At 49.3% G+C, this 69,902-nt stretch overlaps 3 protein-coding genes and 1 pseudogene across 4 annotated transcripts; all 4 read left to right on the top strand.

Moving 5' to 3' along the window:
- The first annotated feature begins 3,485 nt into the window (after window positions 1-3,485).
- Window positions 3,486-39,904, top strand: LOC146752742 (zinc finger CCCH domain-containing protein 11A-like; annotated as a pseudogene).
- LOC146752743 (zinc finger CCCH domain-containing protein 11A-like) lies at window positions 34,118-36,047 on the top strand. The gene is made up of 4 exons (XM_085531481.1): window positions 34,118-34,460; window positions 34,674-34,793; window positions 35,232-35,355; window positions 35,757-36,047. Exons 1-4 carry the CDS (start codon window positions 34,191-34,193, stop codon window positions 36,035-36,037), a joined length of 795 nt encoding a protein of 264 aa, XP_085387607.1. The 5' UTR covers window positions 34,118-34,190; the 3' UTR covers window positions 36,038-36,047.
- A 14,903-nt stretch (window positions 39,905-54,807) lies between the features above and the next one.
- Window positions 54,808-56,738, top strand: LOC146752744 (uncharacterized). Of its 2 annotated transcripts, none has more exons than XR_014940421.1 (2): window positions 54,808-55,363; window positions 56,645-56,738. XR_014940421.1 is itself a non-coding variant. In XM_085531361.1 (2 exons), the coding sequence occupies exon 1, from the start codon at window positions 55,838-55,840 to the stop codon at window positions 56,192-56,194; it is 357 nt and encodes a 118-aa protein (XP_085387487.1). In that variant the 5' UTR covers window positions 54,810-55,837; the 3' UTR covers window positions 56,195-56,532; window positions 56,645-56,738. The 2 variants fall into 2 exon arrangements, 1 of the variants encoding a protein (XP_085387487.1); XM_085531361.1 differs by having other exon boundaries at window positions 54,810-56,532.
- Window positions 56,739-57,871: 1,133 nt separating this feature from the next.
- Window positions 57,872-58,973, top strand: LOC146752745 (protein MANBAL-like). Its single transcript, XM_085531482.1, has 2 exons — window positions 57,872-58,177; window positions 58,616-58,973. The coding sequence occupies exons 1-2, from the start codon at window positions 57,959-57,961 to the stop codon at window positions 58,721-58,723; spliced, it is 327 nt and encodes a 108-aa protein (XP_085387608.1). The 5' UTR covers window positions 57,872-57,958; the 3' UTR covers window positions 58,724-58,973.
- Window positions 58,974-69,902: the final 10,929 nt, after the last annotated feature.

Genomic DNA, 69,902 nt, shown 5'->3' on the forward strand with positions numbered 1-69,902 from the left:
GAGGGTGTCATACTTGGACTGGAGAGTATTGTACCCGGACCGGAGAGCGTTGTGCTCAGTCTGGAGAGTATTGTGCTCGGTCCGGAGGGCATTGTGCTCAGTCTGAAGAGCGTTATGCTCGGACCGGAGGGCGTTATGCGCAGACTGAAGAGTGTTGTGCTCGGACTGGAGGGTGTCACAGTTGGATTGGAAGGCATCGTGCTTGGCCTGGAGGGTGCCGCACTCAGACTGGAGGGCGTCATACTTGGACTGGAGAGTATTGTGCTCAGTCTGGAGGGCATTGTGCTTGGTCCGGAGGGCATCGCGCTCAGTCTGGAGAGTGTTGTACTCGGACCAGAGGGCGCCGTGCTCGGACTGGAGAGTGTCGTGCTCGGACCGGAGGGTGCTGTGCTCGGACTGGAGAGTGTCGTGCTCGGACCGGAGGGCATCACGCTCAGTCTGGAGAGTGTCATGCTCGGACCGGAGGGCGCCGTGCTCGGACTGGAGAGTGTCGTGCTCGGACCGGAGGGCACTGTGCTCGGACTGGAGAGTGTTGAGTTGGGATTGCAGGGAGCTTTTCTCATCCCAAAGTTTTTCTGCGTCAGCTCTAAGATTCGCTTTCTCGTACCAGATTGAGTCTCGTTGGTACAGGAGATCTTTTCTCTCAGCTTCAAAAGCTTTTTCTCTCTCTACCTTCTCATCCCAAAGTTTTTCTGCGTCAGCTCTAAGACTTTCCTTCTCGTACCAGATTGAGTCTCGTTGGTACAGGAGATCTTTTCTCTCAGCTTCAAAAGCTTTTTCTCTCTCTACCTTCTCAGTCCAAAGTTTTTCTGCCTCAGCTCTAAGACTCTCCTTCTCGGCCCTGAGACTCTCTCTCTCAGCTTCAAAAACTTCCCTCTCAGGAATGGTATTGAATAAGGCCCGATAAGCATTAGCTAGGCCCAAAATCATTTGTGCCTCCCGAGATCTGCCTGAGCCACAACATTCCTGCCTCAAATATGCAATCAAACTCTCAGGATTCTTCAAGTGTTCAGGAGTGAAACTCCATAACACTGAAGATGTCTGTCCTTTGAGAATCTCTTCAAAGCCTCTCCACACTCCCTGCCACTCAGTATTCTCTGGTTCTAGGGAAGACTTCCTCCGGATGTTATAAATCCAGATACTGAGTGAGATTATTACAATAATCAACAATAAGATCAGGGAGATTAAGAGTGTGACCCACTGATCATTCAAAAACTGCATAAAGGATTCATAGAAAGAAAGAGGAGCACGCTTAAAAATCACCATTTCTGTATAATTAGTTGCATTAGTTGCTCCCTCTGGAGCTGTATGCAGATACGAAGTGAGCATTGCTAACCATGCTGTCAATCCATTATACAATTGTATAGCTCCATAAGAAAAAGTGGCTAGCTTAAACATGGCCCAATATGTTCGGAGCGTCTCAAAAAACGAACCAATGGCACACAGTCCCTGGTAAAACAAATTTAGTAGAGAAAACATTTTTTTTTCCTCCAATAGAGAGAAAAAAAGTAAAAGAAAACAAAGCTCAGCAGTGTTTATAAAATATACCGGAGTATTGGCAGTCCGCCTGGACTTTCAAGGTCAAGCTCGCAGGTGCAGAACCGCAAACACGAGATAGCTCCTTAACAGGGAAAAAAACCTCGTAGCTCTGTTAAAAGCTAAAAGAGCAACAGAAGAAAACACAGAAAAACAGCAACTCAATTTGCCCGCATTCTCCACCAAAATCTGTCACGGTTTGAACTAAAAATCCACCTGCGCCCGTGACAGGGGCCGTGGGCCCCGGAGGGGCCCTAGGCCGAAAGGAAAAAAATTAATTAGGAAAAGAAAACAGCGGCAACGATCTAAGGAGGCACACTTATTTACTAAATACTATATCGAAATACAGGATAACACAATATAATACAATATAATTGAAAATTGAGCTAACGAATCAAGCAAAATAGGAGAGAGAATGAGTCCCGTAACCGAGAGGCCTACTGTAAATCTAGGCGAAGGGCTGAAGGCTCCCACACACTCCCCTGAACGCCAGAACTCGAAAGACGTCAGTCTGTTCTGCGACAGAGTTAATATAGAGTCCAGGTCCCGTGACCTATCGTGTTGTTCCCTGGGAGATGTAGTCTTCTTCTGTAAGTTGCAGATTCAGTAAAATTATTCATGCTTTATATGATGTTATGATGTGGAATACTGATAGCAAAAAATACAAAATTATTAAACCATGACAGGGAGGTCACGGGTATCTGATAGGGGCGGTCACCTGTACCTCTATATAGGGTTTGTGGCATGGCATTAAACTGGTACTTTCAGCGTTACACACTGTGTGTTCTGGTTAGCATTTGGGCTGCTGTGCTAACAGATGTGTCTGGGGTTATCTTGTTTTAAAATGGAAGGGCTCGTAAGGAGCAGAGGGATGTGAGGTATTTCTAGTCCGCTTCATGCTCCCGATTCCAGAACCCTTCCAATTGTGAGGAGAACAGAAGTGCTGAGCTGTGTGCGTGTTCCACGGTGCAGAGTCCAGTGACAGTTGGTGCCCGGTGTCTGTGCTGAGCAGCATTGAGGTCTTTAGGAACGTAGGAATCTGCCAATCTGTTGTGAAGGTACTAAAGGTAAAAAGGCAGCATTTCTATCAGTATTGGAGGAGGGAAGGAAACTTTGTCCTTAACTGCTGTTTTTGTTCCCTTTCTCATGCAGTCAATCCAGCAACTAACTTGAGAACCCGACTTCTCCTCTCTTTAGTTTAGATTTGGGGAAATTCCCTGCCACCCAAAAAATATTTCCTGGAAAATTCACTAGTGTTTGTATGAGTAAAAGGTTCCAACCTTTCCTTATTGACTGTCAGAAATGCTTAGCACAGAAATGTGCAGCACTTTAACGAAAGAGTTCCAAATCACTTGAATTTGATCTTCTGTCTGTCCTGGTTGTAGGTTTTACTGCATTTGATACCTTAAAAAAAAAAAAAAAACAACAAAACAAACATAAAATACCAAAATATTTGATTTTTCCATCAGAAAAGAAAAAAAAAACCAACCCAAACCCTTGTTGTGGCTGAGCAGAACGTGCTGCAGCTCCATGCAGTGCTGAGTTACAGTATTCAGGCACATGTGTGTGGATTTGTGTATTGATACGCCCTGGCATGCTTTTGCTGTACAGGTAACAAAGACAGGGGAAGGTTTCAGTGTTTTCTTCATAGGTGAAGAAACCTTGAAGACCAGAAATTCCAACTTACAGAATTTGACATAGGCAAAGTGAGGAGGAAAATTCTTCCTACCCCGTTATTCTTAATTGACGGATTCAGTGTTGGTTCGGCCTACAGGAGAAGTGAACTGCAAGGCTTGGAAGATCGCTGTCTTTGCTGAGGTTGTCCAGGTGGGTGAGCTTGAAGACCTGCAGCAGTCAGACAAATGTGTTGGGGTTACTCACTGCTGTCACTCGTGGTGTTGAAGGAGGGGCTCCATTGGAGGGCTTGCAGCCGTGCAGCCCAGGGACTCCGTGCTGAGTCAGGGTGATGTTACTAGAGTTTGACCAGTGTTGAGGAGGGCAATGTTTTGAAACAACTGCTCCAGAAAGACTGATTGAATGAACAGAAGAAAGCTGGGAAGATGGGTGGTCATTCCTCATTCTTTTCTGCTTGTCGGTGTTTTGCTTAGGGTTCCTTTTCAAAAGAAGATTTCACTGATCAAGACAGTAGAAGACTTTCAGTCCAAGGAAGCACGAGCCAGCTCTTTGAGAGAGCACAGGAAGAGCTGCACAGAGATCCCCGAGACCAGAACTGCTTCTGTGCACTCGTCGAGCATGTTGAAGAAAGGAGACGATTGCTATTTCTACTTTTATTCCACTTGTAAAAAGGTCTGCTTGGGTTTTTTCCTTCATTTCTCCTTCTTTCAGTTCTGAAGTCAAGAGGACAAGGTGGAATACTTAGAAGTATTACTGATCTTCAGCAAACTTCATAACTAATTGCATTGTACAATAGAGCAACTCGCTAAAAATGAGCTCAAAGCATGGCCTGTTCTCAGGCTGTACTATTTCATTTTCCTCTCTTGGTTTCCATTGGGTTACAGGGAGACAACTGTCCCTTCAGGCACTGTGAAGCTGCTTTGGGCAATGAAACCACCTGCAGGCTGTGGAAGGAGGGCCGCTGCTTCAGGAATGACTGCAGGTTCAGGCACATGGAGATCACTGTGAGTGTTGGCTCCTCAGAGTTTATCACCAAACCCACTTCTCATTTCTTTAGGTGGGCTGATGTGCTTTTGCAGATTAGGTTCATTTGCTTTGAAATGATGATGGTTCCTATTGTTAAGAGGGGGCTGGGAGGAAGCAGAGGGAAGAGAGCTCAATGGCAATGGTATATCATAGCAGAATATTCTTCTAGTAGATACCAACAGTGTTCTCTCAACAGTTGCTAAAGAACCACATCATTCAGACAAGCATTCTGCAAGGTGTGTTAGTTTAACCCCTCCTAAACTGGTGTCCTCACCCACAGAATGCTAGGAAAGCTCAGTGAGCCTGGTGCTCCCAGCCTGCGCACGCTTCAGAGTGGTGTTTGAGTGCTGCTTTGTGGCAGTCTGCTCACTGGCACCATCTGGAGCTCAGTCTCCCTTTGCAGATCTTATGTCCACATTACCATCAGCTTTTCTTCCTTTCCGTCTGCAGAAATTTCGCAGCATGATTTCCTGCTACTGGGAGAACCAGCCAGGAGGCTGCCAGAAATCCAACTGTGCCTTCCATCACACCAAGGGACGTTATCTCAATGGGGTTTTCTTTCCACCAAGCCAAAGTGAGTTTGTCTTTTTTAGGAATGAAAGATTAACTCTATTACTCACAGGTGGGTATAGTGTCATAAAGAATGCCAGATAACGTTCACTTGTGAGCTGATAGATAGGTGCACAGCTGAACTTTGTGCGCTTCTGATATTCAGTTTTTTCTTGCATGCTCAGCTTCTCTCTGCTCCTGTGGCCTTTGCCTTGTTGGTTGTGTTCCTGCAATTAAGCTTTTTCTGGGTGTCAGGGAGATGAATGTTGTGTAGGGGGGGATTTCTTTGTTCACAGAGAAGCCATTTGGATGGGCAAGTGGAGACTCAGCATTTATCTGTGTGGGTTTTCATCCTTGCCTGCCATCTTTGTGCAGTGGTTGTAAGGTTAGGATCAAAGTTTTAAATTGATCCTTTTCTTCCTGTAGCTACGCTGCCAAGTCCACCAGAGTCTGCAGGTGACGATCCGAATGCAGCTCAGATAACAGTGCAGCAGAGCAAGCTTTCCGTGCAGTCCGATCCCTCTCCACAGTTGATGGAAGTGATGCAAATGGAAAACAAAGAGAGTGTCCCAAGCTCTACACATCCTCCCGTTTTAATCAAAGCTGCAGATGATGACAAAGGTGATGATGGTGAGTGTGGTTGCTTTTCCCGGTTCTTTACTAGTTACTCTATTCACTTAGGCTGCTTCTATGGGTTTACCAGGTAAGTATAGCTGTTAAAATAAGGAACCTGTCTGTAATCACTTCCATTTGTACTTAAGAATATTAACTGTGGGCTGCCAATTAACTCCAAAGCAATTTGTTGTAAAAACACAACAGAACATAGGGTTGCTGAATAGACTCAGCTATTTCCATGATCTTGTTCCTACCTCGTATCTTCATGTGCCTTTCAGATTAGGAAGGTAAACTCCTTTGTTTACTTCATTAGAGCAAGATGAGGCCACAGCATGGAGTTTAAGTGCCTGTATGTGCATCTTTTCAACCACTGGTTAAAGCCACATTGTTGATAGAGGAATCATGTGGATGGGTTAAAGTAAGGGATAAAGCCTACTTTTAATATCCAGAAGGATGAAAGGAGGGTATCAGACAGACATCAGGTCCATGGTGCTCTTAGCTGTGGGGAGAGCTGACAGGGTTTGTTCTGCATGCTTCTGAGCAGGAGGCAGTTTGCAGAGCTGTGGTCCTCAGCGTGTGCCTCTGTCCTTCAGTCTCATTCACTGCTCTGTGTTCCCAGATGACAGTCTGAATGCTGGAATAAAAGCACTTGAAGAAATCAAACTGAAGAAACAAAAGGATAAAACCAAACAACAAAGTGGTGAGTTCATATGCCCTACTTTGTTATCCTTCTGATAATACTCAGATAGCTGGCACTGTGTTGGGGAATAGAGCCGTTCACAGAAGTGAACCTTTATCTTGCACTGCTGGTTTTGGAGTAGCAGTTGCTGGTGGCTGGGTGCTCCATGAGAGATAGACTTTTTTGTGGTTAACTGTTCTAAAATCTTTCTCCAAAGGAATTATCTTAGGAATGTTGTTGTTTTCTCTCTGTAGCTGTTGTCAGTGGCCTTCCGCTGAAACGCAGCCTGGCAGAAAGGCTGGAGAAGAAGATCAAGATTGACAGAGCACCAAGGAGAGGTAAATGGTTGTCTGTGTTTGCTGCACAGATTCTCTAGGCTTTCTGCTTATTCTTTCCTGGGTGCGTTGTTGTTGGGCACACGCATATTCTGTAATATTATGTCAAATCTGAAAACCTAAGCTCTCGCTGGACTCTCTTTTAATCATTATGCTTCTCCTTTCTTGATGATGGCAGAGAAGGGTGCCAAGCCAGCAGCGGAGATCCATGTCAAAACTCTGGAAGAGATCCGTCTTGAGAGAGCGAATCAGCGAGGAGAAACCCCAGCTGCCCCCCAGGCAGAAGGGTGCTGTAAGGTGGAGGATCCCAGCTCCGGGGTGAGGCCTTCTCCTGCAGTTCGCATCAAAACCTCGGAAGCCCTGGCTGAAAGGAAACACAAACAACTGGGGGAAGAGAAGCAAAAAGTAGAAGAGCTTCTTACTGAGAAGAGAGCTAAGGGTAAATGCAAGAAGAAGAGAATTTTCCCTCCACCTAAGCCTGATAAAGTGAAACTGGAAGAGCCACCGCGTAAAATCAAGCCATTGGAAGAAGTGCATATTAAAACCTTGGAAGAAATCAAGCAGGAGAAAGCCCTGCGGATGCAGCAGATCGCAAAGCCAGCAGGTAAGGAGGTGCTTCACTGTCTGCTCTGCTGAAGTGCTTCCCCTGTCAAGCAAATGGAGTTTGCTTAGAATTGCCTGGGCTGTTTCTTACAACATGCAAAGGCAGGAAGTGCCAGGATGTCCATCCATGTGTTTTTCCATCGAATCCATGGTGTCTGCCTGCTTCATTCTGGAAAATTAATTTGCTGTGAGGTTTTGTAGTTCAGTTTCTCCTGTACTTTCTTTCTGCCATGTTTTTGGTGTGGCATGTTCTGTGTGTTGATGCCAAGGTTGCCTTCATCTTTGGCTTGTATTGCTTAGTTTGATATGTAAATGTATTTGAAAAGCATGGATTGATTCCTCAGCATGGGGGCCAACCTCTGTCAGAAAGGTCAGGGGGGTGAGTTATTCATTGGGGAGGTGAGAGAGGCTTTGTGAAGAGACAGCATGTGAAGGAGGGAAGAGCTTGGATACTGTATGGACTGCGTGATGCCGCCTCTGTCTGTGCTTTGTTATTGAATGCGAGGAAATAAGCACATGGAGGAAACAGTGGCACTCAGGTTTCTTTCTATGCTTGCTGTTGACCAAGTGATTTTCTTTTTCTTTGTTTCAAAGCACCTGGAAGAGAAGAGGAAAAGACTGTGGAATGGAACAGGGCTGCTCCCAAAGCTGTCTCTGCACCCGCAGAGGTGAGTCCCTTCTGAAGATGGACACATTGACACAATTTCTTCACATGTTCTCATGTCTCACTGCTCACCATGTGCCACCATCATGAGTGCATTACTACCTTCCTGCCTTTGGTGAAGAGCTGCAGCCACGTTTCACAATCCTGGTACTTTCAATGGCTTTCCCAGACAGCTTTGCACTCCTCAAACTCAGAATTGATCTGATTATATCTGGCAGAGAGGCAGTAACCCGTTTTTGAAACATCTCTAATCTGATTTCCTTCATATGCTCCCCCTGGTGTTTATTCTTATTTTGCACTTACTTTATTTCTTTTTAGCCCTCGGATCAGAGTACACCAAATTCTAGAGCTCAAGCAAAGAGCCTTGAGGGGACAATAAAGGAGAAGCTACAGCTGAGACAACCGGAGAAGCTGAAGAAGGAAGTGGCTGCTGTGCCAGCTGCTGCTGAAGAAACAGTCAAAGGTAAAAGTGCAGAGCTTAGCAGTCCTGAATCCACCCTTCGTGGTCAGCTTATCAGCTTGCAAAGGCCTAAGTGAAATCTCAGCACGGTGGGCAACAGCACTGCCAGGGAAACCATCAGCCCAACCTCAGGAGCAGAGAACTATGAATGAGTGTTGAGTGTGAGGTGGTCCTCGGAAGTAAAGGGACCTGAGTGCTCATGGTGGGTGCATGCCTTTGCTTAGTGCTAGAAAGGGAAATGCTTATTTTCTTAGTTCACTTGTGTTCCTTCCAGCCAGACTTCAGCTTGAGTACGAGGGACAGACAGTGGCACTGGGCTGCAGACTTACCTGTGTGATAAACCCCTGGATGTATTTTGTGGGTCTGTTGTGGCTTGCACAGCGTCTGGTTGCACACTCTTGTCTGTAGCTCCTGCTTTTTCCTTTCTCTAGAGGGACCATGTATTGTTTTCTCCTGCTGTATGGCTGTTTCCCTTGTCTGGGTTATAATATGGTGTAGCTGTGCAGTTTCTTTGTTCCTTTGGTGGGACTGTTGGTATGCAGCACTCACTGTGGAAGATACTGCTGAGATTTGTGGAAAGAGCAATGTAATTTTGCTGGCCAGATGTATTTAACTGTGGAGAAGAGCTGTGGGAATGACAGGACAACCTGGACTCATCTCAAGGCACAACTGTACCAGCTCTCTCTTCTTCCTGTAGCCAAAAGCAAGGTGTGTGTGAAGCCCTCGGATGGGAAAGCCAGCATCCCCACGAAGCGAGCAAGGAAGCGGATAACTGCTGAGATCTCTCCTTCTGCTGTGGCAGCTGTGAATCCTCGGAGAAGCACTGAAGAAGAGGAGCCTCAAGATAAAAAGGCTAAAATAGCAGCTTTGGTAAGGAGGGGAGGAAGCGTCAGTGCTGTCCTGGTCAGGCTTACTGTTAATGTCCTTCAGGAGCCCCTTGGCCCCCATGTTGGGTTAAGGCTCAGCAGTGCTTAAGGAGAAGCGCTGTAGAGGAAGGATCTCCTGTGCAATCATTGACTTTGTCTTCCTTCTTTCCAGACTGCTGCTCCAGCCCTGCCGGAGGTCAGCCTGCTCACCAAGGCTGTAGAAGATGACACTGAAAAGTTCATCTCAGAACTCTTAGAGGAAATGGAAGGAGAAATTGACTTGGAGCTGGAGAAGGATGTGGATGAACTCCATCGTGAACTTTCTGAGATGATTGACAGTATATCTGAGTAGTCTTGTAGCATATATATATATAAATAAATATTTTAAAAGGCTTCACAATGAGTCTTAAAGCACAGCTGAACTGGTAAAAGATTGGCAGACTGCATTCCATTGTCCTGAGTTTTCCTGCTGGTCAGAGTTGAGGTGCTGTGCATCCATTCCCTGCTCCTGGTTGGCTCCTTTCAGCAGCAAGAGGACAAAGCAGTTCTGTGACAGCCCGGAAGGACGTCCATCTGTGTGCTGCAGTGCCTGGCAATTGATCTCCTGATCCAGTGACGCTCTGAAGGCTTCAACCTCAAGCTCCTTCCTTCCTCCTCCCTTGGCCATGCTCAGCATTGGGTGCAGCTGGAAGCTTCTTCAGTGCTCCCATTTCTTGGGTAGCCCCTATGTCTAGCTTGGAGTTCTGCCAGCTCTTGAGTTTTGTTGGTGTATGCTTTTGTTTTTGACTTGAATCCTTTAAGGCAACTTAATGACGATGTTGGGGTGGGAGGGAGCAGAATTATTCTGGTGTTTTGGACCAAATGTGCCACCAATGATGGGGGGTGCTCCCTGCCTTCCAGTTATCAGCAGTGATGCAGCAGCAGTGTGAGAAGCGGGAGCTGCATGCCACTGCTGCGTTATTCCCTCCTTTCCCTTTTTCTGGACTTCCAGTGCTGTTTGCTGGCAGAGCGCGATGCTGGGCTGATGATTTCTGGAAGCCAACACGTGTGCGCTTCACTTGTCTCAGTTCAGTGTGCAGCCATCCCAGCCCTGCTGTGGGCACAGTGCAGCCCTGGCCCTGCTGGAGGACGCCGTGGTGACTCTGTGCTTCAGCAGGGTATTGAGTGGTTTTCTGTTGCCTCTGGGTGGAACTGTGCCCATGTCGTGTCTGCCATTGTTACTGTAAATATTTTATCCTTTCCTTTTGTATTTGCCTTCTATTTAAGATATTGTATGAACATAGTCAGGCTCCTCTGTTTGTGCCGGCGGCTCTCAGCTGTGTTTTTAAATAAACCTGGCACAGGACAGCAGTGCTGTACGTCTGCCTGCAGCTCTTGGAGGGAGCAGGAGGGGAGCCAGGAGTGCTGCTCCAACAACATCCTGGTGCTGCTGCCACCAGGGTTACTGCTGTGCTGCTGTTATGAGCTCCATGGAAGAGATGAGCTCCAGCACGGCCTCCTCTCACTTATTTGGTTCTGAAGCCTTCAGTTGCTATTGGCCGTGGCACATTCCATGCAGTGTGAATCTCTCTAACAGACATAACTGTATCAGTGGAATTGTGGGGGCTGGGAGGGAGGACACAGTGCTGCTGAGAGCAGGGCCAGGCAGCCCAGCATGCTCAGCAACACAGCCAGGTGAGGCTGGCAGTTCAGTTACAGTCTTTGCACTCCCTGTGCTATCTGCACCGCTTTGGCATGAAGACGTGACTGGAAAGTTCATCCAGTATTGGGCTGAGCTGTGCTTCCCCCCCATAACCCACAGTGCTGCCACAGCCACATTCTGAGGGCAGACACCCAGCTTCCATAACCAACCATGCACTGAGGCTGAGCTGCCCACACCCCACATCCCAACCTGCTCCTCTACAAAACATCTCCACTTTATTCCATACAAATCCCAGAGCATCCCATTCTTCCCATCTTGCAGCGGGGAGCGGAGACAGCCACAGCTCCCCATGTCCCATCGCATCCCACTCCAGCTGCCCTGTGGTCCTCAGTGCTGCAGCAGCCGGCTGTAGGATCCACCGCGGGTCCTCAGTTCGGTGGGTGTCCCCATCTCAGCCATCGTGTCATGCTCCAGCACCACAACATGGTCTGCCTTCTCCAGCATCTGGGGTTGATGGCTGATGAGCAGCATTGACTGGTCCCCCCTGTTGGGCATTGGGTAGGTTTGTGGCGTGGCATTAAGCTGGTACATTCGGTGTTACACACTGTGTGTGAGTCCTGTCTGTTCCTGTGTGCGGAAGCACGGTACTTTCACACAGCAGCCTTGATTTGTCGCCGGATCGGGAGGCGACAGCCTTCATGTCAGAAATGTGGACAAATGCTTCTGTTGTCTGAACCGTCTCTTGGCCCTCAGCACAATGATGCGCTGCCTTTCCAACCCTTCACAGCACTGCTAGGTGCCAAGTGCTGTGCTTTAAGTCTGTTGTACGATGAGTGGCAGCAGAGACTTTCCAAGTGAAATGCTTCATGCTGTAGATAAACAACATCAACAAATACAGATGGGTTAATGTGGTCGTCTTCCTGTGGCATATTAGTTGAAGCAAAAAAGAAAATCCCCATCTCTTCTTGCTGGTGCTCTTGGCCACACCCAGGATGGGCTGAAAAGCTCTTCCAGGTCCTTTCCTTTGAGCCTTTGCTGCAGAGGGTCCCCACAGATTCCATTCCAAGATCTCCCTAAGCCTCCCTGTTTCCTACAGCTGTAGGCACTGATCCTAAAACAGCTGGGCTCTGTTTCCAGCCTGTGGGACCCCAGAAGTTTTGCACACCATCCTCTGCAAAGCCAGAGCTGCCCACAGTCCCCCATAGCCACTCTTCCCACTACATACATCAGGGTGTGGATGCAGCGCACTTAGTCCTGGATGTCCCACACTTTGATGTACGATGTGGACACGGTGAACACCAACCCCGTGTGGCTGCAGTACTTGATGGAAATGACATTATTTGGGTGACCCTTGAGGGAAAGGCACAGCACTGTAAGGTCCTACAGGCATGGGAAAGCACGAGCTGCCTCACCCCCAAGCATCTTCCACTTCCTGGTAGGGCAATGGGCCCCTCCATCTGAACTCAGGCATATCTGAGCAATCATCTTCATGGAAAACCTTGGCATCTCCCCACTAGCAGCCCCTGCCTAACGGCTCTGCCCAGGTGACACAGACTGTGAGACATGATGCTCACGGCCTCTGCTCTGAGCCAGGAAACTCAGCTCATTGGACCTCAGCCAGCCTGTGGGACCCCAGGAGTTCCTCACACCATCTTCTGCAAAGACAGAGCTGCCCACAGTCCCCCACAGCCACTCTTCCCACTACATACGTCAGGGTGCGGATGCAGTGCGCTGAGTCCAGGATATCCCACACTTTGATGTACGACGTGGACACGGTGAACACCAACCCCGTGTGGCTGCAGTACTTGATGGAAACGACATTATTTGGGTGACCCTTGAGGGAAGCAATTTCCTGACCCGTCACCAAGTTCCACATCTTACAGCTCCGGTCTGTAGGAAGAAGAACGTGCCTGAGAGAGTTGGGCTGGGGAGTTCCTCCGTGGCGTGGAGGCACCGACTCCTTCCCAAGCGCTGCCTCCCACCACCCACAGCTCCTCTCCAGGGCAATGGAGCCAGCCTGCTCCAGCACCTGGACATCAGAAGGCAGGGACAGGGGAGCAGCCCAGAAGGAGCCATCCCTGCCATGCACCCCAATTCCCCACGCAGGCGTGGGGAGATCTATGAGACTAGCGCATAAAAAGCCAGCAGCCCCCACACCTGTTCTGTCCAACATATACCTTTTCAGGCAGTGAAAAGCAGTTCATCGGTTGCATCCAGGCAGAGCACAGGCTTGGTGTGTCCTTCTGCCACAGAGACGCACTGCAGTGGGGCTGTCTGGGCATTCTTGGTGCCACCCACTGGATTAATGATGACACCTGCATGGGAAAGAAAGAAGGTGGCGTAGGTATGTGGAAAGGCACAGCACTGTAAGGTCCTACAGGCATGGGAAAGCACGAGCTGCCTCACCCCCAAGCATCTTCCACTTTTTGGAAGGGCAATGGGCCCCTCCATCTGAACTCAGGCATATCTGAGCAATCATCTTCATGGAAAACCTTGGCATCTCCCCACTAGCAGCCCCTGCCTAACGGCTCTGCCCAGGTGACACAGACTGTGAGACGTGATGCTCACGGCCTCTGCTCTGAGCCAGGAAACTCAGCTCATTGGACCTCAGCTCAGTTGAGGACAAACTGCACTTTCTCCATCCTGAAGCTCTGCCAGGAATGCTTCATTAGACCAATTTCATGGCAGTTCCTTCAAGCTGCCAGCCAGCCCGTGGTTGGCAAAGTTTGGAAACGGAGCTGTACTCCTTTTAAAACCAAAAGGATGACAGGGGGCAGCACTGGCATTTGCACCCAGCACCCTGTCCCCAATGCTGGCTCAGAGGATCCATCCTCACCAAACCTTCTTCCAAGGGATGACCTGCAGGCAGCTCATCCCTCCGGCCACAGCATCTGCCAATCACTTCCTCATCAGAGTGTTCAGAACACTGAGGTCCAGCAGCCCCACTGCTGCAGTCCTGAGCTTTGTGGACACCAGCAGCTCTTTCCTGCTGGCATTCCAAGCACCGCCTGGGGCTCTGAGCTATGCTAAATCTTTTCCTATGAGTAGGCAAAACAAGGCAGGAGGCTGGAGAAGGGCAGGCCCAGGGCTGCATGAGGTCTGCATTAGTCAGGAGGGTGAAGGTAAGCTCATTAATTCGGGTTTAGAAGTCACACGCGTGCGACCTCCTTCTCAATTAGCAGCTTTGCTCACACATTCAGCAGCTCTCCTCTGACCCCTAGTGTTGCTACTGGTCTCGAAGTGACACCGAGACCAAAGGGAAATCCCGGCTCCCCAGGGTGAGATGCGATCAGAGCAAACAGCTCAAGGCGACAAAGCACACACGCGCCTGGAGCCGTGTATCCAGTGGTTGCTGAGAGCAGAGCACCCATCAGCACCAGAGGTGCTCCTAAAGGGCAATGAGAAGGTTGTCCTTGCACTGGGACAAACTCAGGAGCACATTCAGCCCGAGGCTGAGCTCTGCACAGCAGTGACTTGGCTTCTGGGGCAGAGAACTCTGCTCACACAGGACCCAGCACTGCAGAGATACAGCCAAGAGTGGGGAACGCCTGCACGTATTTCCCTGGAAGATGCTTGCAAGAAAAACACACTGACAGTGCCCAGTGTTGCTCACCCCAGCATTACAGTCCTGCTGGAGAGCCAGGGATGGGACAGGACATGCTGACAAGAAATGACACAGAGTGTGTGATGAGGACCTCAATCTGCTTATTATGTGGATAATGCGGAGAGGTCTGGCTGACGGAGCTTCTCACTGTGTGAGTCGGTCAGCATTAGAGAAAGCCAGCATGGAGTTCTGTGAGCTTTTGCAGGGGACGAAGAGGCGCAGAAGCTGCTACCCACCCTTGGTGCTCTTAGAAAGTTAACTGAGAGAATTGGAAGGGAGACCATCAGCTGACCAAATGGACACCAATAGGTCAGGTCCTGATCAGACCCGACGGAGGGCCATGGCTCCCAGACCCTATGCCACTCCTTGTCAAGGGCAGGAAACACGTCTGTGTCGGGACCCCAAGTGGGCCCTGCTGGCTGCCGGCACGTTGGGTTAAGCCGTCACCAAATGACGAGCCATCCTGTGCACCGTGAGGATCCGAACATCTCAGCACCAGTTTTGGTCAACAACTCCTTGGTTAATGTCTCCAGTGCAGCCAGTGATTTGACGTCAGCACTGGGCAGCGGCTGCTGGTAACGGCACATGAGACTGCGTTGCTCCCAATGTGCCTGAAGGTCCGAACTGGGAATCCAGCCTTCATGCCGGACTGATAGTTTGTGAGCGGGGGAGACCTTGTTCCTGGATAGTCCCCCAGTGGTGGACATTCAGAACGATTCTGCACAGCCAATATGTTTTTGTCTTCTTATTTGGTTATGGAGTGTGACATTATAATGCACACTGGACAGAACTGGATTGCCATGAAGATTCTGTACAATAGTGTTACATTGAACTTGGAGAAGTTGTAACTCCATTGTGTACTGTGCTGTTATCTTGAACTTGAATGCACTGTTCTCTACAAGTTGACTAAGTGTTGCCATACAGCATTTCACAATTTTTAGGCAGATTGCTGTTGTGTGCTTTCAGGTTTGTAGTCACTGCAGCTGCATCTCTTTGGTATGTTATTATGACAGTTTCATTGTTTTTCGCATATGTTTAATGATTGATTCATTTGCAGAATAGCCTTAAATGTGCAAATCACCTTTGGGGTAACAGGGAGTATGCAGGGGAACCTTTACAGGGGCTGCAGATAATAAAGAGGGGGGAGATGTTGGGTATTGGGCAGGTGGTGCCTGCATGCACCAGCAGTGGAGTCATGGAGGTCATGGGTATCTGATAGGGGTGGTCACCTGTACCACTATATAGGGTTTGTGGCTCGGCATTAAACTGGTACTTTCAGCGTTACACACTGTGTGTTCTGGTTAGCATTTGGGCTGCTGTGCTAACAGATGTGTCTGGGGTTATCTTGTTTTAAAATGGAAGGGCTCGTAAGGAGCAGAGGGATGTGAGGTATTTCTAGTCCGCTTCATGCTCCCGATTCCAGAACCCTTCCAATTGTGAGGAAACAGAAGTGCTGAGCTGTGTGCGTGTTCCATGGTTCGGAGTCCAGTGACAGTTGGTGCCCGGCTTCTGTGCTGAGCAGCACCGAGGTTGTTAGAAGCATAGGAATCTGCCAGAGAGGAATCTGATGTGAAGGTACTAAAGGTAAAAGGCAGCATTTCTATCAGTACTGGAGGAGGGTAGGAAACTTTGTCCTTAAGTGCTGTTTTTGTTCCCTTTGTCATGCAGTCAATCCAGCAACTAACTTGAGAACCCGACTTCTCCTCTCTTTAGTTTAGATTTGGGGAAATTCCCTGGGGAAAAAAAAAAAAAAAAAAAAAAAAAATTTCCTCTAAAATTCACTAGTGTCTGTGTGAGTAAAAGGTTCCAACTTTTATTGACTATCGGAAATGCTTAGCTCAGAAATGTGCAGCACTTTAATGAAAGAGTTCCGAATCACTTGAATTTGATCTTCTGTCTGGCCTGGTTGCAGGTTTTACTGCATTTGGTACCTTAAAAAAAAAAACCAACAAAACAAATCTAAAATACCAAAATATTTGATTTTTACATCAGAAAAGAAAAAAAAAAAAAAAGAACCAACCCAAACCCTTGTTGTGGCTGAGCAGAACGTGCTGCAGCTCCATGCAGTGCTGAGTTACAGTATTCAGGCACATGTGTGTGGATTTGTGTATTGATACGCACTGTCATGCTTTTGCTGTACAGGTAATAAAGACGGAGGATGGTTTTTGTGGATTCTTCAAAGGTGAAGAATCCTTGAAGACCAGAAATTCCAACTTACAGAATTTGACATAGGCAAAGTGAGGAGGAAAATTCTTCCTAACCTGTTATAATTAATTAATTCACGGATTCAGTGTTGGTTCGGCCTATAGGAGAAGTGAACTGCAAAGCTTTGAAGATCACTGTATTTGCTGAGGTTGTCCAGGTGGTTGAGCTTGAAGACCTGCAGCGGTCAGACAAATGTGTTGGGGTTACTCACTGCTGTCACTCGTGGTGTTGAAGGAGGGGCTCCATTGGAGGGCTTGCAGCCGTGCAGCCCAGGGACTCCGTTCTGAGTCAGGGTGATGTTACTAGAGTTTGACCAGTGTTGAGGAGGGCAATGTTTTGAAACAACTGCTCCAGAAAGACTGATTGAATGAACAGAAGAAAGCTGGGAAGATGGGTGGGCATTCCTCATTCTTTTCTGCTTGTCTGCTTGTGTTTTGCTTAGGGTTCCTTTTCAAAAGAAGATTTCACTGATCAAGACAGTAGAAGACTTTCAGTCCAAGGAAGCACGAGCCAGCTCTTTGAGAGAGCACAGGAAGAGCTGCACAGAGATCCCCGAGACCAGAACTGCTTCTGTGCGCTTGTCCAGCATGTCGATTAAAGGAAATGATTGCTATTTCTACTTCTATTCCATTTGTAAAAAGGTCTGCTTGGGTTTTTTCCTTCATTTTTTCTTTCTTTCAGTTCTGAAGTTAAGAGGAATGGGTTGAATAAGTAGAAGTATTACTGGTCTTCAGCAAACTTCATAACTAATTGCATTGTACAATAGAGCAACTCGCTAAAAATGAGCTCAAAGCATGGCCAGTTCTCAGGCTGTACTATTTCATTTTCCTCTCTTGGTTTCCATTGGGTTACAGGGAGACAACTGTCCCTTCAGGCACTGTGAAGCTGCTTTGGGCAATGAAACCACCTGCAGGCTGTGGAAGGAGGGCCGCTGCTTCAGGAATGTCTGCAGGTTCAGGCACATGGAGATCACTGTGAGTGTTGGCTCCTCAGAGTTTATCACCAAACCCACTTCTCATTTCTTTAGGTGGGCTGATGTGCTTTTGCAGATTAGGTTCATTTGCTTTGAAATGATGATGGTTCCTATTGTTAAGAGGGGGCTGGGAGGAAGCAGAGGGAAGAGAGCTCAATGGCATTGGTATATCATAGCAGAATATTCAACTATTCTTAGTTGATACCAACAGTGTTCTATCAACAGATACTAAAGAACCACATCATTCAGACAAGCATTCTGCAAGGTGTGTTAGTTTAACCCCTCCTAAACTGGTGTCCTCACCCACAGAATGCTAGGAAAGCTCAGTGAGCCTGGTGCTCCCAGCCTGCGCACGCTTCAGAGTGGTGTTTGAGTGCTGCTTTGTGGCAGTCTGCTCACTGGCACCATCTGGAGCTCAGTCTCCCTTTGCAGATCTTAGGTCCACGTTACCATCAGCTCTTCTTCCTTTCTGTCTTCAGAAATTTCGCAGCATGATTTCCTGCTACTGGGAGAACCAGCCAGGAGGCTGCCAGAAATCCAACTGTGCCTTCCATCACACCAAGGGACGTTACCTCAATGGGGTTTTCTTTCCACCAAGCCAAAGTGAGTTTGTCTTTTTTAGGAATGAAAGATTAACTCTATTACTCACAGGTGGGTATAGTGTCATAAAGAACGCCAGGTAACGTTCACTTGTGAGCTGATAGATAGGTTCAGAGCTGAACTTTGTGCGCTTCTGATACCTCAGTTTTATCTTGCATGCTCAGCTTCTCTCTGTTCCTGTAGCCTTTGCCTTGCAGGTTGTTCTCCTGCATTTAAGCTTTTTCTGGGTGTCAGGGAGATGAATGTTGTGTAGGGGGGGATTTCTTTGTTCACAGAGAAGCCATTTGGATGGGCAAGTGGAGACTCAGCATTTATCTGTGTGGGTTTTCAGCCTTGCCTGCCATCTTTGTGCAGTGGATAATCTGATTGAATTCCTACCGCATAACTGAAGAGACTGATTTTTTCTTTGCTTGTACAGACCAGCTTTCTAAGGAGGGAGAAGAAACAAAAACACCTGTCCAGCAACCAGCTGAAGAAAACCATCATGGATTGCAGATAATTTCCACTACAAAATCTGATGCTGATACAAAACAAGGTATTCCAGGATTAATCAGAAGCACTTGCCAATTAACTCCAAAGCAATTTATTGTACAAACACAACAGAACATAGGGTTGCTGAATGGAATCAGCTATTTCCATGATCTTGTTCCTACCTTGTAACTTCATGTGCCTTTCAGATTAGGAAGGTAAACTCCTTTGTTTACATCATTAGAGCAAGACGAGGCCACAGCATTGAGTTTAAGTGCCTGAATGTGCATCATTTCAACCAGTGGTGAAAGCCACATTTGCTGATAGAGGAATCTAATGTCATATGGATGGGATAAAGTAAGGGGTAAAGCCTACTTTTAATATCCAGAAGGATGAAAGGAGGGCAGCAGACAGACATCAGGTCCATGGTGCTCTTAGCTGTGGGGAGAGCTGACAGGGTTTGTTCTGCATGCTTCTGAGCAGGAGGCAGTTTGCAGAGCTGTGGTCCTCAGCGTGTGCCTCTGTCCCTCAGTCTCATTTACTGCTCTGTGTTCCCAGATGACAGTTTGAATGCTGGAATAAAAACACTTGGATCAGAAGGACCTTCAGGAGCTCCTGCTCATCGGCTCAAATCTCAGATTGTTCGTGTGCCTAAGAAGGAGAATGTGCGGACACTGGTCAGCACTGTGACGCTGCCTGCAAAGCAGGGTAATGATGAGTACCTTTGCTTCCATTTGGTGGCTCCTAAGTGGAATGGATAAATTACAATTGGGACTTACCCTGAGTGCATTACAGTTGCAATATTATTTTGTGTCAGGGCTGTCAAAGTGGTGTCTTTTGGTTGTATTTGTTTTGGGTGGGAAATGGGCTCACAAGACAGTAATTCTGTTGGTTTCTGTCAAATAAGCACTTTGTTTTTCTTTGTTTTAGGGGAGGTGCCTGTGATTCAACCGAATACTGCTGATAAACCTGGAAAACGGAAATCCTCTGTAGGTAAGGGCTGCTTGTGAGCTGCTGTTTGGCTGCCTCCACGTAAATGGGAGGGCACTGCTGAAGCAGGAGGGAGGAAAGTGTGTCGTGGGTCTGTGATGACTCCAAGTGGCACACAAGTGTAGCAGCTGAAAGGTGAATTTGAGAACATACACTTGGAGAAACCAAAGTTTGTGGTTGACTTGTAAAAATCTTTCTCCAAAGGAATTATCTTAGGAATGTTGTTGTTTTCTCTCTGTAGCTGATGTCAGTGGCCTTCCGCTGAAGCGCAGCCTCGTAGAAAGGCTGGGGAAGAAGATCGAGGTTGACAGAGCACCAAGGACAGGTAAATGGTCATCGGTGTTTGCTGCACAGATTCTCTAGGCTTTCTGCTTATTCTTTCTCAGGAGCGTTGTTGTTGGGAACACGTATATTCTGTAATATTATGACAAATCTGGAAACTTGAGCTCTCGTTGGAATTTCTTGTAATCCTTATGCTTCTCCTTTCTTGATGATGACAGAGAAGGGTGCCAAGCCAGCAGGGGAGATCTGGAAGAAGAGACGACTGGAAGAAGAGAAGCAAAAAGTAGAAGAGGTTCTTACTGAGAAGAGATCTAAGGATAAGCACAAGAAGAAGAGAATTTTCCCTCCACCTGAGCCTGGTAACGTGAAACTGGAAGAGCCACCGCGTAAAATCAAGCGATTGGAAGAAATGCATATTAAAAGCTTGGAAGGAATCAAGCAGGAGAAAGCCCTGCGGATGCAGCAGATCGCAAAGCCAGCAGGTAATGAGGTGTTTCACTGTCTGCTCTGCTGAAGTGCTTCCCCTGTCAAGCAAATGGAGTTTGCTTAGAATTGCCTGGGCTGTTTCTTACAACATGCAAAGGCAGGAAGTGCCAGGATGTCCATCCATGTGTATTTCCATCGAATCCGTGGTGTCTGCCTGCTTCATTCTGGAGAATTCATTCGCTGTGAGGTTTTGTAATTCAGTTTCTCCTGTACTTTCTTTCTGTCATGTTTTTGGTGTGGCATGCTCTTTGTGTTGACGCCAAGGTTATCTTCATCTTTGGCGTGTTGCTTGTTTTAATATGTAAATGTGTTTGTAAAGCCAGGATTGAGTCCTTAACATGTGGGCCAACCTTTGTCAGAAAGTTCAGGGGGGTGAGTTATTCATTGGGCAGGTGAGAGAGGCTTCGTGAAGAGACAGCATGTGAAGGAGGGAAGAGCTTGGATACTGTATGGACAGCATGATGTCGCCTCTCTCTGTGCTTTGTTATTGAATGTGAGGAAATAAGCACATGGAGGAAACACTGGCACTCAGGTTTCTTTCTATGCTTGCTGTTGACCAAGTGATTTTCTTTTTCCTTGATTTAAAGCACCTGGAAGAGAAGAGGAAAAGACTGTGGAATGGAACAGGGCTGCTCCCAAAGCTGTCTCTGCACCCACAGAGGTGAGTCCCTTCTGAAGATGGACACATTGACACAATTTCTTCACATGTTCTCATGTCTCACGGCTCACCATGTGCCACCATCATGAGTGCATTCCTACCTTCCTGCCTTTGGTGAAGAGCTGCAGCCATGTTTCACAATCCTGATACTTTCAATGGCTTTCCCAGACAGCTTTGCACTCCTCAAACTCAGAATTGATCTGATTGTATCTGGCAGTGAGGCAGTAACCCAGCTGGCACCAGGTACAACTTGTGAGGTTAACGTGGGAGCACTGGATACAAAAAGGTCACGATGGCTTCGTGTTCAATGAAATCAGACTGTGGGTGGATGTTGTGTAGGGGAACAGGAATGACTTTCTGTTGCTCAAATAGAATGTGGTATGTAACAGCTCTAGCACTGTGCTGATTTAAACGAGCACTGAAGAAGATGAGCCTCCAGCTAAAAAAGCAGCTTTGGTAAGGAGGGGAAGAAGTGTCAGTGCTGTCCTTGTCAGGCTGATACTGAGATACAACTCCTGCAGAAAGTGTGGAGAACTGAAATGTTCTGCAGGTTTCCTTTCAAAGTAGTCACTGTGTGCAGGATGCTGGATGAATGGCAGTGTGTGCACAATGCTCTGCAGCCCTGTGATTCCTCTGTAGTGTGAAGGAATTTGTCCATTAATGCTGCATTGTTAAAAAGACCTGAGGTGCTCTGCAGCCTTCACGTGGTTGTTAACATCCTTCAGGAGCCCCTTAGCCCCTGTGTTGGGTTCAGGATCAGCAGTGCTGAAGGAGAAGCACTGCAGAGGAAGGATCTCCTGAGCAATCATTGACTTTGTCTTCTTTCTTCCCAGACTGCTGCTCCAGCGCTGCCGGAGGTCAGCCTGCTCACCAAGGCTGTAGAAGATGACACTGAAAAGTTCATCTCGGAAATCTCAGGAGGGGAAATGGAAGCAGAAATTGACTTGGACCTGGAGAAGGATGAGGATGATTTCCTTCGTGAACTTTCTGAGATGACTGACTGTTGAACTGCGTAGTAGCTATTATAGTATGTTAAAAAAAACAAAAAAACAAAAAAAACCCACAAACAAACAAACAAAAAAAACAAAAAAAAAGCCAACAAAAAAACAACAACAAAAAAACCCCTTTAATTTAATAAAAACCTTTTCTTTTTGGTTGCATACCTCAGGGTGATACTTTACTAAAGGAGGCTTCACAATAATGAGTCATAAAGCACAGCTGAACTGGTAAAAGATTGGCAGACTGCATTCCATTGTCCTGAGTTTTCCTGCTGGTCAGAGTTGAGGCCCTGTGCATCCATTCCCTGATCTAGGTTGGCTCCTTTCAGCAGCAAGAGGACAAAGCAGTTCTGTGACAGCCCAGAAGGACGTCCATCTGTGTGCTGCAGTGCCTGGCAATTGATCTCCTGATTCAGTGACGCTTTGAAGGCTTCAACCTCAAGCTCCTTCCTTCCTCCTCCCTTGGCCATGCTCAGCGTTGGGTGCAGCTGGAAGCTTCTTCAGTGCTCCCATTTCTTGGGCAGTCCCCATGTCTAGCCTGGAGTTCTGCCAGCTCTTGAGTTTTGTTGGTGTATGCTTTTGTTTATGACTCGAATCCTTTAAGGCAACTTAATGACAATGTGGGGGTGGGAGGGAGCAGAATTATTCTGGTGTTTTGGACCAAATGTGCCACCAAGGCGGGGGGGTGCTGCCTGCCTTCCAGTTATCAGCAAGGATGCAGCAGCAGTGTGAGAAGCGGGAGCTGCATGCCACTGCTGCGTTATTCCCCCCTTTCCCTTTTGCTGGATTTCCAGTGCTGTTTGCTGGCAGAGCGCGATGCTGTGCTGATGATTTCTGGAAGCCAACGCGTGTGCGCTTCGCTTTTCTCAGTTCAGAGTGCAGCCATCCCAGCCCTGCTGTTGGCACAGTGCAGCCCTGGCCCTGCTGGAGGACGCCGTGGTGACTCTGTGCTTCAGCAGGGTATTGAGTGGTTTTCTGCTGACTCTGGGTGGGACTGTGCCCATGTCGTGTCTGCCATTGTTACTGTAAATATTTTATCCTTTCCTTTTGTATTTGCCTTCTATTTAAGATATTGTATGAACATAGTCAGGCTCCTCTGTTTGTGCCGGCGGCTCTCAGCTGTGTTTTTAAATAAACCTGGCACAGGACAGCAGTGCTGTACGTCTGCCTGCAGCTCTTGGAGGGAGCAGGAGGGGAGCCAGGAGTGCTGCTCCAACAACATCCTGGTGCTGCTGCCACCAGGGTTACTGCTGTGCTGCTGTTATGAGCTCCATGGAAGAGATGAGCTCCAGCACTGCCTCCTCTCACTTATTTGGCTCTGAACCCTTCAGTTGCTATTGGCCGTGGCACATTCCATGCAGTGTGAATCTCTCTAACAGACATAACTGTATCAGTGGAATTGTGGGGGCTGGGAGGGAGGACACAGTGCTGCTGAGAGCAGGGCCAGGCAGCCCAGCATGCTCAGCACCACAGCCAGGTGAGGCTGGCAGTTCAGTTACAGGTGTGTGTGCAGCTGGTCACCACTCAGCCTCCCCCATTGCAGCTCCCCGTGTCCCACAGTTCCCCCATCCCCGTTCTCCCGCTGTCCCATTGTCACCCTGCCACACCACTGCTGTGTGCACTAAACCTTTATTGCCCCCCGAAGAGGTCCTCATTGTACACCACCTGCACCCGCTTGTCGCGATGAGAGCCCTTGGCACTGTTCTTTACGGCTGTTGGGGCACACGATGGGGGCAGGGACTCAGCACTGCTGGCACCCCCACACCGTCCCTGTGCCCCCCCCCCCAGTGCCCCCCAGCTCACCCAGGGATCCCCAGAGACTTGTCAGCTGATTCCATCTTCTTGTAGGTGACAAAGGCACAGCTGTGGGGGGGTGAGGTCAGCACAGCTTCCACCCCATTCAGCACCACCCCACAACAGATGCACCCATACATCACTGACTCACCCACAGCTTTGCCCACGCCCCCTGCCCCTCTGCCCATCCTGCTCTCGCCTCCCCCGCTCCTCAGGCTCCGGCTCCTGCTCCCAGTCCAAGTGGCTGTGGCGCTCTCCCCTCTCAGGGGGGTCCCCACGTCTCCCACCAGCTTCAGGGTCCCGCAGGTGCTTGGTGGTGCAGACGAAGCTGGTTTGAAAAAATTGCGGGGGCGGAGGGGGAGTGAGCAAAATAAACACAGAGTGAGGGCACAAATATGGGGGAGAGAACAAAATAAAGGGATAGGAACCACAAATAATGAGGTGGGGGTAATAAAGTACTGGGGGGGGGGGGAGGGGGGTGGCACTCACCTCTCATCGGGGTCGCATCCCGTTCTCTGCCATCCACAATGTTGTGGGAAGCTGTGGAGGTACTGCTCAAATGTATTCTCTCTAAGAGAGGGGAGCAGGTATCTCCTAAATGCATATCCGAGCTGGTAAAATGGGCTCATATGAATGGACACTTTCAGGAGGTGGCACTGATGTTCACTGTAGCCGAATGGCGAGAAATAGTCGACCATATGTGGGACTTTGTTATCTCCAAAAATAAGGAATACAAAATAAATACATTGAAGAATATGCAAGCCGAGCGGCAGATTGCTGCTGCTGTGGTACAAGCTCTATCCGGACCTAGTGCTCAGTCAAGGTCAGAACTTGACTCCCTGTTACCAGGAGTTTCGTACTCCGTTTGCTCATCAGCCTCACAAGTCAGGGCTGCCACAGAAGCCCCGAATAATCATGTCCTCGACCTTTTCAACGTCTCTGGCAGATCCGGTTTTGGCTGGTGAGGAAGGTGCGGTGGGGGGGGGCTGAGGGGTGTGCAGAGCAGCAAGAAGCTCCTGAGAGTGAAAGCGACTTGGATAATGGTGGGAATGAGAAAGCGTTGGAGGAACATAATAAAACATTAACTGAGGAGCTGCAGGACTTAGAACTGCGTACGAAGGAGGCATCAGTCTCTTCGAGTGTTTCACCGATGTCTTTACAGCCCCTGTCTATGTGATTCCCCCCCACATGTAGCGATCCTCCACCTTTGCGTTGGTCTGGAGTCATTAGAGACATGATATTGGAGGGACCGTGTCAAGCTGTGTTTCAGCTCGCTTGCCCGCTGATAGACGATCAGCAGGGAGCTGCTCGGTGGGAAGTGCATCATTGGAAATTGTTACAGCAGGCTGGTAAGACTGTGACTGACTATGGGAAACGATCTGAAGCTTCTAAGCAAATCATTCAATGGATTTTCACTGAGGATACTCATATGACACTAGACACTTCTAATCTTGTGCGGTTGTTACTAACACCACCAGAATACGTTGTTGGTCTCATCTCAAGGCAGAAAATAGCATCCAGCCTTTATAGTAACTGTGTTTGTGTGTTTCTTTCCTAGTGGAATTGCTTTGTAACTTGCGGTGTTATAAATAATATTAGTAATGGTTTGACATAGTGTGTGATTTTCAGTGTTACCAATGCAGTCTCAAGAATTAGAATTTTAGGCATTATCCATAGATCAAATGTGTGTTAAAGAAAGGATTTGATGTAATCAGTGCTGTAATCTATGGGAATAGCTCTTTTAGTATGTTAGTACTGCTCACTCATGATGTTATTAGCACCGTGGCTCCATGCTGTGGGATGGGGCTCCATGGCGCAGTGCCGCCCGCACCCCCCAGGGTTGGTCCTGCCCGGCGGCACCGTCCTGGGGCTGCCCGTCACAGCCCCACCGAGCTCGACCCTGGGGGACCCCAACCCCATCCCCACTACAGTGGGACCCCTGGAGCTGGAGGGGCCCATCAACCCCTGCCTGGCTGTGTTTCAGGGTCTCACACATGGCAGCGGATGTTGGGCTGTGACATCCTCGAGGACGGCACCACCCGGGGCTATCATCAGTATGGCTATGATGGGAGAGACTTCATTGCCTTCGACAAAGACACGATGATGTTCACTGCAGCGGTTCCAGAGGCAGTTCCTACCAAGAGAGCGTGGGAGGAAACTGGTTATGCTGAGAGACGGAAACACTACCTGGAGGAAACCTGTGTGCAGTGGCTGCAGAGACATGTAGAGAACGGGAAGGCAGAGCTGGGGAGGACAGGTGAGGGGGGGCCTGCGGTGTGAGACTGCAGATGGGGTGGGGGCTCAGCGTGGGGAGCTCAGCCCGGCCCTCACTGCCGCCCACCTTCAGAGCAACCCGAGGTGTGAGTGTGGGGGAAGAAGGCCGACGGGATCCTGACCTTGTCCTGCCACGCTCACGGCTTCTACCCACAGCCCATCGCCGTCAGTTGGATGAAGGACAGCATGGTGCTGGGCCAGGACACCCACTCGGGGGGCATCGTGACCAACAGCAACGGCACGTACCACACCTTGGTCACCATCGACGCGCTGCCTGGGGACGGGGACAAGTACCAGTGCTGCGTGGAGCACGCCAGCCTGCCCCAACCCAGCCTCTACTCATGAGGTGAGTGAGGGGATTTGGGGCTGGGAGGCTCTGGGCTGCCCCTTCCCCTGCTGACAGCCCTGCCTTCCCCCAGAGCGGTCACAGTCCAGCCTGGTGCCCAACGTGGTGGGGGTGGTTGTTGCCGTTGTGGCCATTGCCATCATGGCTGGCATTGGATTCATCATCTACAGACGCCATGCAGGTAAAAGTGGAGGGGTGTAGGAGGACAGTGGGGGCTGTGGGGGGATTTGAGGCTCCCTCAGGAGCCCTCAGCCTGGCTGTGATGTGAACCTGTGCTGATGCATCTCTCTGTCTGCAGGGAAGAAGGACAAAGGCTACAACACGGCGCCCAGTGAGTGATGAGGGCAGCGCTGTCCCCCACCTCTGCCCAGTGCCAGGGCAGCATTAAGGTCCCCGCTTTCTCCCAGGGTTCCCCTTCCTGGTGCTCAAAGCTGCTCCATGCCCCACAGCAAGAACAGGGCTGGGGGTCATGGCTGTGAGAGTCCTTCCTTGTTTTCTGGCTCCAAGCTTGCTTCCTGAGGTGTTTCTTGTGAGAAGACTCTCAATGATTTATTGAAGTGGCAAGTAATGGGTGCTACCGTGTGACAATCAATATCACTTTTTGGGTATTTGAATATTTGAAAGCACCTTCCTTCAGAGCTGTTTGCCTCCAGAAGAGTGCTCAGGACTGTTTATGAGCGGAAGATCTGGCCCGGGACTAAATAGCTCCAGCTTGGTGTGGGAAATCTGGGTAATGAAGCCATCGTGCCCTGTGAAAAACAGGATGCGGATGGGAATCCCTGCTCCCTCTTATCTGCTGGCAAGGCTCAGAAGATGGGAACAAAGGAATTTCTGCTAAGATCCCAGAGCCAGAAGCTTCCATTCCAAGGAGTGCTGACTCAACTACTTTGAATTCGAGCTGTCACTCCAAAGAGAGCTGACTTGACCACTTTGGACATATAAATAAGTTGGTGCTACCATTGGAAATTGTCATCGTGGTCACCATTAACAGAACAACGCCTGACGACCCACCACGACTGAAGACCAATGACTGAACTACAAACCTCGATGGATCCATGGTGGTGAATATCTCCCTCTTGCTTCCTACAGAGACTCCTTGCTTCTATTTCATATTTTTACTGCATTCCCTTCCCCATCACCCTACACCATAATAGCGTCCGTCCTCCCCTTCCCCATCTCCCTGATAAAGTCTTGTAATAAACTGGTCGGACCAATGTTTGAACCGTTGTTTCTTAATCCCGCACCAGGTATACGTATATCAAAGAACCTTGCCTCCCTCCTACAAACTGGGCTGAGACAATGGCTCTTCTTACCTTACAGGCCAGGAAGGTGGAACCAGCAACTCGAGCACAGCTGTGGTGTGGGGCTGGGGGTTGGAAGGGGTCCCTGTGCTCCTTGTGCTCCTTGTGGTGCTGCACCAGGGCTGGGCTGGGACTCTGCAGGGAGTTGAGGGTTGGGATGTGAACGTGGCCCTATGGGACACCATCTCTTCTTCTTCACACAGGAAGTAACCAAACTGTCTGAGTGCTGTGCTTCAGCCTGCATGGGGCCAACTGGCCACACGAGCATTTGGGGTCGGTGATGAACACAGCCCCATCCCCTCTACCTCTCACATCTCCCTCTGCTTCCTATGCTGTTATGCTTTTCCTGTGCTGCTTCTTGTGAAATAAAGTGTTGGGCTGTTCTGTGCTCAGCCTGCCTGCATTCTGCTCCGTGCCGTGCTCAGGGTTGGGGTGGATGAGCGGACCTCTCCTCATCCCTCCTCCTCCCACCCCACACTCTTTGCCCATTGCTCCATTTCACACTGCTGCTCTCCTCCTCCCCTTTGCACTCCCTGTGCTATCTGCACCGCTTTGGCATGAATACGTGACTGGAAAGTTCATCTAGTATTGGGCTGACCTGTGCTTCCCCCCCATAACCCACAGTACTGCCACAGCCACATTCTGAGGGCAGACACCCAGCTTCCATAACCAACCATGCACTGAGGCTGAGCTGCCCACACCCCACATCCCAACCTGCTCCTCTACAAAACATCTCCACTTTATTCCATACAAATCCCAAAGCATCCCACTCTTCCCATCCTGCAGCGGGGAGCAGACAGCCACAGCTCCCCATGTCCCATCGCATCCCACTCCAGCTGCCCTGTGGTCCTCAGTGCTGCAGCAGCCGGCTGTAGGGTCCACCGCGGGTCCTCAGTTCGGTGGGTGTCCCCATCTCAGCCATCATGTCATGCTCCAGCACCACAACATGGTCTGCCTTCTCCAGCATCCGGGGTTGATGGCGGATGAGTAGCATTGACTGGTCCACCCTGTTGTTTATTGGGTAGGTTTGTGGCGTGGCATTAAGCTGGTACATTCGGTGTTACACACTGTGTGTGAGTCCCGTCTGATCCCATGTGCGGAGGCACGGTACTTTCACACAGCAGCCTTGATTTGTCGCCGGATCGGGTGGCGACAGCCTTCATGTCAGAAATGTGGACAAATGCTTCTGTTGTCTGAACCGTCTCTTGGCCCTCAGCACAATGATGCGCTGCCTTTCCAACCCTTCACAGCACTGCTAGGTGCCAAGTGCTGTGCTTTAAGTCTGTTGTACGATGAGTGGCAGCAGAGACTTTCCAAGTGAAATGCTTCATGCTGTAGATAAACAACAACAACAAATACAGCTGGGTAAATGTGGTCGTCTTCCTGTGGCATATTAGTTAAAGCAAAAAAGAAAATCCCCATCCCTTCTTGCTGAAGCTCTTGGCCACCCCCAGGAAGGGCTAAAAACTTCTTTCAGGTCCTTTCCCTTGAGCCTTTGCTGCAGAGGGTCCCCACAGATTCCATTCCAAGATCTCCCTAAGCCTCCCTGTTTCCTACAGCTGTAGGCACTGATCCTAAAACAGCTGGGCTCTGTTTCCAGCCTGTGGGACCCCAGGAGTTCCTCACACCATCTTCTGCAAAGCCAGAGCTGCCCACAGTCCCCCACAGCCACTCTTCCCACTACATACGTCAGGGTGCAGATGCAGCGTGCTGAGTCCCGGATGTTTCACACTTTGATGTACAACGTGGACACGGTGAACACCAACCCCGTGTGGCTGCAGTACTTGATGGAAACAACATTATTTGGGTGACCCTTGAGGGAAGCAATTTCCTGAACCGTCACCAAGTTCCACATCTTACAGCTCCGGTCTGTAGGAAGAAGAATGTGACTGAGAGAGTTGGGCTGGGGAGTTCCTCCGTAGCGTGGAGGCACCGACTCCTTCCCAAGCGCTGCCTCCCACCACCCACAGCTCCACTCCATGGCAATGGAGCCAACCTGCTCCAGCACCTGGACATCAGAAGGCAGGGACAGGGGAGCAGCCCAGAAGGAGCCATCCCTGCCATGCACCCCAATTCCCCACGCCGGCCTGGGGAGATCTATGAGACTAGCGCATAAAAAGCCAGCAGCCCCCACACCTGTTCTGTCCAACATATACCTTTTCAGGCAGTGAAAAGCAGTTCATCAGTGGCATCCAGGCAGAGCACAGGCTTGGTGTGTCCTTCTGCCACAGAGACGCACTGCAGTGGGGCTGTCCGGGCATTCTTGGTGCCACCCACTGGATTAATGATGACACCTGCATGGGAAAGAAAGAAGGTGGCGTAGGTATGTGGAAAGGCACAGCACTGTAAGGTCCTACAGTCATGGGAAAGCACGAGCTGCCTCACCCCCAAGCATCTTCCACTTTTTGGAAGGGCAATGGGCCCCTCCATCTGAACTCAGGCATATCTGAGTAATCATCTTCATGTTAAACCTTGGCATCTCCCCACTAGCAGCCCCTGCCTAACGGCTCTGCCCAGGTGACACAGACTGTGAGACGTGATGCTCACGGCCTCTGCTCTGAGCCAGGAAACTCAGCTCATTGGACCTCAGCTCAGTTGAGTACAAACTGCACTTTCTCCATCCTGAAGCTCTGCCAGGAACGCTTCATTAGACCAATTTCATGGCAGTTCCTTCAAGCTGCCAGCCAGCCCATGGTTGGCAAAGTTTGGAAACGGAGCTGTACTCCTTTTAAAACCAAAAGGATGACAGGGGGCAGCACTGGCATTTGCACCCAGCACCCTGTCCCCAATGCTGGCTCAGAGGATCCATCCTCACCAAACCTTCTTCCAAGGGACGCCCTGCAGGCACCTCATCCCTCCGGCCACAGCATCAGCCAATCACTTCCACATCAGAGTGTTCAGAACACTGAGGTCCAGCAGCTCCACTGCTGCAGTCCTGAGCTTTGTGGACACCAGCAGCTCTTTCCTGCTGGCATTCCAAGCGCTGCCTGGGGCTCTGAGCTGTGCTAAATCTTTTCCTATGAGTAGGCAAAACAAGGCAGGAGGCTGGAGAAGGGCAGGCCCAGGGCTGCATGAGGTCTGCATTAGTCAGGAGGGTGAAGGTAAGCTCATTAATTCGGGTTTCGAAGTCACAGGAGTGCGACCTCCTTCTCAATTAGCAGCTGTGCTCACACATTCAGCAGCTCTCCTCTGACCCCTAGTGTTGCTACTGGTCTCGAAGTGACACTGAGACCAAAGGGAAATCCCGGCTCCCCAGGGTGAGATGCGATCAGAGCAAACAGCTCAAGGTGACAAAGCACACACGCGTCTGGCGCCGTGTATCCAGTGGTTGCTGAGAGCAGAGCACCCATCAGCACCAGAGGTGCTCCTAAAGGGCAATGAGAAGGTTGTCCTTGCACTGGGACAAACTCAGGAGCACATTCAGCCCGAGGCTGAGCTCTGCACAGCAGTGACTTGGCTTCTGGGGCAGAGAGCTCTGCTCACACAGGACCCAGCACTGCAGAGATACAGCCAAGAGTGGGGAACGCCTGCACGTATTTCCCTGGAAGATGCTTGCAAGAAAAACACACTGACAGTGCCCAGTGTTGCTCACCCCAGCATTACAGTCCTGCTGGAGAGCCAGGGATGCGACAGGACATGCTGACAAGAAATGACACAGAGTGTGTGATGAGGACCTCAATCTGCTTATTATGTGGATGATGCGGAGAGGTCTGGCTGATGGAGCTTCTCACTGTGTGAGTCGGTCAGCATTAGAGAAAGCCAGCATGGAGTTCTGTGAGCTTTTGCAGGGGACAAAGAGGCGCAGAAGCTGCTACCCACCCTTGGTGCTCTTAGAAAGTTAACTGAATCGGCCAAGGAGGAGCGGGAGTTATGGCTAACCTGTTTCCTGCAGGGGTGAACCCCAGAGGTTTGAGACCAAATGAGGTTTGGCAGATGAATGTCACAGACTTCCCAGAGTTTGGGTGTTTCCGTCACTTGCATGTCACAACTGACACATGCAGTGGTTTTCTCTGGGCTGTGGCACAATCTGGACAGACCGCCATGCATTACATAAAAGCGTTGTGCTTGGCCATCGCTGTCATGGGTGCACCTCATGAGTTAAAGACTGACAATGGCCCAGGATATAGAAGTGCATGTTTTGGACGCTGGTGCACAGCTTGGGGCATTAAGAATATCTTCAGCATTCCTGGCAGCAGCACCGGCCAGGTTATTGTGGAGTGTGCACATCAGACCTTGAAGGGGCGTCTTCGTGCGCTTAAAGAGGGGGGAGGGCTGGAGGGGCCTGAGCTGTGCTCACACGCTCTCCTCCTGCGTGAGAGAATCGGATGGGAGACCATCAGCTGACCGAATGGACACCAATAGGTCAGGTCCTGATCAGACCCGATGGAGGGCCATGGCTCCCAGACCCTACTCCTCGTCATGGGCAGGGGATATGCCTGTTTCGGGACCCCAAGTGGGCCCTGCTGGCTGCCGGCACGTTGGGTTAAGCCGTCACCAAATGATGAGCCATCCTGTGCACCGTGAGGATCCGAACATCTCAGCACCAGTTTTGGTCAACAACTCCTTGGTTAATGTCTCCAGTGCAGCCAGTGATTTGATGTCAGCACTGGGCAGCAGGTGCTGGTAACGGCAAATGAGACAGCGTTGCTCCCAATGTGCCTGAAGGTCCGAACTGGGAATCCAGCCTTCATGCCGGACTGATAGTTTGTGAGCGGGGGAGACCTTGTTCCTGGATAATCCCCCAGTGGTGGACATTCAGAACGATTCTGCACAGCCAATATGTTTTTGTCTTCTTATTTGGTTATGGAGTTTGACATTATAATGCACACTGGACAGAACTGGAATGCCATGAAGATTCTGTACAATAGTGTTACATTGAACTTGGAAAAGTTGTAACTCCATTGTGTACTGTGCTGTTATCTTGAACTTGAATGCACTGTTCTCTACAAGTTGACTAAGTGTTGCCATACAGCATTTCACAATTTTTAGGCAGATTGCTGTTGTGTGCTTTCAGGATTGTAGGCACTACAGCTGCATCACTTTGGTATGTTATTATGACAGCTTAATTGTTTTTCGCATATGTTTAATGTTTGATTCATTTGCGGAATAGCTTTATAAGTGCGAATCACCTTTGGGGTAACAGGGAGTATACAGGGGAACGTTTACAGGGGCTGGAGATGATAAAGAGGGGGGAGATGTTGTGTATTGGGCAGGTGGTGCGTGCATGCATCAGGGCTGGAGTCAGGGAGGTCACGGGTATCTGATAGGGGCGGTCACCTGTACCACTATATAGGGGTTGTGGCATGGCATTAAACTGGTAGTTTCGGCGTTACACACTGTGTGTTCTGGTTAGCATTTGGGCTGCTGTGCTAACAGATGTGTCTGGGGTATCTTGTTTTAAAATGGAAGGGCTCGTAAGGAGCAGAGGGATGTGAGGTATTTCTAGTCCGCTTCATGCTCCCGATTCTAGAACCCTTCCAATTGTGAGGAGAACAGAAGTGCTGAGCTGTGTGCGTGTTCCATGGTGCAGAGTCCAGTGACAGTTGGTGCCCGGTGTCTGTGCTGAGCAGCATTGAGGTCTTTAGGAACGTAGGAATCTGCCAATCTGTTGTGAAGGTACTAAAGGTAAAAAGGCAGCATTTCTATCAGTATTGGAGGAGGGAAGGAAACTTTGTCCTTAACTGCTGTTTTTGTTCCCATTTTCATGCAGTCAATCCAGCAACTAACTTGAGAGCCCGACTTCTCCTCTCTTTAGTTTAGATTTGGGGAAATTCCCTGCCACCCAAAAAATATTTCCTGGAAAATTCACTAGTGTTTGTATGAGTAAAAGGTTCCAACCTTTCCTTATTGACTGTCAGAAATGCTTAGCACAGAAATGTGCAGCACTTTAACGAAAGAGTTCCAAATCACTTGAATTTGATCTTCTGTCTGTCCTGGTTGTAGGTTTTACTGCATTTGATACCTTAAAAAAAAAAAAAAAACCAACAAAACAAACCTAAAATACCAAAATATTTGATTTTTCCATCAGAAAAGAAAAAAAAAAACCAACCCAAACCCTTGTTGTGGCTGAGCAGAACGTGCTGCAGCTCCATGCAGTGCTGAGTTACAGTATTCAGGCACATGTGTGTGGATTTGTGTATTGATACGCACTGTCATGCTTTTGCTGTACAGGTAACAAAGACGGAGGATGGTTTTTGTGGATTCTTCAAAGGTGAAGAATCCTTGAAGACCAGAAATTCCAACTTACAGAATTTGACATAGGCAAAGTGAGGAGGAAAATTCTTCCTAACCTGTTATAATTAATTAATTCACGGATTAAGTGTTGGTTCGGCCTACAGGAGAAGTGAACTGCAAAGCTTTGAAGATCACTGTCTTTGCTGAGGTTGTCCAGGTGGGTGAGCTTGAAGACCTGCAGCGGTCAGACAAATGTGTTGGGGTTACTCACTGCTGTCACTCGTGGTGTTGAAGGAGGGGCTCCATTGGAGGGCTTGCAGCCGTGCAGCCCAGGGGCTCTGTGCTGAGTCAGGGTGATGTTACTAGAGTTTGACCAGTGTTGAGGAGGGCAATGTTTTGAAACAACTGCTCCAGAAAGACTGATTGAATGAACAGAAGAAAGCTGGGAAGATGGGTGGGCATTCCTCATTCTTTTCTGCTTGTCGGTGTTTTGCTTAGGGTTCCTTTTCAAAAGAAGATTTCACTGATCAAGACAGTAGAAGACTTTCAGTCCAAGGAAGCACGAGCCAGCTCTTTGAGAGAGCACAGGAAGAGCTGCACAGAGATCCCCGAGACCAGAACTGCTTCTGTGCACTCGTCGAGCATGTCGAAGAAAGGAGACGATTGCTATTTCTACTTTTATTCCACTTGTAAAAAGGTCTGCTTGGGTTTTTTCCTTCATTTCTCCTTCTTTCAGTTCTGAAGTCAAGAGGATGGTGTGGAATAGTTGGATAGTATTACTGATCTTCAGCAAACTTCATAACTAATTGCATTGTGCAAAAGAGCAACTAGCTAAAAATGAGCTTAAAGCATGGCCAGTTCTCAGGTTGCACTAGTTCATTTTCCTCTCTTGGTTTCCATTGGGTTACAGGGAGACAACTGTCCCTTCAGGCACTGTGAAGCTGCTTTGGGCAATGAAACCACCTGCAGGCTGTGGAAGGAGGGCCGCTGCTTCAGGAATGACTGCAGGTTCAGGCACATGGAGATCAGTGTGAGTGTTGGCTCCTCAGAGTTTATCACCAAACCCACTTCTCATTTCTTTAGGTGGGCTGAATGTGCTTTTGCAGATTAGGTTCATTTGCTTTGAAATGATGATGGGAAGAGAGCTCAATGGCAATGGTATATCATAGCAGAATATTAATGTAGTAGATACCAACAGTGTTCTCTCAACAGTTGCTAAAGAACCACATCATTCAGACAAGCATTCTGCAAGGTGTGTTAGTTTAACCCCTTCTAAACTGGTGTCCTCACCCACAGAATGCTAGAAAAGCTCATTGAGCCTGGTGCTCCCAGCCTGCGCACGCTTCAGAGTGGTGTTTGAGTGCTGCTTTGTGGCAGTCTGCTCACTGGCACCATCTGGAGCTCAGTCTCCCTTTGCAGATCTTATGTCCACATTACCATGGAAGCTTTTCTTCCTTTCCGTCTGCAGAAATTTCGCAGCATGATTTCCTGCTACTGGGAGAACCAGCCAGGAGGCTGCCAGAAATCCAACTGTGCCTTCCATCACACCAAGGGACGTTATCTCAATGGGGTTTTCTTTCCACCAAGCCAAAGTGAGTTTGTCTTTTCTAGGAATGAAAGATTAACTCTATTACTCACAGGTGGGTATAGTGTCATAAAGAATGCCAGATAACGTTCACTTGTGAGCTGATAGATAGGTGCACAGCTGAACTTTGTGCGCTTCTGATACTCAGTTTTTTCTTGCATGCTCAGCTTCTCTCTGCTCCTGTGGCCTTTGCCTTGCTGGTTGTGTTCCTGCAATTAAGCTTTTTCTGGGTGTCAGGGAGATGAATGTTGTGTAGGGGGGGATTTCTTTGTTCACAGAGAAGCCATTTGGATGGGCAAGTGGAGACTCAGCATTTATCTGTGTGGGTTTTCATCCTTGCCTGCCATCTTTGTGCAGTGGTTGTAAGGTTAGGATCAAAGTTTTAAATTGATCCTTTTCTTCCTGTAGCTACGCTGCCAAGTCCACCAGAGTCTGCAGGTGACGATCCGAATGCAGCTCAGATAACAGTGCAGCAGAGCAAGCTTTCCGTGCAGTCCGATCCCTCTCCACAGTTGATGGAAGTGATGCAAATGGAAAACAAAGAGAGTGTCCCAAGCGCTACACATCCTCCCGTTTTAATCAAAGCTGCAGATGATGACAAAGGTGATGATGGTGAGTGTGGTTGCTTTTCCCGGTTCTTTACTAGTTACTCTATTCACTTAGGCTGCTTCTATGGGTTTACCAGGTAAGTATAGCTGTTAAAATAAGGAACCTGTCTGTAATCACTTCCATTTGTACTTAAGAATATTAACTGTGGGCTGCCAATTAACTCCAAAGCAATTTGTTGTAAAAACACAACAGAACATAGGGTTGCTGAATAGACTCAGCTATTTCCATGATCTTGTTCCTACCTCGTATCTTCATGTGTTTTTCAGATTAGGAAGGTAAACTCCTTTGTTTACTTCATTAGAGCAAGATGAGGCCACAGCATGGAGTTTAAGTGCCTGTATGTGCATCTTTTCAACCACTGGTTAAAGCCACATTGTTGATAGAGGAATCATGTGGATGGGTTAAAGTAAGGGATAAAGCCTACTTTTAATATCCAGAAGGATGAAAGGAGGGTATCAGACAGACATCAGGTCCATGGTGCTCTTAGCTGTGGGGAGAGCTGACAGGGTTTGTTCTGCATGCTTCTGAGCAGGAGGCAGTTTGCAGAGCTGTGGTCCTCAGCGTGTGCCTCTGTCCTTCAGTCTCATTCACTGCTCTGTGTTCCCAGATGACAGTCTGAATGCTGGAATAAAAGCACTTGAAGAAATCAAACTGAAGAAACAAAAGGATAAAACCAAACAACAAAGTGGTGAGTTCATATGCCCTACTTTGTTATCCTTCTGATAATACTCAGATAGCTGGCACTGTGTTGGGGAATAGAGCCATTCACAGAAGTGAACCTTTATCTTGCACTGCTGGTTTTGGAGTAGCAGTTGCTGGTGGCTGGGTGCTCCATGAGAGATAGACTTTTTTGTGGTTAACTGTTCTAAAATCTTTCTCCAAAGGAATTATCTTAGGAATGTTGTTGTTTTCTCTCTGTAGCTGTTGTCAGTGGCCTTCCGCTGAAACGCAGCCTGGCAGAAAGGCTGGAGAAGAAGATCAAGATTGACAGAGCACCAAGGAGAGGTAAATGGTTGTCTGTGTTTGCTGCACAGATTCTCTAGGCTTTCTGCTTATTCTTTCCTGGGTGCGTTGTTGTTGGGCACACGCATATTCTGTAATATTATGTCAAATCTGAAAACCTAAGCTCTCGCTGGACTCTCTTTTAATCATTATGCTTCTCCTTTCTTGATGATGGCAGAGAAGGGTGCCAAGCCAGCAGGGGAGATCCATGTCAAAACTCTGGAAGAGATCCGTCTTGAGAGAGCGAATCAGCGAGGAGAAACCCCAGCTGCCCTCCAGGCAGAAGGGTGCTGTAAGGTGGAGGATCCCAGCTCCGGGGTGAGGCCTTCTCCTGCAGTTCGCATCAAAACCTTGGAATCCCTGGCTGAAAGGAAACACAAACAGCTGGGGGAAGTGAAGCAAAAAGTAGAAGAGCTTCTTACTGAGAAGAGAGCTAAGGGTAAATGGAAGAACGAGAGAATTTTCCCTCCACCTGAGCCTGATAAAGTGAAACTGGAAGAGCCACCGCGTAAAATGAAGCGATTGGAAGAAGTGCATATTAAAAGCTTGGAAGAAATCAAGCAGGAGAAAGCCCTGCGGATGCAGCAGATCGCAAAGCCAGCAGGTAACGAGGTGCTTCACTGTCTGCTCTGCTGAAGTGCTTCCCCTGTCAAGCAAATGGAGTTTGCTTAGAATTGCCTGGGCTGTTTCTTACAACATGCAAAGGCAGGAAGTGCCAGGATGTCCATCCATGTGTTTTTCCATCGAATCCATGGTGTCTGCCTGCTTCATTCTGGAAAATTAATTTGCTGTGAGGTTTTGTAGTTCAGTTTCTCCTGTACTTTCTTTCTGCCAAGATTTTGGTGTGGCATGTTCTGTGTGTTGATGCCAAGGTTGCCTTCATCTTTGGCTTGTATTGCTTAGTTTGATATGTAAATGTATTTGAAAAGCATGGATTGATTCCTCAGCATGGGGGCCAACCTCTGTCAGAAAGGTCAGGGGGGTGAGTTATTCATTGGGGAGGTGAGAGAGGCTTTGTGAAGAGACAGCATGTGAAGGAGGGAAGAGCTTGGATACTGTATGGACTGCGTGATGCCGCCTCTGTCTGTGCTTTGTTATTGAATGTGAGGAAATAAGCACATGGAGGAAACAGTGGCACTCAGGTTTCTTTCTATGCTTGCTGTTGACCAAGTGATTTTCTTTTTCTTTGTTTCAAAGCACCTGGAAGAGAAGAGGAAAAGACTGTGGAATGGAACAGGGCTGCTCCCAAAGCTGTCTCTGCACCCACAGAGGTGAGTCCCTTCTGAAGATGGACACATTGACACAATTTCTTCACATGTTCTCATGTCTCACTGCTCACCATGTGCCACCATCATGAGTGCATTACTACCTTCCTGCCTTTGGTGAAGAGCTGCAGCCACGTTTCACAATCCTGGTACTTTCAATGGCTTTCCCAGACAGCTTTGCACTCCTCAAACTCAGAATTGATCTGATTATATCTGGCAGAGAGGCAGTAACCCGTTTTTGAAACATCTCTAATCTGATTTCCTTCATATGCTCCCCCTGGTGTTTATTCTTATTTTGCACTTACTTTATTTCTTTTTAGCCCTCGGATCAGAGTACACCAAATTCTAGAGCTCAAGCAAAGAGCCTTGAGGGGACAATAAAGGAGAAGCTACAGCTGAGACAACCGGAGAAGCTGAAGAAGGAAGTGGCTGCTGTGCCGGCTGCTGCTGAAGAAACAGTCAAAGGTAAAAGTGCAGAGCTTAGCAGTCCTGAATCCACCCTTCATGTTCAGCTTATCAGCTTGCAAAGGCCTAAGTGAAATCTCAGCACGGTGGGCAACAGCACTGCCAGGGAAACCATCAGCCAAACCTCAGGAGCAGAGAAGTATGAATGAGTGTTGAGTGTGAGGTGGTCCTCGGAAGTAAAGGGACCTGAGTGCTCATGGTGGGTGCGTGCCTTTGCTTAGTGCTAGAAAGGGAAATGCTTATTTTCTTAGTTCACTTGTGTTCCTTCCAGCCAGACTTCAGCTTGAGAACGAGGGACAGACAGTGGCACTGGGCTGCAGACTTACCTGTGTGATAAACCCCTGGATGAATTTTGTGGGTCTGTTGTGGCTTGCACAGCGTCTGGTTGCACACTCTTGTCTGTAGCTCCTGCTTTTTCCTTTCTCTAGAGGGACCATGTATTGTTTTCTCCTACTGTATGGCTGTTTCCCTTGTCTGGGTTATAATATGGTGTAGCTGTGCAGTTTCTTTGTTCCTTTGGTGGGACTGTTGGTATGCAGCACTCACTGTGGAAGATACTGCTGAGATTTGTGGAAAGAGCAATGTAATTTTGCTGGCCAGATGTATTTAACTGTGGAGAAGAGCTGTGGGAATGACAGGACAACCTGGACTCATCTCAAGGCACAACTGTACCAGCTCTCTCTTCTTCCTGTAGCCAAAAGCAAGGTGTGTGTGAAGCCCTCGGATGGGAAAGCCAGCACCCCCACGAAGCGAGCAAGGAAGCGGAAGGCTGCTGAGATCTCTCCTTCTGCTATGGCAGCTGTGAATCCTCGGAGAAGCACTGAAGAAGAGGAGCCTCCAGCTAAAAAGTCTAAAATAGCAGCTTTGGTAAGGAGGGGAGGAAGCGTCAGTGCTGTCCTGGTCAGGCTTACTGTTAATGTCCTTCAGGAGCCCCTTGGCCCCCATGTTGGGTTAAGGCTCAGCAGTGCTGAAGGAGAAGCGCTGTAGAGGAAGGATCTCATGTGCAATCATTGACTTTGTCTTCCTTCTTTCCAGACTGCTGCTCCAGCCCTGCCGGAGGTCAGCCTGCTCACCAAGGCCGTAGAAGATGACACTGAAAAGTTCATCTCGGAAATCTTAGAGGAAATGGAAGGAGAAATTGACTTGGAGCTGGAGAAGGATGTGGATGAACTCCATCGTGAACTTTCTGAGATGATTGACAGTATATCTGAGTAGTCTTATAGCATATATATATATATAAATAAATATTTTAAAAGGCTTCACTATGAGTCTTAAAGCACAGCTGAACTGGTAAAAGATTGGCAGACTGCATTCCATTGTCCTGAGTTTTCCTGCTGGTCAGAGTTGAGGTGCTGTGCATCCATTCCCTGCTCCTGGTTGGCTCCTTTCAGCAGCAAGAGGACAAAGCAGTTCTGTGACAGCCCGGAAGGACGTCCATCTGTGTGCTGCAGTGCCTGGCAATTGATCTCCTGATCCAGTGACGCTCTGAAGGCTTCAACCTCATGCTCCTTCCTTCCTCCTCCCTTGGCCATGCTCAGCATTGGGTGCAGCTGGAAGCTTCTTCAGTGCTCCCATTTCTTGGGTAGCCCCTATGTCTAGCTTGGAGTTCTGCCAGCTCTTGAGTTTTTTTGGTGTATGCTTTTGTTTTTGACTTGAATCCTTTAAGGCAACTTAATGATGATGTGGGGGTGGGAGGGAGCAGAATTATTCTGGTGTTTTGGACCAAATGTGCCACCAATGATGGGGGGTGCTCCCTGCCTTCCAGTTATCAGCAGTGATGCAGCAGCAGTGTGAGAAGCGGGAGCTGCATGCCACTGCTGCGTTATTCCCTCCTTTCCCTTTTTCTGGACTTCCAGTGCTGTTTGCTGGCAGAGTGCGATGCTGGGCTGATGATTTCTGGAAGCCAACACGTGTGCGCTTCGCTTGTCTCAGTTCAGAGTGCAGCCATCCCAGCCCTGCTGTTGGCACAGTGCAGCCCTGGCCCTGCTGGAGGACGCCGTGGTGACTCTGTGCTTCAGCAGGGTATTGAGTGGTTTTCTGCTGCCTCTGGGTGGAACTGTGCCCATGTCGTGTCTGCCATTGTTACTGTAAATATTTTATCCTTTCCTTTTGTATTTGCCTTCTATTTAAGATATTGTATGAACATAGTCAGGCTCCTCTGTTTGTGCTGGCGGCTCTCAGCTGTGTTTTTAAATAAACCTGGCACAGGACAGCAGTGCTGTACGTCTGCCTGCAGCTCTTGGAGGGAGCAGGAGGGGAGCCAGGAGTGCTGCTCCAACAACATCCTGGTGCTGCTGCCACCAGGGTTACTGCTGTGCTGCTGTTATGAGCTCCATGGAAGAGATGAGCTCCAGCACGGCCTCCTCTCACTTATTTGGTTCTGAAGCCTTCAGTTGCTATTGGCCGTGGCACATTCCATGCAGTGTGAATCTCTCTAACAGACATAACTGTATCAGTGGAATTGTGGGGGCTGGGAGGGAGGACACAGTGCTGCTGAGAGCAGGGCCAGGCAGCCCAGCATGCTCAGCACCACAGCCAGGTGAGGCTGGCAGTTCAGTTACAGTCTTTGCACTCCCTGTGCTATCTGCACCGCTTTGTCATGAAGACATGACTGGAAAGTTCATCCAGTATTGGGCTGAGCTGTGCTTCCCCCCCATAACCCACAGTGCTGCCACAGCCACATTCTGAGGGCAGACACCCAGCTTCCATAACCAACCATGCACTGAGGCTGAGCTGCCCACACCCCACATCCCAACCTGCTCCTCTACAAAACATCTCCACCTTATTCCATACAAATCCGAGAGCATCCCATTCTTCCCATCCTGCAGCGGGGAGCGGAGACAGCCACAGCTCCCCATGTCCCATCGCATCCCACTCCAGCTGCCCTGTGGTCCTCAGTGCTGCAGCAGCCGGCTGTAGGATCCACCGCGGGTCCTCAGTTCGGTGGGTGTCCCCATCTCAGCCATGGTGTCATGCTCCAGCACCACAACATGGTCTGCCTTCTCCAGCATCCGGGGTTGATGGCGGATGAACAGCATTGACTGGTCCCCCCTGTTGGGCATTGGGTAGGTTTGTGGCGTGGCATTAAGCTGGTACATTCGGTGTTACACACTGTGTGTGAGTCCCATCTGATCCCATGTGCGGAGGCACGGTACTTTCACACAGCAGCCTTGATTTGTCGCCGGATCGGGAGGCGACAGCCTTCATGTCAGAAATGTGGACAAATGCTTCTGTTGTCTGAACCATCTCTTGGCCCTCAGCACAATGATGCGCTGCCTTTCCAACCCTTCACAGCACTGCTAGGTGCCATGTACTGTGCTTTAAGTCTGTTGTACGATGAGTGGCAGCAGAGACTTTCCAAGTGAAATGCTTCATGCTGTAGATAAACAACAACAACAAATACAGATGGGTTAATGTGGTCGTCTTCCTGTGGCATATTAGTTGAAGCAAAAAAGAAAATCCCCATCCCTTCTTGCTGGTGCTCTTGGCCACCCCCAGGAAGGGCTGAAAAGCTCTTCCAGGTCCTTTCCTTTGAGCCTTTGCTGCAGAGGGTCCCCACAGATTCCATTCCAAGATCTCCCTAAGCCTCCCTGTTTCCTACAGCTGTAGGCACTGATCCTAAAACAGCTGGGCTCTGTTTCCAGCCTGTGGGACCCCAGGAGTTCCTCACACCATCTTCTGCAAAGCCAGAGCTGCCCACAGTCCCCCACAGCCACTCTTCCCACTACATACGTCAGGGTGCGGATGCAGTGAGCTGAGTCCCAGATGTCCCCGTACTTTGATGTACGACGTTGACACGGTGAACACCAACCCCGTGTGGCTGCAGTACATGATGGAAACAACATTATTTGGGTGACCCTTGAGGGAAGCAATTTCCTGACCCGTCACCAAGTTCCACATCTTACAGCTCCGGTCTGTAGGAAGAAGAACGTGACTGAGAGAGTTGGGCTGGGGAGTTCCTCCGTGGCGTGGAGGCACCGACTCCTTCCCAAGCGCTGCCTCCCACCACCCACAGCTCCACTCCAGGGCAATGGAGCCAGCCTGCTCCAGCACCTGGACATCAGAAGGCAGGGACAGGGGAGCAGCCCAGAAGGAGCCATCCCTGCCATGCACCCCAATTCCCCACGCCAGCCTGGGGAGATCTATGAGAATAGCGCATAAAAAGCCAGCAGCCCCCACACCTGTTCTGTCCAACATATACCTTTTTAGGCAGTGAAAAGCAGTTCATCGGTGGCATCCAGGCAGAGCACAGGCTTGGTGTGTCCTTCTGCCACAGAGACGCACTGCAGTGGGGCTGTCTGGGCATTCTTGGTGCCACCCACTGGATTAATGATGACCCCTGCATGGGAAAGAAAGAAGGTGGGGTAGGTATGTGGAAAGGCACAGCACTGTAAGGTCCTACAGGCATGGGAAAGCACGAGCTGCCTCACCCCCAAGCATCTTCCACTTCCTGGTAGGGCAATGGGCCCCTCCATCTGAACTCAGGCATATCTGAGCAATCATCTTCATGGAAAACCTTGGCATCTCCCCACTAGCAGCCCCTGCCTAACGGCTCTGCCCAGGTGACACAGACTGTGAGACGTGATGCTCACGGCCTCTGCTCTGAGCCAGGAAACTCAGCTCATTGGACCTCAGCTCAGTTGAGGACAAACTGCACTTTCTCCATCCTGAAGCTCTGCCAGGAACGTTTCATTAGACCTATTTCATGGCAGTTCCTTCAAGCTGCCAGCCAGCCTGTGGTTGGCAAAGTTTTTAAACGGAGCTGTGCTCCTTTTAAACCCAAGAGGATGACAGGGGGCAGCACTGGCATTTGCACCCAGCACCCTGTCCCCGATGCTGGCTCAGAGGATCCATCCTCACCAAACCTTCCAAGGGACGCCCTGCAGGCACCTCATCCCTCCGGCCACAGCATCTGCCAATCACTTCCACATCAGAGTGTTCAGAACACTGAGGTCCAGCAGCCCCACTGCTGCAGTCCTGAGCTATGTGGACACCAGCAGCTCTTTCCTGCTGGCATTCCAAGCGCTGCCTGGGGCTCTGAGCTATGCTAAATCTTTTCCTATGAGTAGGCAAAACAAGGCAGGAGGCTGGAGAAGGGCAGGCCCAGGGCTGCATGAGGTCTGCATTAGTCAGGAGGGTGAAGGTAAGCTCATTAATTCGGGTTTCGAAGTCACACGCGTGCGATCTCCTTCTCAATTAGCAGCTTTGCTCACACATTCAGCAGCCCTCCTCTGACCCCTAGTGTTGCTACTGGTCTCGAAGTGACACCGAGACCAAAGGGAAATCCCGGCTCCCCAGGGTGAGATGCGATCAGAGCAAACAGCTCAAGGTGACAAAGCACACACGCGTCTGGCGCCGTGTATCCAGTGGTTGCTGAGAGCAGAGCACCCATCAGCACCAGAGGTGCTCCTAAAGGGCAATGAGAAGGTTGTCCTTGCACTGGGACAAACTCAGGAGCACATTCAGCCCGAGGCTGAGCTCTGCACAGCAGTGACTTGGCTTCTGGGGCAGAGAACTCTGCTCACACAGGACCCAGCACTGCAGAGATACAGCCAAGAGTGGGGAACGCCTGCACGTATTTCCCTGGAAGATGCTTGCAAGAAAAACACACTGACAGTGCCCAGTGTTGCTCACCCCAGCATTACAGTCCTGCTGGAGAGCCAGGGATGCGACAGGACATGCTGACAAGAAATGACACAGAGTGTGTGATGAGGACCTCAATTGCTTATTATGTGGATAACGCGGAGAGGTCTGGCTGACGGAGCTTCTCACTGTGTGAGTTGGTCAGCATTAGAGAAAGCCAGCATGGAGTTCTGTGAGCTTTTGCAGGGGACAAAGAGGCGCAGAAGCTGCTACCCACCCTTGGTGCTCTTAGAAAGTTTACTGAATTGGCCAAGGAGGAGCAGGAGTTATGGCTAACCTGTTTCCTGCAGGGGTGAACCCCAGAGGTTTGAGACCAAATGAGGTTTGGCAGCTGGATGTCACAGACTTCCCAGAGTTTGGGTGTTTCCGTCACTTGCATGTCACAACTGACACATGCAGTGGTTTTCTCTGGGCTGTGGCACAATCTGGACAGACCGCCATGCATTACATAAAAGCGTTGTGCATGGCCATCACTGTCATGGGTGTACCTCATGAGTTAAAGACTGACAATGACCCAGCATATAGAAATGCATGTTTTGGACGCTGGTGCACAGCTTGGGGCATTAAGCATATCTTCAGCATTCCCGGCAGAAGCACCTGCCAGGCTATTATGGAGTGTGCACATCAGACCTTGAAGGGGCGTCTTTGTGCGCTTAAAGAGGGGGGAGGGCTGGAGGGGTCTGAGCTGTGCCCACACGCTCTCCTCCTGCGTGAGAGAATCGGATGGGAGACCATCAGCTGACCGAATGGGCACCAATAGGTCAGGTCCTGATCAGACCCGACGGAGGGCCATGGCTCCCAGACCCTATGCCACTCCTCGTCATGGGCAGGAAACACGTCTGTGTCAGGACCCCAAGTGGGCCCTGCTGGCTGCCGGCACGTTGGGTTAAGCCGGTACCAAATGACGAGCCATCCTGTGCACCGTGAGGATCCGAACATCTCAGCACCGGTTTTGGTCAATGTCACCTTGGTTAATGTCTCCAGTGCAGCCAGTGATTTGACGTCAGCACTGGGCAGCAGCTGCTGGTAACGGCACATGAGACTGCGTTGATCCCAATGTGCCTGAAGGTCCGAACTGGGAATCCAGCCTTCATGCCAGACTGATAGTTCGTGAGCGGGGGAGACCTTGTTCCTGGATAATCCCCCAGTGGAGGACATTCAGAAGGATTCTGCACAGCCAATATGTTTTTGTCTCGTTATTTGGTTATGGAGTGTGACATTATAATGCACACTGGACAGAACTGGATTGCCATGAAGATTCTGTACAATAGTGTTACATTGAACTTGGAGAAGTTGTAACTCCATTGTGTACTGTGCTGTTATCTTGAACTTGAATGCACTGTTCTCTACAAGTTGACTAAGTGTTGCCATACAGCATTTCACAATTTTTAGGCAGATTGCTGTTGTGTGCTTTCAGGATTGTAGGCACTACAGCTGCATCACTTTGGTATGTTATTATGACAGTTTAATTGTTTTTCGCATATGTTTAATGTTTGAATCATTTGCGGAATAGCCTTAAATGTGCGAATCACCTTTGGAGTAACAGGGAGTACACGGGGGAACCTTTACAGGGGCTGGAGATGATAAAGAGGGGGGAGATGTTGGGTATTGGGCAGGTGGTGCCTGCGTGCACCAGGGCTGGAGTCAGGGAGGTCACAAGTATCTGATGGGGTGGTTCTAGATTCTAGAACCCTTCCAATTGTGAGAACAGAAGTGCTGAGCTGTGTGCGTGCTCCACGGTGCAGAGTCCAGTGGCAGTTGGTGCCCGGTGTCTGTGCTGAGCAGCATTGAGGTCTTTAGGATCGTAGGAATCTGCCAGAGAGGAATCTGTTGTGAAGGTACTAAAGGTAAAAGGCAGCATTTCTATCAGTATTATAGGAGGGAAGGAAACTTTATCCTTAACTGCTGTTTTTGTTCCCTTTGTCATGCAGTCAATCCAGCAACTAACTTGAGAGCCCGACTTCTCCTCTCTTTAGTTTAGATTTGGGGAAATTCCCTGCCACCCAAAAAATATTTCCTGGAAAATTCACTAGTGTTTGTGTGAGTAAAAGGTTCCAACCTTTCCTTATTGACTGTCAGAAATGCTTAGCACAGAAAAGTGCAGCACTTTAACGAAAGAGTTCCGAATCACTTGAATTTGATCTTCTGTCTGTCCTGGTTGTAGGTTTTACTGCATTTGATACCTTAAAAAAAAAAAGCAACCAACAAAACAAACCTAAAATACCAAAATATTTGATTTTTACATCAGAAAAGAAAAAAAACCGACCCAAACCCTTTTTGTGGCTGAGCAGAACGTGCTGCAGCTCCATGCAGTGCTGAGTTACAGTATTCAGGCACATGTGTGTGGATTTGTGTATCGATACGCACTGGCATGCTTTTGCTGTACAAGTAACAAAGACAGGGGAAGGTTTTAGTGTTTTCTTCATAGGTGAAGAAACCTTGAAGACCAGAAATTCCAACTTACAGAATTTGACATTGGCAAAGTGAGGAGGAAAATTCTTCCTACCCCATTATTCTTAATTGACGGATTCAGTGTTGGTTCAGCCTACAGGAGAAGTGAACTGCAAGGCTTTGAAGATCGCTGTCTTTGCTGAGGTTGTCCAGGTGGGTGAGCTTGAAGACCTGCAGCGGTCAGACAAATGTGTTGGGGTTACTCACTGCTGTCACTCGTGGTGTTGAAGGAGGGGCTCCATTGGAGGGCTTGCAGCCGTGCAGCCCAGGGGCTCCGTGCTGAGTCAGGGTGATGTTACTAGAGTTTGACCAGTGTTGAGGAGGGCAATGTTTTGAAACAACTGCTCCTGAGAGACTGATTGAATGAACAGAAGAAAGCTGGGAAGATGATAGATAGGAGCACAGCTCAACTTTATGTGCTTCTGATATTTCAGTTTTTTCTTGCATGCTCAGCTTCTTTTTGCTCCTGTGGCCTTTGCCTTGCAGGTTGTTTTCCTGAATTTAAGCTTTTACTGGGTGAATGTTGTGTAGGGGGGAATTTCTTTGTTCGCCCAGTAGCCAGTTGGATGGGCAACTGGAGACTCAGCATTTATCTGTGTGGGTTTTCAGCCTTGCTTGCCATCTTTGTGCAGTGGTTGTAAGGTTAGGATCAAAGTTTTAAATTGATCCTTTTCTTCCTGTAGCTACGCTGCCAAGTCCACCAGAGTCTGCAGGTGACGATCCGAGGGCAGCTCAGATAACAGTGCAGCAGAGCAAGATTTCTGTGCACTCCGATCCCTTTCCACAGTCATTGGAAGTGATGGAAGTGGAAAAGTCAGAGACTGTCCCAAGCCCGACACATCCTCCCGTTGTCATCAATTCTGCACATGATGACAAATGTGATGGTGAGTGTGGTTGATTTCCTGGTTCTGTAGTAGTTAATCTATTCACATAGGCTGCTTCTATGGGTTTACCAGGTAAGTGTAGCTGTTTAAATAAAGAACCCATCTGTAGTCACTTACATTTGTACTTAAGAATATTAACTGTGGGCTGAAGTGTCATTGTATGAGCTACATAAATATGGGAAATATGATTGAATTCCTACCGCGTAACTGAAGAGACTGATTTTTTCTTTCCTTGTACAGACCAGCTTTCTAAGGAGAGAGAAGGAATAAAAACACCTGTCCAGCAACCAGCTAAAGAAAACCATCATGGATCGCGGATCATTTCCATCAGGAAATGATACAAAACAAGGTATTCCAGGATTAATCAGAAGCACTTGCCAATTAACTCCAAAGCAATTTATTGTACAAACACAACAGAACATAGGGTTGCTGAATGGACTCGGCTATTTCCATGATCTTGTTCCTACCTTGTAACTTCATGTGCCTTTCAGATTAGGAAGGTAAACTCCTTTGTTTACATCATTAGAGCAAGACGAGGCCACAGCATGGAGTTTAAGTGCCTGTATGTGCATCTTTTCAACCAGTGGTGAAAGCCACATTTGCTGATAGAGGAATCTAATGTCATATGGATGGGATAAAGTAAGGGATAAAGCCTACTTTTAATATCCAGAAGGATGAAAGGAGGGCAGCAGACAGACATCAGGTCCATGGTGCTCTTAGCTGTGGGGAGAGCTGACAGGGTTTGTTCTGCATGCTTCTGAGCAGGAGGCAGTTTGCAGAGCTGTGGTCCTCAGCGTGTGCCTCTGTCCTTCAGTCTCATTCACTGCTCTGTGTTCCCAGATGACAGTCTGAATTTTGGAATAAAAACACTTGAAGAAATCAGACTGAAGAAACAAAAGGATAAAACCAAACAACAAAGTGGTGAGGTCATATGCCCTACTTTGTTATCCTTCTGATAATACTCAGATAGCTGGCACTGTGTTGGGGAATAGAGCCGTGCAGTGGTTGTTGCACATTGGACAGTAGTGAGTAACAAATGCGCTTTGGTCTTTGTGACGGTTCTGTCAGGTTTGTTTTTGTTGTTGGCAGTGGCTTTTCTTTTTCCTGTTGTAAACACTGTCTGTTTGTTTACTTGGATCAGAAGGGCCTTCAGGAGCTCCTGCTCATCAGCTCCAATCTCAAACTGTTCCTGTGCCGAAGAAGGAGAATGTGCGGACACTGGTCAGAACTGTGACGCTGTCTGCAAAGCAGGGTAATGATGAGTACCTTTGTTTCCATTTGGTGGCTGCTAAGTGGAATGGATAAATTACAATTGGGACTTACCCTGAGTGCATTACAGTTGCAATATTATTTTCTGTCAGGGCTGTCAAAGTGGTGTCTTTGTTTTGGGTGGGAAATGAGCTCACAGGTCAGTAATTCTGTTGGTTTCTGTCAAATAAGCACTTTGTTTTTCTTTGTTTTAGGGGAGGTGCCTGTGATTCAACTGAATATTGCTGATAAACCTGGAAAACAGGAATCCTCTGTAGGTAAGGGCTGCTTGTGAGCTGCTGTTTGGCTGCCTCCACGTAAATGGGAGAGCACTGCTGAAGCAGGAGGGAGGAAAGTGTGTCGTGGGTCTGTGATGACTCCAAGTGGCACACAAGTGTAGCAGCTGGAAGGTGAATTTGAGAACATACACTTGGAGAAACCAGAGTTTGTGGTTGACTTGTAAAAATCTTTCTCCAAAGGAATTATCTTAGGAATGTTGTTGTTTTCTCTCTGTAGCTGATGTCAGTGGCCATCCGCTGAAGCGCAGCCTCGCAGAAAGGCTGGGGAAGAAGATCAAGATTGACAGAGCACCAAGGAGAGGTAAATGGTCATTGGTGTTTGCTGCACAGATTCTCTAGGCTTTCTGCTTATTCTTTCTCAGGAGCGTTGTTGTTGGGAACACGTATATTCTGTAATATTATGACAAATCTGGAAACTTAAGCTCTCGTTGGACTCTCATTTAATCATTATGCTTCTCCTTTCTTGATGATGGCAGAGAAGGGTGCCAAGCCAGCAGGGGAGATCCATGTCAAGACTCTGGAAGAGATCCGTCTTGAAAGAGCGAATCAGCGAGGAGAAACCCCAGCTGTCCCCCAGGCAGAAGGGTGCTGTAAGGTGGAGGATCCCAGCTCCGGGGTGAGGCCTTCCCCTGCAGTTCACATTAAAACCTACTCGGAAGCCCTGGCTGAAAGGAAACACAAAGGACTGGAGGATGAGAAGGAAAATGTAGAAGAGCTTCTTACTGAGAAGAGAGCTGAGGGTAAATGCAAGAACGAGAGAATTATCCCTCCACCTGGGCCGGGTAACGTGAAACTGGAAGAGCCACGGTGTAAAATCAAGAGATTGGAAGAAATTCATATTAAAACTTTGGAAGAAATCAAGCAGGAGAAAGCCCTGCGGATGCAGCAGGTCGCAAAGCCAGCAGGTAAGGAGGTGCTTCACTGTCTGCTCTGCCAAAGTGCTTCCCCTGTCAAGCAAATGGAGTTTGCTTAGAATTGCCTGGGCTGTTTCTTACAACATGCAAAGGCAGGAAGTGCCTTGGAAGAGATGAGCTCCAGCACGGCCTCCTCTCACTTATTTGGTTCTGAAGCCTTCAGTTGCTATTGGCCGTGGCACATTCCATGCAGTGTGAATCTCTCTAACAGACATAACTGTATCAGTGGAATTGTGGGGGCTGGGAGGGAGGACACAGTGCTGCTGAGAGCAGGGCCAGGCAGCCCAGCATGCTCAGCACCACAGCCAGGTGAGGCTGGCAGTTCAGTTACAGGTGTGTGTGCAGCTGGTCACCACTCAGCCTCCCCCATTGCAGCTCCCCGTGTCCCACAGTTCCCCCATCCCCGTTCTCCCGCTGTCCCATTGTCACCCTGCCACACCACTGCTGTGTGCACTAAACCTTTATTGCCCCCCGAAGAGGTCCTCATTGTACACCACCTGCGCCCGCTTGTCGCGGTGTGAGCCCTTGGCACTGCTCTTTACGGCTGTTGGGGCACAGGATGGGGGCAGGGACTCAGCACTGCTGGCACCCCCACACCGTCCCTGTGCCCCCCCAGTGCCCCCCAGCTCACCCAGGGATCCCCAGAGCCTGGTCAGCTGATTCCATCTTCTTGTAGGTGACAAAGGCACAGCTGTGGGGGGGTGAGGTCAGCACAGCTTCCACCCCATTCAGCACCACCCCACAACAGATGCACCCATACATCACTGACTCACCCACAGCTTTGCCCACGCCCCCTGCCCCTCTGCCCATCCTGCTCTCGCCTCCCCCGCTCCTCAGGCTCCGGCTCCTGCTCCCAGTCCAAGCGGCTGTCGCGCTCTCCCCTCTCAGGGGGGTCCCCACGTCCCCCACCAGCTTCAGGGTCCCGCAGGTGCTTGCTGGTGCAGACGAAGCTGGTTTGAAAAAATTGTGGGGGCGGAGGGGGGGTGAGCAAAATAAACACAGAGTGAGGGCACAAATATGGGGGAGAGAACAAAATAAAGGGATAGGAACCACAAATAATGAGGTGGGGGCAATAAAGAACTGGGGAGGGGGGTGGCACTCACCTCTCATCGGGGTACCATCCCGTTCTCTGCCATCCACGATGTTGTGGGAAGCTGTGGAGGAACTGCTCGAATGTATTCTCTCTAAGACAGGGGAGCAGGTATCTCCTAAATGCATATCCGAGCTGGTAAAATGGGCTCATATGAATGGACACCTTCAGGAGGTGGCACTGATGTTCACTGTAGCCGAATGGCGAGAAATAGTCTACCATATGTGGGACTTTGTTATCTCCAAAAATAAGGAATACAAAATAAATACATTGAAGAATATGCAAGCCGAGCGGCAGATTGCTGCTGCTGTGGTACAAGCTCTATCCGGACCTAGTGCTCAGTCAAGGTCAGAACTTGACTCCCTGTTACCAGGAGTTTCGTACTCCGTTTGCTCATCAGCCTCACAAGTCAGGGCTGCCGCAGAAGCCCCGAATAATCCCCCGTCCTCGACCTCTTCAACGTCTCTGGCAGATCCGGTTTTGGCTGGTGAGGAAGGTGCGGTGGGGGGGGCTGAGGGGTGTGAAGAGCAGCAAGAAGCTCCTGAGAGTGAAAGCGACTCGGATAATGGTGGGAATGAGAAAGCGTTGGAGGAACATAATAAAACATTAACTGAGGAGCTGCAGGACTTAGAACTGCATACGAAGGAGGCATCAGTCTCTTCAAGCGTTTCACCGATGTCTTTACAGCCCCTGTCTATGCGATTCCCCCCCACATGTAGCGATCCTCCACCTTTGCGTTGGTCTGGAGTCATTAGAGACATGATATTGGAGGGACCGTGTCAAGCTGTGTTTCAGCTCGCTTGCCCGCTGATAGACGATCAGCAGGGAGCTGCTCGGTGGGAAGTGCATCATTGGAAATTGTTACAGCAGGCTGGTAAGACTGTGACTGACTATGGGAAACGATCTGAAGCTTCTTAGCAAATCATTCAATGGATTTTCACTGAGGATACTCATATGACACTAGACACTTCTAGTGGGACGTGGGGTTAAAGGGAAAAGAGGGGGTCACGCACTGTGGCATGGTCATGGTCAAGGACATGGACTGGGTAGCCTTCAACTCTTTTCCCTTCTCTGTCCAGAGAAGGAAAAAGCAAAGCAAACCCGAAGCAAACTCCATGCGCTTGATAAGGGAAGTACTTCACCAAGGCAGCTACAACAGCATCTTCTTACTTCTAGCCCAGGATGTACTTCTGGAGCTGGCACACTGCTTCTGCTCTGATGTGGGCTCTGGGCCTTTGCCACACTGCGCTCCACCTTCGCGTGTTTTTTGGCAGGCCACAGCTCTGCTTTTTGCTCCTCTTCCTCCACTCCCTTGCGCTTTCTTGCAGCCACCGTCCTGCAGAAGGAGTGGTTGTCAACTGCAGGGGAAGGTCGTCCTCCTGTCCTGGGACCTGCTGTTCCAGGAAGCCCTCCAGCCTGGAGAGCAGATTTCACATAGATCTTGCCATTTGGCTCAGCACCTCTCCCTGTTAGAACCAAGAAAGGGGAAGCTGCAAGATTTAATGAGTCCAGCACTACCTTCAGTCTGCAAACTGGCACAGAATCACAGAATTAGAGGTGTTGGAAGGGACATCCAGAGATCATCGAGACCAACCCCCCTCATCAAGACCAAAGGCCCAACTGGGCCACGATACGGAGAAATCTCATCTCCAGTGTTGACTGCAATGGATCTTAGGCTCTTGGGTGAACTGTGGGCTTGATTTTCCAATCCTGGACAGGAAAGGTCACTGTCAACCCCTCCAACTGCAAGACCTCAAGCAACATGCAATGACAACAGTCGCAAGAAAGGACAGACAGCAAGCCTGACTAGAAAGACAGGACCCAGAACCCAGATGCCTGCTGTGTGTCTATAGCTCTCTTCACAGCTGGGCCACACTCCACACCAGTGTCCTGCCTTCCTGCAAGGCCATGCTTCACTGCAAGCCTGTTTGCTTCAGCTTCTAGCAGAAAGGAAACAAGAAAGACGTGAAGAGCATCTCTTGGGAGGAAGATCTGAGCACAGCCAAACACAAACTTCTGCTCCTCAAGCGTACTTTCTTCCATTCATTCCCATGGTGGGAATCCAGACTCCCTGCAAGTGAAAGAAAAATGAGGCGTGGAAGGGTTATGGGCTGGCTGGAGGAAGAGCTGGAGTTGATCCAGCGTAGGGACAGAGCTTAGGAGCCCTCTCCCAATGTTCAGAGACACAAGCCAGGACACAGGAAAGGGCACAGGGCACAGGACTCGGAGAGTTTGGGGACTGAGACTTAGGAGAGAGTGAAGAAAGCTGAGGCAAGGGAAGCACTGCTCAGCTGGGGAAGAAGGCCGAGATGGAAAGCAGAAAGCAACGATGAGGGCTTGAGCAAGAAGCCACAAAGGACAGCAGAACCACCTGCAACACTTCCTCGGAGGTGGCACCAAAGTCAACGGTCAGTATGGTCCGGATTGCAGGCACGGCCGTGTTTCCCTTTTGTGGACAATGGAGAGGAAGGAAGGAAGCTGGAAGGGAAGGGCTTGTGCTGCATTAGAAGAGGGCTTCACCTGTGCAGGACTTGATGTATGGCAAGAGCTGGAGACGCTGCATTCCTTCAGGGTGCTTCAGCTCGATCCCTGTTTCAACGTATTGATTATTAGCTGACCTTATAGCATGTCTTTAGTCATTGTTAGTATCTTACCTACTTAATTTTGTGTTGAAATGTATTTTAGTTGCATTTTGCATCTCTTCATTTCAAATAAAAGCCAACCAAACTTTTTAAAACTGGTGCTGTCTCTTTCAGTAGCTGCTCAAAATGTGCCTGGCTTGGGCTGGCCATCGTAGGGCAATGAAGCGGTCGGCTTCAGGTCCCTCCATGGAAATGCAGCTGCTTTTCCCCCGTTTCCCTGTTGGTGTTCTGCACCTGTGGCCTTTCAGCCCAACTGGAACTGCTAGCAACAGACTGTGAGCATCCCCTTGCTCTGCGAGGGCTGAGAGGAAAGCAAGGGAGAGGAAGCAGGGCGGGAGGAAGAAGGGTGTCCCTGCACTCAGCCTCTTGAGCTTGTCTGTCTTCCCGGCTGGCTCTTTCAGCCTTCTGATGCACCGTGTGTTGCTGTTTGCCCCGGGAAGCCCAGCTGCACGCGTGGAGGAGGACAGGGCAGCTGGAGGGCTGCAGGTGAACGCGCCTTAGGCACAGAGCTGAGCCGTGAGCCGGGAGGGTCCTGAGCCGCGCGGCGCTGCTTCAGCTCCAATGGCTTCAAGCACGCGATGGGCAGCGCTGCGTGTTTAGTGCCAGGGTGCTGCGAGGGCACGTTGCTGAGCCAGAGCCCAAAGAGGAGAGGCTGGATGCCAGGAGTGTCTGGTGGCCATTTTCAATTGGCGCCTTGGCGTCTTCCTTCTTCCACCAGCCTGCACAGTGGACTCGGTACAATGAGCTACAAGGCACTGCCTCCTGCTGCCTGTATGGCAGCAAGCAGCACTGCCGGAGGTGAAAGAGAGGATTGTTGGGCTGTGTGCAGCAAAGGACCTGGATGTGAAGGAGGGAAGCCAAAGATTGATGAGTGGTCATTGCATCTCAGCTGTGGGTCTGGGCTCAGCCTGTGCAGCAGCACCTCGGGGCTGGGGCCGAGCCCGGTGCCCGGGGCTGTGCTGCCTGCAGGAGGCTGCGGGGCTGTGGGGCTGGGGCAGCCGCTGTGGGTGCAGCACATGGGCATGGGGGAGGGCCGGCAGCAGGGAGGGCGTTGGGTCCGAGCACAAATCGTGTTGGTCACAGCACAGGGGCTGCAGGGGATGCCAGGAGCGCAGAGCAGGGAGGGCTGGGCTGTGTGCAGGACACGGCATGAAATCTTCCCTCGGCAGCTGCTGAGCTTTTCCCCCAAGGCTTCAGACTCAGATGATGAGGCTCTGCAGTAAAGCCAGCCGGGCCATCCTGATCCTGCAGGGTTAGGAAAGGGCAAAACAGAGCAGTCAGTGAGGAGCACAAGGCAGTGAAGCGCAGCACGAGCCATTGATTGCCTGCACTGATGATGTTCTGCAGCCACCTCCATTGAGATCTGTGTCCTGAGTGCGGATGGAAAGTGAAGGGAAAGGAGGAGCGGGGGATGGAGGGGCAGGAAGTGCTTGGTGCCGGCGGGAGCAGTTCCAGGCCATGGCGGCATGGTGGCGCCGGGAAGGTGATCGGAGCTGAAGGAAGGTGTGTAACATGTCCTTGCTCTGGCTGTCAGTGAGCGGGACGAGTCGGGGCTGCAGTTCTGTGCTGGTGTTTGTTGCTGGGACCGGCTGCCTGAGCAGAATGGGGGCAGCGAGAGGGAGGTTGGACAAGCGGCAGCATCAGGAGCACGGCCCGGTTCTGCTGTGCTGATGGTGCTGTACGGCTGTGGGTCCCCACTGAGGGTCGGTGAGGCAGCGTGGCCCCGTGTGTGTTCCAGCACGGTGTGCGGATGTGGGATGTAATGAGAGTGAGTGGATGCAAATGGAGTCAGAGGTGTTACAAGGAGAGGCTCAGGATTGGAGCATGGAGAGCAGAGCTGGTGTGTCCCATGCCAGTGCCAGCAGTGCCAGCAGTGCGGCCGCCATGTTAGAACCCCGGCCATGTCACCTTGGTCACCTTGGTCACCGTTGCCCCACGCAACGCACTCGCCTCTGAGAGCTCTGGACGTTGACAGCCATGCCGGAAGCCAAGAGAGCAAGGCTGGAGGATTCCCATGATTTAGGTGGGAAGATGGAGCCGGGGACCGCAGGGTCAAAGAGGAGGAGGAGGGGGCCCGCCATGACCATCAGGTGGCAGACAGGCAAGCGAGCCCGTTCCCATCGCGCCTGGACCAGCTGCATGACCACCTCCGTGGAGCCCATGGAGGTGGATCCACCTCCAGATGAACCCATGGAGGTGGATCCGCCCGTGGCACAGCTGGCCTGGCACCACACCACCGTGCCAGGCCCCACATCCTTACCATCTCAGCTCCGCCATCACTGGTCCAGGCGCTGGGCTCCTTACCGCCTGCGCGGCCCCCGCCCCCGGCATTAGCCGGGTGGCTTCATTTAACATCAGCTCCTCCTTTGAGACCTCTGCGGGCCCCCGGTTCCGTCCTAACCCTATTTCTATTGTGGATTTTAGTGTTAAGTTTAGTTGTAGTTTTAGGAGTAGGTTATTGTTTGCGTTTTTTAGTTAGGAGTAGGTTATTGTTCACGTTTTAGTGTTAGTAGATGATTGTTCCTGTTTTAGAGCTAGTTGTAGGTTACTGTTCATGTTTTAGTGTTAGGTGTAGGTTTCTGTTCCTGTTTTAGAGTTAGGCATAGGTTACTGTTCGTACTTAGAGTTAGGTGGGGTCCTACCAGCAGATGGCAGCAAACAGCGCTCACTCGGTAAGCACACGTCTGCTTTCTCACCCAATGACATGAGTGCTGCTTCATGAGTGCAGAGGTCTGTGACATCTCAGAGGGATGGGATTTGCATCTTGTGACTTCTCTGTTGCAGATTGTCGAGGAGCAGAGCGTGAGTGGCTGTGAAATGCAATTGGGCTTCATGGAAACAGTCCGGAGCTGTGTCTGGAGCTTCCTGCGTGGCCGTTGTAAGGTAGGTGTGCCTTACTGTAAGCGTGTGCTGAAGCAGTGTTGGTTAAGCAAAGCTCACTCCTCTGTCTTCAACAGATCAGCTTTCTGCACTCTTTATTTCTGTGGCTGGCGCTGTAGAGCACAGCAGCAGCAAGGCCACGAACACGTCTACAACCAGGTACGTGAACATGGGTAACTTTAATGGCTAGAATAACGTTCCTGTTAGTATCAAGGCAGTGGTCACGCGTGTGTGCTGGAGCTCATGGATAGGTTTATTCTTGCCTGTTAAGCTTTTCCCTTATTGACACCCACCCATCCTCTCTTGTTTCTCTTCCCTTTCAGTTGTTTGAAAGCTCCCTGACTGTTTCCCAATTGATTCTTGCAGGACTCGGAGGGTTTTGAGTATCAGACTTGGGAGACAGTGAAGAAACCCAAGGCAAGTGCTGCTCAGCTGAGCAAGAAAGCCAAGAAGGAAAGCAAAAAGAAACGATAAGGGCTTGAGCAGGAAGGCACAAAGGACAGCAGAATCGCCTGGATTGCGTCCTCACAGTTGCACCAAAGGACACACACTGTGTGGTACGGTTTTCAGGCCTGGCCATGCTTTCCCTTTCATGGACTCCAGAGGGGAACTAAGGAAGCTGTGTCTTTAATCAATACCAGTATCCCGCCTTTTTGGTTTCATATTGAAATGTATTTTGGATGCATTTGGCTTCTCTTTGTTGTAAATAAAAGCGAAACAAACATTTGATAAGTGTTGCTGCCTCTTTCAGTAGCTGCTCAATACAGTGCCTGGCTCGGGCTGGCAATTGCAGGGCCATGAAGTGGTCGGCTTCACGTCCCTCCCAGAATCACAGAATCACAGAATTGTAGGGGCTAGAAGGGACCTCTAGAGATCATCGAGTCCAACCCCTCTGCCAAAGCAGGCTCCATATACCACATCACACAGCTCGGCGTCCAGGCGGGTCTTGAATATCTCCAGAGAAGGAGACTCCACCACCTCCCTGGGCAGCCTGTTCCAGTGTTCCGTCACCCTCACTCCCCCCCACCTGCAAGTGCAGCAGTACTGAAGGCTGAGGGCTCTTTTCGTAGGCAGGCGGGCAAAGGCAACTGAAATGCAAGTTTGCTGTCCCTCTTTGTTCTCGCATCAGTAGGCCCTGGATATCTTCCCAGCACCTCTCTTAATCAGCCTGGAAATGTTTGCTAGCAGGAAGTAACCCCATCACATTGCCTGAGACTAATGATGCCTTTTTCCCCACTCACTGCAGGCAGCCTCTGTGAGAGCAGTGGAGCAGCAGCTGTCTGTGCTATGGCTGTTGAACTGCATTTCTCACCACCTGAGATCCCTGAGCCCACGATATTGGAGAACATGCTGCACTACGGACTCTTGTTTGGAGACCTTTTCCAGCTCCTGTGTGTGCTGGCCATCATCCTGCCAGTTTCCAAGTCCCCAAAGGCAGTAAGTAGCGCTGTGTGAGATTGATAGGAATGCTCAGGCAGTCGGCTGGGAGGGAACCGTCTGTAGCTGTTGCCTACGGCAGTGTGCCCCGGCACTGCTGAGAGTGCCGCACTTGGTTCTGTCCTTCCTTCCGCACGCCAGCAGCCTTGAGCTGCCAGCTCATCCTATCCTGCAGCTGCTGCTGCGCCCTATGAGCTGCCAGGCAGAGGGTCCACCCTCCCAGCACAGACCGCCTTGCTAGAGAGGACTTTAGGCTCTGGTTTGCATGGGATTTTTGGGAACTAGACAGAGGTGGAGTTTCTAATGTGCCTTGAGGTCAGGAAGGCGGTTTCCAGTGCTGGCCCCCAAAGCTGCTCGGTCAGGTGACTTTTTCTCCCAAAGCAGCTGTCAGCCAGTTGTAAGAAAGCTCCCTGACTGTTTCCCAATTGCTTCTTGCAGGACTCGGAGGGTTTTGAGTCTCAGACTTGGGAGACAGTGAAGAAACCCAAGGCAAGTGCTGCTCAGCTGAGCAAGAAAGCCAAGAAGGAAAGCAAAAAGAAACGATAAGGGCTTGAGCAGGAAGGCACAAAGGACAGCAGAATCGCCTGGATTGCATCCTCAGAGGTGCACCAAAGGACACACACTGCGTGGTCTGGTTTTCAGGCCTGGCCATGCTTTCCCTTTCGTGGACTGCGGAGAGGAACTAAGGAAGTTTTAGTCATTACCAGTATCCCTCCTATTTGATTTCATATTGAAATGTATTTTGGATGCATTTAGCTTCTCTTTGTTGCAAATAAAAGCGAAACAAACATTTGAATAGTGGTGCTGCCTCTTTCAATAGCTGCTCAAAACATTCCTGGCTCGGGCTGGTAATCGCAGGGTCATGAAGTGGTTGGCTTCACATCCCTCCTGGAAATGGAGCTGCTTGTCCCATGTTTCCGTTTTGGTGTTCCCAACTGGTGGCCTTTCAGCCCATCTGGAACTGCTGGCGACGGACTGTGAGCATCCCCTGCTCTGTGAGGGCTGAGAGAAACAAAAGCAGCGTGGAAGGAAGAAAGGTGTCCCTGCACCTTGAGTTTTTCTCAAGCCCTTTGGCTTTTTCTGGGTTCTGATGCACTGTCTGTTGCTGTTTGTACTGGGAAGCCCAGCTGCATGTTGGACTCGGAGGGTTTTGTGTTTACTGGCTGTTTCCAGTACTGGCTTCCACACTTGCTCTTTGAGGTTGTACAGCTGAAGCTTTAGGTGAAGTTTTCATGTGAGACAGGAGACTATGATGCCACCTTCCCTTTAGTTAAAATTGGACCTCAGTGATGTGGTCTACAGTGAGGCAGAGCCTGCAATTGCTGGTGCTGATTCTCCGTTACTCCTCTGTTCTCTTTGCAGCCATCACTACCCATCATTTCCCTCAATGAATTTAGTTGAGATACTGTATATCTTGTGCTTGTTCTTTGGGAATGATGACCGCTTTGTTTGATGTGGGGTTTCTGGCCCTCATTCCTCCAATTAATGCGATGGAACTGACAAACTTGTTTGTGTTCAGGTTGTTTGTATGCTCTATTTCTTATTTTCTCTGTATATGCACTGTCCCCATGATTCCCTGTGCATGTGATGAATTCACATGACAATAAACAAAAGAGACAATCTCCATTTCTTAGGAATGATGCTTAGGTTCAGGTACAGATGAGCTTCGTTTTAGAGGCTTCAGGCTTTGGAGACTACCTTGGTTCGAACAGCAGAAGGAAGCAGTGTTCACTTCTCAGCAGCACCAATCTACAACCTGAGTTGTTGCTCTGTTTCTGCAGAGCCTCGCAGCTCCCCGTGCACTGATTACAGCCTTTGGAAAGGTAGCCAACTCACTTTCCTTGGAAAGCCACACAGATGTGAACCGTAATAGCCCATTGACTTTAGAGATGATTGAACAGGACTCTTTGATTAAAGGATACTGTCAGATGCGTGTCTGCCCCTCTATTATCTGGTGCTCTGTGTTGGAAGCTTGAAGCTAGCACATCTTGCTCTGCCGTTTTCTGTGTGTCCTTTTCCAGTTGGCAAGCTCTGACTGCTAGAACCCAAGATGCGAAAGAAATATTTAGACTCAAATGCATTTAATGGAAGGAGGCAATCTGTGTGTGTGCGCTTTCTCCAATGAGACTGGCACTGTTCCCTCGTGTCTTTACCAGATAACTAGACTTTATTTCCTGTAGAGAGTTTTATTTACAGCTGGTTAGCTGAGAAGGGTCGTAAACATGGTGCAGTTAAACAAACAGCCATACCACCTGCAAGGACAGCAAGAACAACAGGATGACCTGTGATGGTGAGAAACTGGCCATGATTTTGTGAACTCAGCAAGGGAGTTACTTTCAGGATGATAACAAGTTGTTAAGATACTTGGGGATGGTATGTAATTGGGAACCAATGATGAGCTCCGCTTTTGCAATATGTATGAGCTAATTATCCATATTATGAATGTACACGCAGCCAAGGTGTCATGGTTTAATAATTTTGTAATTTTGCTATCAGTATTCCACATCATAACATCATATAAAGCATGAATAATTTTACTGAATCTGCAACTTACAGAAGAAGACTACATCTCCCAGAAAGCAACACGATAGGTCACGGGACCTGGACTCTATATTAACTCTGTCTCAGACTAGACTGAGGTCTTTCAAGTTCTGGCGTTCAGGGGAGTGTGTGGGAGCCTTCAGCCGTTCGCCTAGATTCACAGTAGGCCTCTCGGTTACGGGACTCATTCTCTCTCCTATTTTGCTTGATTCGTTAGCTCAATTTTCAATTTTCAATTATATTGTATTATATTGTGTTATCCGGTATTTCGATATAGTATTTAGTAAATAAGTGTTCCTCCTTAGATCGTTGCCGCTGTTTTCTTTTCCTAATTAACTTTTTCCTTTCGGCCTAGGGCCCCTCCTGGGCCCACGGCCCCCTGTCACGGACGCAGGTGGATTTTTCGTTCAAACCGTGACACAAGGAATAAACGAGAATAGCTGATCATATGTCAATGACAGGTGTGGTCGTTTGCTTTTCTCCCGCCGTTCTACAACGAATGGTGACCCTTGACGTGGCCTACCAGGAAGGATCACAGCGGCGAAGGTGTTCGGATCCTTAAGCAGCGGGGATAGCATGAGCCAGGAAAAGAAGGTGCAGGTGCTCTAGGTGACCTTATAGAAGGGCCTAGTCGATACGGGCCGCCAACATCCTTAAGACTGCAACAGCACGCTGACAAATAGGTATGGGAAGGCAAGCGGTTTATTAAACATTTTCTTGCTTTTTTTAAAAAAAGCGTCAGGTATTTTCTTGCTTTTTGAAAAAAAAGAGTCAGGTTAAGGGGACAGACTTGCAAAAGGAACTCCCCAAGTTATTAGCGTATGGGTATGCTAAAGGGTTATTTCAGAATCTGCATTTAGTGCATGATCTTGCTGAATGGCGTAAATTTGGAGATGCAATTTTTCAGGGAATGATAGATGGGGAGAAAGTGGCTAAAAATTGCGGGAACTGGTGGCGTGTGGTTTATAATGATTTGCTGCAATATCTGGCAGAAAAGGAAGCGGCAGAGCAAGCTAGTGCTGTGCAGGGGAGGAATAAGAATTATAATGAATGGTCAGATTGCCCGGTGCCCCCTGCTGTGTCCACCTTAAAGTTGCCGCCGGCCGCCGAGCCTGCGTTGCCGGTGGCTGCGGAGCCGAGTGCCCCGTCTCCGTCTCCCTGCACGTCCGTATCAGACGAGCCGCCTGCATCGACCATGGCGCTACAGCCGGCCCCCTCGACCCCCCTTTGCAATGAGCCGCTCCCTGGAGCACAGAGTGACCTGGCGGAGGCCGTCGCACGGGAGCGGGGGAGGGGGCTTGGGCTGCGCTGGCGTGGGCTTGTTTAGAGGCGGGAGACGGTGAGGGGTTGGAAGCGGTGTCACAGATGGTGCTGCCGGGGCGGTATTCGCCTGATCCTGCAGGTGGGACACAGGCTGCTATCAGTGCTTTAGACTGGAAGTTGTTGTCACTATTGCGGTCTACGGTCAGTCAGTTTGGAGTAAAAAGTGAGCCAGCGAGACAGATACTGGATTATATCTGGAGTACTCAGGTTTTGTTGCCATCTGATTGTCGGGCTATAGCTAGGTTGATTTTTTCGCAGCACCAACAACTGCTATTTAATGCTTATTGGGAAGAGATGTGCCAACAGAGCGTTGTGATAGTTAGGCAGCCCGGAGATCCGTTGTATAATGTCACCGTTGAAGAACTTTTAGGGGTGGGTCCTTTCATCCGGATGAAGGCCCAGGCTTTATTAGGACCAGTTAAATGTAGGGAGTCAATGTATCTGGCCAGGCAGGCTATGGATAAGATCAAGGCACCAGGTGGGCTGACGTCTTATATGGGAATCCAGCAGGGAAGAAATGAGGATTTTGGAGCGTTTCTAGATAAGGTAGCCGGAGCCATAGAGAAGGCTGGAGTACCAGAGTACATGAGGGAAATAATGCTAAAACATTGTGCACTTCAGAATTGTAATGCTACAGCTCGTGGCATTCTAAGTACTTTGAGGAGTAACTGGACAGTAGAGGAGGCGTTACACAGATTATCGAGCGTTCCCACAGGGGCTCAGGCTTTCATAGTTGAGGCTATTAAAGAGCTAGGGGCAGGATTAAAGGCACAGGCTGAGGCTTCTCAGAATCAAGTGTCAGCAGCTCTTGCACCCTTACAAGCATCTGCGGTAACCAGTGCAGGCCCAAGCACCTCTGTTAAATGTTTCCGGTGCGGCGTTAAGGGACATTTGCGACGGAATTGCCAAGCTGTCGGTGTGTGGTGCCAGAACTGCCGCTCGGACAACCACAACACCATCACCTGCCGTCACCGGTCAGATTGCATTCCTACAAGTCCAAAGGAACAGCTTGGGTGAGATGAAGGTGCCTTTCATACAGTTAAGTGAAATCAAATCCCACAGTCTGAGACTCGGTTTCTCCATCTGCAAAATGCTATTGATATTTATGCTCTACGGTAAGACCTGTACAGCTATGTTGTACAACTATGAATTACTCTTGATAAACTTATTCAGTGTGCTTGGATGTGATACTTTGAAACCTGCAGTAAACTCAGAACAAGAGGAAAAAAGAGAGAGGAAACATTATGGCTTTCAAGTAAAGTCAGAAAACAAGTTACAAACAAAAAAAAGTACCTGACCCTTCCTGCCTTGAAGGAAAATCAAGCCTCCAAGGAGATTTACCTATCTCTACCTTTCTGCTGAGGGTTTTAAAGTTCCCAGAGCAGTTCTAAAAGCCTCATTAGAAATATCAATAATGATTTATCACCGAAGCAGTAGCATGAACAAGCCAGAGAGAGAACAAAACAGTCTCCACCAGAGCACTCAGACTGCAGAGAGCTTTCTGCATGCCTGAGCTTCAAGGGTCTGGATGCTCCCCAAAGATGGCCAAGTATGATTCACGTGGGGAGCAACACGGGAGGGCATGTCTCTCTCTCTCCGTGTGCCCATTTCCCATGTACTCAATTTCTATTTAAATACAGCATCGGACATTTCCCTGCCTCTCCCCACCACATTCTCTTGGGACAAGTGTGCCTTCCACACACTGCACACCTGAACTGTGCAAACCATAGCTGCTGGAACACAGCCAGACATGGTTGACAATGGAGCCAGGCACCATTTACATGACAGCTTTTCTACAGTGCAAACCAGGCCCATTGTTACCTATGCAAAAAAAAAAAAAAGCCCTAAATGGAAAGTTCCTGTCCCTTGACAGCCACCCCTTCAAGAGCAGAGAAGGGTCTAAACCAAACTCTCACCTCAACAACACCATGCCAAATGTCTGCGCAAAAAGCATCAGGCTCTCTCCACATTTGTCAGTGCCACCATCAAGCCAATGATGTAGGGCTGGGATGGAGGCAGCTCTTTTCTCCTCCAGAAAACACAAGAAAATGGGCTAACAAGTCCCAGGGGCTCACGGATTTAGTCAGCCTCCCTCTTTATCAATCATTTTGTAGCTCAGGCCCCTTTGGCCAACAGACACAGAGCTGCCCCTCTGTACTAATCCACAACACTGACAGAGCCGAGAAGGGCTTTAAAAGGCATTCAGCAGGCACCAATACTTGGACCACACACTTCCCAAGGTACTAACAGCAAATGCTCCTGCTACACTTATCTGCTGGCAAACCTCATGAACGCGGACAAACCAACTGTATACTCCTTTTGGGTTTACCCTTAACCTAAGTAACTGAAGAACCACTGCATAGTCAGATGCACCTGTCCCCTGTCACCTCCATTCACAGACAAAAGCTGGTGTTATTTCATGCTGCATTAATTCCCTTCTGCAAGATAAACAAGCAGGTCCATGCCTGTCAACCAGTACCTCCACTTATTTTTTATCCTCCTACCAATTATTTCTGCACTGTGAGAGAAGTATGGGGAAATATTTCATGCCAGAAAGTTTTCAATGGCAGCACTACTCACTAATGAGGTAGCTGACCTCAGCAGATCTAAGGGTTGTGGCTCTCATTTGCTCTATGATATTTCAATTCATTGAATGAAATTTCTATGTCCCTCATTCCACCCTCCTTTCTCTCCCCCCCCCTCCTCCAGCTACAGCAGCTCAAGTTACCACCTATCAGCCCAGCTGTACTACATGCAAGTCTAAAGCCTTTGCAAAAAAACAGCAAATATGCAAAGTCAGTGCCAGAAGTAGCATCTGCCACAGAGCAACCTTAATATCAGCACATTGGAGAAAACAATACAGGATCACAGCTGAGCCCACACACTGTAGCCACAGAATGTAGGCCACCCCAACCCACAGAATGATACAGCAGTAAAAGTCTCCAGTGTCATGTTCGTTTTTATATTTACTTGTTGGAGTAAAAGCCCATTTTAAACCCTTGAGGTAATATAACTCATGTTGATACTATCATAACAGCACAACCACAAACAGAAACTATCTGTAAGCAAATGAAAATAAAACAATCACACAGGGGGTCTCTGAGCAGGAGGTCTGAATGGTACCTGATTCTGCTGCTTATTGAAGAGGGACCTCACCCATCATAGGGGTAACGGAACCAATACAAACACAGAATCACAGAATGTCAGGGATTGGAAGGGACCTCAAAAGATCATTTAGTCTAATCCCCCTGCAGGAGCAGGAACACCTGGACCAGGTCACACAGGAGTGTCTGGGCAGGGTTTGAATGTCTCCAGAGAAGGAGATCCCACAACCTCTCTGGGCAGCCTGTTCCAGTGTTCTGTTACCCTTACTGTGATGAAGTTTTTCTCCTGTGTTCCAGCTTGTACCCACTGCCCCTTGTGCTATCATTGGACGTCACCGAGAAGAGCCTGGCTCATCCTCCTGACACTCACCCTTAACATATTTATAAATACTAATGAGGTCACCCCTCAGTCTCTCCTTCCCTGTGCACAGGTGGCAAAGAAGGCCAATGGCATCCTGGCTTGTATCAGGAATGACGTGGTGAGCAGGACTAGGGAAGTCATCCTGCCCCTGTACTCGGCATTGGTGAGGCCTCATCCCAAGTACCATGTTCAGTTATGGGCACCTCAGCACAGGAAAGACATGGAGGTGCTGGTGCAGATCCAGAGAAGGGCAATGAGGCTCATGAAGGGCTTAGAAAATCAACCCTATGAGGAGAGACTGAGGGAGCTGGGGCTGTTTAGTCTGAGGAAAAGGAGGCTGAGGGGAGACCTTATCGCTCTCTTCCAGTATCTGAAGGGTGCTTACAGTGAGAGTGGGGCTGGTCTCTTCTCACTGGTGAGAAGTGACAGGACAAGGGGAAACGGCCTCAAGTTGCACCAAGGTAAGTTTAGGTTGGATGTTAGGAAACACTTGTTTACAGAAAAGGTAGTTAAGTACTGGAATAGGCTCCCCAGGGAGACGGTTGAGTTGCAGTCCCTGGATGTGTTTAAGAGCCATTTGGATGTGGTGCTCAGAGATATGAGTTAGCAGAGGGTTGTTAGAGTTAGGGTGCTGGTTAGGCTGTGGTTGGATTTGATGATCTTCAAGGTCTTTTTCAACCTGGGTGATTCTATGATTCTATGATTCTCCAAACTAAAGAGACCCAGCTCCCTCAGATCTGTAGTCCCCCAGGTTCTCCTTATGACCCTTCTTGTATATGGGAATTTCTTCACTAGCAGATTTAATCAGCAAGATCAGTGGAGATCGATTTCCACACACCCTAGATAATCCTTGGAAGGTAAGCAAAACTGCCTTACAGATGGGCAGGACTGGACTCTTGCCTGTCTGGGCCATCAGTGAGATGCAAACTCTCAAGGACACAAGAAATCTCACACTATCCTACCAAATGATGCATTGGTAAGGCACCAGAACAAGTAGTCGAGGGATGTGGAGTCACCATCCCCAGAGGTGTTCAAAAACTGTGAAAATGTGACACTGAGGGACATGGTTCAGTGAGCGTGGTGGGGCTGGGATGGACTTTGTGATCTTAGAGGTCTTTTCCTATCTGTATGATTCTATAACTCTAAATCAACCTGACCAAAAATCATCTAAACTACTTAGAGCAGCACGATTAGGCATGTTTCCAAAAGCAGCCACATACCTGCCAAGGGACAGAAAATGACTAAATTAACAAAGGCCTTAGGTATGTAAATAAAATAAAATGACAAGGACACAAAGAAAAAACTATACAGCCAATCTCAAGCAAAATACAAGCAGTCCTGGTGTTGGCTATCGAGATCACTGTGCATCCACATAAGTGTAGCACAGGCCAACTTCCAGTTCTTAACCAGGCTCTTTGAGAGATCAAGCCACACTTAAATTAGCATCATCAAAAGGATCAGCCAATATACTAAGTACAAAACTGTAGGGTTATTCAGCCCACTCACCACCCCAAAAAACAAACCCCAAGTTCATTCTGTACCCCCACAGCATAAATTATTTTAGCACTGCACCCAGTTCAGAAAGGATATATTAAAATTCCCACTTTTTTTTTTTTTTTTTACTTGAACAAACCATTTATCTTTTACGAAACTCGCTCGCAGAGAGTCTTGAGTTAGCAAACTCATTTCACCAGAAGACAATCATTTGCTTTAATTTTGCAGGGCTTTTGTCCCCAATAACACAGAGACAGGAGGAATGCTGCAAAGATGTTTTTCTAGAAGAGAGGAAAAGTCATTAATTTGTATGTCATTGCACGTTGTTAATATGAAAGTGTTTCTGGTACTGATAAAAATTTCCATTACTGGATCACCTTCTACATTGTTGCTACATAGATTCTACATTTAGTATTTTGACATTGCCAGTCACCAATGCACTTTTGGATTCTTAGGTACTCAGCCCCTGCTGACAGCTTCAGTGTTAGAACAGTGGATTTCCACATGATGTGAGCCAGAAGACCATCACAAGGGCTCTTGAACACAGCATACCAAGGCCTGAAATCATCACAGAACGGCGTGTGTTGAAAGGGACCTTTCTCCATCCAGATGAGGAAGAGAGCAGTCATCTGGGCTGAGGCCTGTCCAACCACAGCACTCAGTCCTGCACCTCTCAGACATCCAGAGGTGCTCTGGGTTTGTCTCAAAGTGAAACACACCTATTTGCCCTTACAGTCAACAGCACAAACCTTATTGCTGTGTTACAACTACACTGAAAAGAAATTCTATCTACCTTCCTCTTGAAAATCCCCCTTTTACAGCCCACGCCTTTTAACACACAGCATCCTCCTTGGAACCATGGACCCAATAGCACTCCAAAACCAATATCTGAGTCCAACTAAGGTCCTTCAAAAAGCTGCTAACATGTAGATTTTGGTGATAATTTGATGAATGGATTTGTTGAACAAATTGCTTTTACTGTGTATCGATAAAAACACAATCAAAGCTATTTTTATGCCTAGAAACCTAAGTCTTTGGCATGGCTTCCTATGGTGGCTTCTCTGAGGTCTGCAAATGGTTAAGCTCACAGTACAGACTTCTCTACAATGAAGCAGCAGTAAAGGAATCTGTGGGAATACAAGAAAAGCTGTTCAGAGCAGCAGCTGTGGAGCAAGATAAACAGCATGAGAACCAAGGACACCTCTGCAAGGAGAAGAAGAGTCTCACAGCTCTGATTGGTTATGTGCCTGCATGGACAGTTGAAAAGTGTTTTGTAGAATGCTTTGTTGACATGTAAGATGTTTGGGAAAGTTGTAAGGGCGGATGGGAAAGTTAGAAAATAACAACTTGTGAAGGTATATAAGGGATGTGAGAACTTGTAATAAACGATTTGGATCGTTCACATCTGAGTCCGTGCCGAGTCGCTGCAAATGGCGCCCACCACGTGGAGCAAATCAACCCGCGGCTGAGCGAGCCCGGTCCGGCAGCGTCGCCCGACTGAACTTCGGAGAGACTGTTTCGCGCGCACCCGCACCGTTCTGCAGGACAGAAGGTGAGCAGTCGGGAACTATGGGGAGCTCACTAACGAGGGAGCAACGAGTACATCTCGAAGTATTGCGTTCAGTGTTACTGTATCAGGATGAGACTGTGTCTACTTCAGCATTAGCTACTCTTCTTAAATGGATAAGCAAAAACGTCCCTGAATTTCCAAAAACTGAGTTCTCTCTCGATGGAGAACTTTGGGACAAAATCGGCTCAAAACTCTACGAGGCTTCTCTCGCTAAAGATAGAACGGCTGCTAAGCTGTTGCCCGTTTGGAGCCGGATAATGGAAGGGCTTAAGCAATCACGACGGGAAAGAATTTATTCCGACCATTCCCTGCCGCCCTCCGTCCCAACCCCGCCGCTGCCTCTCGCTGCGGGAAGCGGCCCGTGCCCGGATCCGACCGGCGGCTCCGACCCCCCCGCGATTCGGGGAGACGAAAAGCCGCAACCGCCCCCCCTCGCGCTCCCGCCGTTCGCTCCTCCCCCGACGCTCGCCGCGTTGCCGCCCTCTACGGCGCCCCCGCCCTTCGCCCCGCCTACGACGTTCGTCGCGCCGCTTCCGCCCCCCGCTCCGCCCACGACGCTCGCCGCGCCCCCGCCCTTCGCCCCGCCTACGACGTTCGTCGCTCCGCCCCCCGCTCCGCCTACGACGCTCGCAGCGCCTCCGCCCTCCGCTCCGCCCTCCGCTCCGCCCATGACGTTCTCTGCGCCACCGCCCTCCGCCCCCCCCACGTCGTGCGCTGCAGCGTCTGTGCAGCCGGCGTGTAACGTGATTAAAGACACGGACGGATCGAAACCAGGGGATCGTTGTGACCCAGGTCCAGTATATCCGGAATGCGAATCGGGCGCATTTCTTCCTGATGATAATTTGAAGGGAGCAGAAACGACAAATTTCCCTACAGCGTACTGTGGTGTCTTAGAGCAGTGCAGAAAAGAAGCAATATTAAGGGGTGATGCTGACACATTGCAAGCCTTTCCTGTGTTGTATCAGCCGAATCAGGTCCCCCGTTGGGAACCCCTGCCTTATGAGGCAGTGAAAGAGCTAAGGAAGTCAGTGAGAACATGCGGAGTTCAGTCTACCTTTACATATAATCTTTTGGTTGCAATTGGTGATAGTTATGTTATGACCCCTCATGACTGGAAAAGTGTGTTACGAATGATCCTCTCTCCCATGCAATACACCGTGTTCATGACTGAATACCGGGATCAGGCTGCTGTCCAGGCCTTGAATAATTTGAACAATCTAAATCACATTGGCCTAGAGGAACTCATGGGGGAGGGGGTCCGGGCAACACCTCAGGCACAGGCACAGCTGGACAGGCAATGCCTGGAACAAGTTAAGACTTTGGTGTTGCGTG

The sequence above is a fragment of the Coturnix japonica genome, unplaced genomic scaffold, assembly GCF_054131305.1.
Source record: "Coturnix japonica strain WE unplaced genomic scaffold, WE-NBRP24 Scf042, whole genome shotgun sequence".
Lineage (NCBI taxonomy): Eukaryota > Metazoa > Chordata > Aves > Galliformes > Phasianidae > Coturnix > Coturnix japonica.

What these genes read in the sequence shown, in the direction of transcription:
- LOC146752743 (XM_085531481.1), top strand. Translation starts at nt 34,191, where the DNA reads ATGAACAGAAGAAAGCTGGGAAGATGGGTGGGCATTCCTCATTCTTTT. An exon ending in TTTATTCCACTTGTAAAAAG is followed by an intron (nt 34,461 to 34,673) that starts GTCTGCTTGGGT and finishes ATTGGGTTACAG; the next exon opens with GGAGACAACTGTCCCTTCAG. An exon ending in TTTCTTTCCACCAAGCCAAA is followed by an intron (nt 35,356 to 35,756) that starts GTGAGTTTGTCT and finishes TTCTTCCTGTAG; the next exon opens with CTACGCTGCCAAGTCCACCA.
- LOC146752744 (XM_085531361.1), top strand. Translation starts at nt 55,838, where the DNA reads ATGCCGGAAGCCAAGAGAGCAAGGCTGGAGGATTCCCATGATTTAGGT.
- LOC146752745 (XM_085531482.1), top strand. Translation starts at nt 57,959, where the DNA reads ATGATGCCTTTTTCCCCACTCACTGCAGGCAGCCTCTGTGAGAGCAGT. An exon ending in TTTCCAAGTCCCCAAAGGCA is followed by an intron (nt 58,178 to 58,615) that starts GTAAGTAGCGCT and finishes TGCTTCTTGCAG; the next exon opens with GACTCGGAGGGTTTTGAGTC.